Genomic DNA, 72,089 nt, shown 5'->3' on the forward strand with positions numbered 1-72,089 from the left:
GTTATCGATTTCAGAAATGTACACAAATCACGCAGTTAACGTCATAACGTTATGATTTTAGGCAGAAAGAGCTCACTGAAGTAATTATTACAAGTTGTGAACATGATTACAATAGAAAATGTTGTTTTCATAACAATGAATTGAAACAAACAGTACATTAAATAAATCAGCAAATAAATATATTAAGTTATAAACGATAAACAATAATAATAAACAATAATGGTGACTCTTTACAATAAGGTGCGTAGTTAGCATGAACTAAGAATGCACAATACTTCTACAACATTTATTAGTTAATATTAATTTCAACATTTACTAATACATTATCAAAATCAAAGGTTGTATTAGTTAACATTAGTTAATGCACTGTGAACTAACATGAACAGACAATGAACAGCTGGATTTTTATTAACTAACATTAACAACGATTAATAAATACAGTAATGTATTGCTCATTGTTAGTTTGTTAGTGAATACATTAATGTTAACTAATGAACCTTATTATCAAGTGTGTGTCTCTGTCACACTTGTGATTGATATTTCCTTCACAATAAAAACGGAAGTGTGTGTTTGACGTGTGGTGTATGAAACTAACTTCAGTTCGAGACTGAGATCATGATGGTCTGCTATCACACAGGACTATGAGCTTTAACTGACTATAGTAGAGTTCAGACTGATCATTACACACACACACACACACACACACACACACACAGTCAATAAAGCGTTCTGTGCGCTGAGTATCTTCAGGCCTTTGGACTCGCTGAGATCTTCAGCTCTTTCAGCTGGATTTGGGGAAAGTGTGTGTTTCGTGGCTCTTTGAGGAAGTGTAGTCAGATATATTATGATGTTTGACATTAAACTGCTGACGAGATCATTCAGCACATCTGTGGTCACATGATCCTGTGTGTTTGTCACGGTTATTTGTCATGTTTATTCTTAGTCTTCATCACATGGACTCTGTTTTTCACCGTCTTCCCTCTGTTAGTTTATCATCATGATTCTTTACTCAGTTCAGGTGTGTGTGTGTGTGTGTGTGTGTGTGTGTGTGTGTGTGTGTGTGTGTGTGTGTGTGTGTGTGTGTGTGTGTGTGTCATCATCCTCTCTTTGTGAGTTCAGTTCTGTTTGTGTTCATTATTAAAGATTGAAACTCTTCTTCGTCGATCGTTTTTCTCGCCACAAAACCCCATTATAGTGTTGATGAACATAGCCAAAAATTATATTTATTTACATGTGCACAGACATCCATGCTTTAAATCTGTAATCTTTACTGGAAACTAAATTAGTGTTTTCTCTATTAACTGAAAAATTCAAAATGCAATTTATACACAATGACTTGAAGGCGTATAATGTGTAATGAGCTTGTTTTAAATGTCTGGATTAAAACTGATATCTGATTTCTGTTCTGAATATCTTGAAAAGAAAAATGAATTAGTTTGGCAGGATCATTTTACTGTCTTACAAAATATTTAAACAAAACTATTTAATCAAATTCATGGAGTGCGACCACATGCAGAACATCTTATCTTACAATAGTTCAAGACACTCAAAATAGTGTCATGTGATGTGGCTCCTCAATGTAATGACATTTATTAATTATGAATTTATGATGTTTAAAAAGAAATTCTGATTTAGGTGTCTGGAATATATATATATATACACTGTGTGCGAAATTATTCGGCAAATTGTATTTTTGATGGTTCATGAACTAAAGTGCTCTTGGTCAATCCAATATATTAATAAACCCCAAACCGGAATATTTAAGGAAGTAAAAGTGAGGTTTTGGATTTCTTAAGAGAATATCTATATGTGCACAATTATTGGGCAACTGTTAGTTTGCATAATTATTGTGCAACAAAATGAAAAACGAAAAAAAATTCCATCTGACTTTAATTTTTTATCTGGTAAAAGGAGAATAATAACAACTCAAAATTTACAAATAAACATTTTGGACATTTGGAAGGACTTCATCTTTAAGGCCTTTACTGGAGCTTTGTCCTGCATACACATCATGGTCTTCTTGAAAGATGCAGACTTTTACTTGTTCCAATGCTTGAAGAAAGTGTCCTCTAAAACTGGCATTAGGTCTGGGAGTTGATTGAGTCCATCTATCTGATCTTCAGTGATATCTCTGTGCTGTTCCTGATCCAGCAAGAGCCACTCTCATCTCATCAGCCCATGATAAAGCCTTGAGAAATCAGTCCTCAGAGAGTCTTGGCCCAGTCCTGACGCTTCATCTTCTGTGCTGTTAGGAGTATATACTCACATATACTGACGTTCAAAAGTTTGGGATCAGAAGGTTTTTTAATGTTTTTAAAAGAAGACTCTTCTGCTCGCCAAGGCTGCATTTATTTGATTAAAAATACAAAACAAACAAATAATGAAATATTATTACAATTTAAAGTAACTATTTTTTTATTGAATATATTTTAAAATATAATTTATTCCTGTGATCAAAGCTGAATGTTCAGCATCATTACTCCAGTCTTCAGTGTCACATGATCCTTCAGAAATCCCTCTAATATGAGGATTTGATGCTCAAGAAACATTTATGATTATTATCAGTGTTGGAAACTGTTGTGTATTTTTTTATTATTATTTGATGATGAATAGAAAGTTCAAAGGAAGAGAATTTATTTTGAAATAAAATTTTTGTAAAATTATAAATGTCACTTTTTACCAATTTAATGCGTCCTTGCTGAATAAAAGTATTAATTTCTTTACGAAAAAAAACACAAACATTCTTACTGACTCCAAACTTGTGAACGGCAGTGTGTATATCTATATAGAGAGAGAGAGAGAGAGAGGTTTTTTCAGTGATTAAATCTAAAGCTTTATTGCAGTCGGTATAAAGCCTACAGTAGAGATGCGTAGACCTGTGTGTTGTCGTGACTGGTGTCGGATCATGTTTCTGAGGATGTTGACGTAGACGGTCACACACACACACACACACACACACACTGAAGAGCAAATCTTGGCTGGTCTTGTGATCGGGACTGTGAAAGTGCAATTAAGAGTGGTCTTCTCCTGAACGCGGCTGCATCACTGACTGGCACAGACCGTACGGGAAGAGCAGAAACACTGCGTCTCGTGCCAATCACACATTTGACTTCTGCTTTCATTTATTTTAGGCTGTAAAATAAGTCATGAGGTATTGCAGCGTCATCCTATTGTGTTGAACAGCCAGAGACCAGCTCGTATTCTGCAGAGGATCAGTGTATTTCTCAATCGACCACAACACCCGAACACTTCAGCCACTCAGACGGGCTGGTTCTGTCCAGAGCCCATCTCACGCTTTAATGAGGAATGTAGGAGTCAAGTCAAGTCCCCTTCATTTATGTGGAGTGAAGGTTTGAGGAGCGAGGGAGAGAGAAATACAGATATTTCAGGGCTTATCAGTGGTTCATTCACTTCAGTAACTGTGTCCACAACAAACATGTGTCAGAATTATATTTGTTTACAATAAGAACATGTATTAGAGATCTCCTCACAATGAACTAAAGTCATAACATTTTTACAACAGAAAGGATCCATCACTGAACTCACTGAAGCGGGACTGTGACTCTGTTTTCTCCTAGATCTGCTGTACAGGAGACACTAACACTATCCTCCTGTTATCTCTGCTGCTTTAAAACACTCTGTATTGTAGAAAGTGCTTTGAGAATAATGGTGGCTTGCCTTGACATCAGAAATGCCGGATGCAGAAGTCAACATGTTCTGGAACGCTCACACCAGTTTCCTTCCTCTGAGAGGTTCCCAGAAGGAAATGAGGGATTAGTAGAAAATGGGAGGGAAGGATCTCAGAGGACCTTATTAAGCTCCAGTGAGAGAGAGAGAGGGAGAAGTGTGTGTGAAGACTCAGTAAACAGTGCGTTCACATCTCTGAGGTTCTCTGGACTGACTGGCTGTGTGTCCTCTGAAGGAGCCGTGTAACCTCTGACCTGGAGATGTTGGGCTGTCGGGACGGGCGGAGGGTTCGCTCCTGGCTCACGCTGGGCTCAGGGCTGCTGGAGTGTCTGGGCTTCGCTGGGGCCGTGTTCGGGTGGGCCACACTGGTGTTCGTGCTCAAGAGCGAAGGATACTTCAGCAGTCTGTGTGTGAACGCCACCGTCAACGGGACTACAGCTGAAGGTCAGTAAACAACACACACACACACACACACGCACACACACACACACACACACACACACACGCACACGCACACGCACACGCACACACACACACGTGTGCCTGATGTATGTGTTGAACACACACGTGTGCCTGATGTATGTGTAGTGCTGTTAACCCTGGGTCTGTGTGTGTTAGATTGCAGAGGTCAGGATGAGCAGTTCTCCCTCGTCTTCACCATCGCATCCTTCATGAATAACTTCCTCACACTCCCGAACGGATTCCTGTTCGACCACTTCGGGACCACCGTCGCCAGGCTCCTGGGAATGTGAGTCCGGTTCACGTGTGTGTGTGTGTGTGTGTGTGTGTGTGTGTGTGTGTGTGTGTGTGTGTGTGTGTGTGTGTGTGTGTGTGTGTGTGTGTGTGTGTGTGTGGCGTTCCTGCACACCATATCACAACAAATAGCCGTCCAAACACAGCCCAGACGTCTAGACTAAATAAATTGGGCTGTCAGTGAACATATAATACACGGCTAAACCACAGCCCAAAATTAGACTAGTCACCAATTAGATAACAAAGAAATGAAATGAGTGAAGAAATGAAACCAAACACCTTGTGATCACTGTTGACTTTGCTTACATGATGGAATATCAAACATCTCACAAGTTATTTTGTGACCAAATTATTTACATGTAACCAAACTCAAGGTTATTTTGGCTAGAAGTGTGTTACTCCCCAGCGAGCAATATCCGTCATTGCTCCGTCTCGGTGAACCATAGACCCGATACAGTCCGGCTGGGAGGAACACACTTCTAGACACAATAACCTTGAGTTTGGTTACATGTCGTTTTTGCCTAAATAACTTGTGAGATGTTTGATATTCCAAAACAGTAATTACTATGTGTTTGGTTTCATTTGTTCACTCATTTCATTTCTTTGTGTAATTGATGACTAGTCTATTATAGGGCGATGGTTTAGACGTCTTTAGACGTTCACTGAAATCCCGAATTTCCCCTTGTTTTAGCCTAGACATCTGGGCTGTGTTTGGACGGCTATTAGACGTCTTTTTAACGTAAAATTGCTTGCTGGGTCATAGCCGGACTATATCGGGTCTATAGTTAACATGCATGCTTGCTGGGGTAATAACCTGGTATTCTGTGAAATATCCTAGTGTTGTTTTGTACACACCAGGGTAAATGTAATACTACAGAATGCCATCATATCACCATATCATTTTTTTTGCAAGGGACATATTGCTCTATCCTCTTATTTTCAAGACTTTTTAGTGTTTATATATATAAGCACTATGACAAAATTGCTATATTTTGATTGTAGTAATGTTTGAAGGATGTGAACTGCTTGTTTAGGCCTCATAAGCAAATCAGGAGAGAAGTGCTTAGACAAATCTGTGAGAAAAAGAGGCCTGAGAGAGGGATGAATGGAGGAGAGAGGAGTGAGAGAGGGATGAAGGGAGGACAGAGATTTGGCAGGACACTGGGATCTGTGGTGCATTGAGATGACAGAACTGATGAATGGATGACCAGCCAAAAATTTTTTTTTTATAAAAAGCCCATTCGATTTCATCACTGTTACATTTTAAATAAACATCAAATCTTAAACTTTGTTAATTTTGTAAATCTTAGACACATAAAGTTGTTTTTTAAATGTTTGACTGGACTTGGACCAGAGCCACTTTGTAGATTTGTGAACCGGCTGGAACCTTCCAGATCAACAAGAGCTGCTACATGTGGAGACTGTAAAGTCTTTCTGTGAAAGGAGCCAACCTGTGGAACTGGCTTCCTACAAATATAAAGACTTTAACTAAACTGTCCACCTTTAAAAAGCTAACAAAAGCCTGGTTCATACAGCAGCAGCAGCAGCAGCAGTGTGATCCCGCCATAGGAGATGTGTAGCTGTGTGTGTGTGTGAGGTGTGTGATCTGTGTGAGTTTCAGTGAATGTGTTTATTTACTTCACTTATATTTATTGGTGCTAACTGTTTTCTGGACATTTTATTGTATTCACTGTAAAAAATGTTTTACTTTTATTATCTTAACTGTTAAAAGCCCTTCTAGGGACAGGTGTTGCGAATTAGCCATGGCTATAAACGCTGTGATACAGGCATCAGATTGCTCTTTATGTAATAATCTATGTGTTTTTTGTATCTGTCCCTATTCAAATAAACAACAAATAAAATAAATACATGTGGACACGAGCCCAAGCCACTGCGTTAGAAAACAGAATATAAAAACAAAGTGGAATTTACAAAGATAGCTCAAGCACAAGTTTTTGGGGGTTTATTTTTTACAGGGACAGTTTTCGGTTATCTGTAGTCCCTGGACAGAACGTCACAAGACTCCCTAAAACAGAATATATGATTAAATATACACAATAGTTTAAATTACAGTTTTTCTCGATTGCTTAAGTCCAATAATGCCCTTTTCACAAGATGTAAAATAAGTCTCTGATGTCCCCAGAGTGTGTGTGTGAAGTTTTACCTCAAAATACCCCACAGATATTTGTATATAGCATGTTAATATTGTCACTTTTTGAGGGTGAGCAAAAACACATAGTTTTGTTTGTGTTCCTTTAAATGCAAATGAGCTGCTGCTCCCGGCACAGGGGGCGGAGCTTCAACAGCTTGTGTGTGTGAGTGTTAGAGATGCGTGGATGGGCTATTATTTCACCCACAAACCGCTTCACAAAACTCATCATCCGTCCGCCATCCATCCGCACCAACGTTTTTTGACCAATTTTCAAAGCCGCACCCGCCCGCCATCGGCTGATTGTTTTAGGGTCTATGGGCGATGCCAGGCGCTGCTGACGCGAGCCGCGAGGAATGCTCTTGCCTGTTCTAGAAAGGAGACTGATCCAATGCAGCAAAGATATTTAAAGTCCTTAATGGTACAGCCTATTGGCTATGTTGTGTCCCCAGAACATCAGCAGTGAACTCCGTCTCCGATCGGCGCACAGGGACAAAAATAAATAAATAGCCTAAATAAAACGCACATCGGCAAACCTGGCCGTACCTGACTAGGCTACTGTACAATGTTTTCATTGTAATAAAAACACAATTTAGCACATCATTTCAACATGCTGCTCTTTAGCCTACTGCTAATTAATGCCTATTGCACTTAATTTTTTTGCAAAAAGAAAGAAAGCTCGAATAAAATAACAAGTCATTCACATTATAGGCTAATTAACTCTACGCACTGTTATGTCAGGGTGACGACTAGGACGAGCCTGTTCTGAAGACTCCCATTCATTTTGACTGCATAGGAAGAGAGCACCGTCTTTTTCAGGCAGATGCACCTCATTTTATACCAGCAGGCCTAACAATCATTTGATTGGTTCAGCCGCCACCCGCCCGAATTTAATTAAAAATATTATTTTTATTATTTTATTTTTATTTCCGTGGTTTATCCGCAGAGTCTGCGGCTGTAACCGCCAACCGCACATCTCTTGTGTGTGTGTGTGTGTGTGTGTGTGTGTGTGTGTGTGTGTGTGTGTGTGTGTGTGTGTGTGTGTGTGTGTGTGTGTGTGTGTGTGTGTGTGTGTGTGTGTGTTTTAGCAGCTCTGATTGCCTCACACAGACACGCACTGAAAATGTAAGCCTTTTAGCCTTTTTTGTTCAAACCAGAGTTAGACAAAGATGGAGAGATTTAAGAAGAAGTGATAACTTGTAGAAGCTTTGAGCGTTGTAACTTTGCAGAAGTTGTTTATGCTCAAACAGCAACATTACACACTAACTAAAGTTAGAAAAGGGAAATCATAATCAACCACCCCTTTAAACAAATTTCTTAAAATTATGCCTCTACTCCTCGAAACTCTCCGTAACTTCCGTAACTTCTCACCCATTTCCCCAAACTTTCTATTTTCAGGTCAATGAATCTCTCCACTCAAAACCATTCAATCTCGCTGAAAAACCAAACTTTGCCCTACACACACATGACACACAAGCCATCAAACACACACACACACACACACACACACACACACACACACACACACACACACACACACACACACACACACTACAACATAGTCTTACACACTGCTGAGATCAATTCAGATCAATACTACAGAAAAAGGTAATCCGCAAGTTATGTTGTTTGTGGTTCTCCCCCTCGACAACCTTTTCACTTGATGAACAACAAAAGACACAACAAATGTATACATTTGCAAAAAATTATTCCTTAATGTACTGTACAGTACAATACACCAAACAACAACAACAACAACAAATGACTCTGCCCCAGCATCCCGCCTTTGGTCAGGGTCAGGCCAGAGAATTGGGTGCATATCTGTTTAAAATCATTATATTCAGCACATTTGTATCATATGGTGACTTTTGATGAGATTTGTATCATATGTTTATAATTCTATTCACTATTCTTGACAAAATTGATCAAAATATTAATAAAAAAAAACTAAAAACTTGTTGTTAACAATTGGTGGTGTTGGGGGTACTCCGGAAGATCTACAATGTCTCAGGGGGTACATGCCTGTTAAAAGTTTGGGAACCACTGCTCTAGTGTGCCTGATCCACCCCTGCCACACATCAGCTGAAGTGTCTAGGCTTCTTCCCTTCCACCGTCTCTGTGTCCTACAGAAATAGAAGTACTGATTACTGTGACTGTAACACATTCCTTTTACAAAATGGAAGCATTCAGAAACTCTTATCTGTATGCGAGGCAATTTGATGCATTTATTTTTATTACAGTAGTGTAGGGCAACAGCTCCAGTACATGTATGAGTTGTACAGTACTCTAAAGCTACCATAGAGAGCAGTCTGAAGTGAGACTATCTGTTTCCTGAAGGTTCTTATGATCGAGGCGACGGTGAAGCGACTCAAGTTTGGCTGAACTCGTTGCCCAGTCTCCCTCATAGTTACACAATGGACACGCCATCTAGGTCAACTAGAGTGGCACCAATTTCATCCGAGACTGCTTGTCTCTTTGCCCTTCCCCTTCCTCGTCCTCCTCGTCGTCTTCCTTCACCTCTTCCTCCATTACCTAGCGCTCTCCTCCTCCTTCTAACACTCGGACCACTTTTACATCGGACCCAGGATAGATCCCTGTGGAATCAGCTGATTGGTGATTCCTTACTCGAACACACAGAGATCGATCTGACACGTATGATTCTATCCACTTATGTGTATGTAAAGACACATAAGTGCTAGATAACTTAGGTATAAGGATTTGATGATTAACAGTATCAAAAGCTTTCAGACCAAGAAACACAGCTCCAATTACACCACCTTTATCTAATAGAGACTTCATATTTTCTAAAAAGCAGTTTCCTTTGAATAATTTGCTCTAAAGCCAAACTATTATTCATGTGACAGATCATTTGCTCAGCTACTAATTTCTCAACAACGTTTGAGTCTGTGGGTAAGATACTGATAGGCCTGTTAGTGCAGGTCGAAAGGGGATCTCCTCTGTTAAATACTGGAACAACAATACTGCCAGATACTTGGACATTTACCCTGAGAAATCAACAGGTTAATAATTCTAGTAATAGGTTTGATTAATGTTGAACTAAACTTAGGCATAGTTTAAGCATACACTTTAAGCATATCTTTGAAGTACTTAGACTTTCTGTTTTCTATGTGAATATATAGTAAAGTGTAATTTATTCCTGTGATCAAAGCTGAATTTTCAGCAGCGTCTTCAGTGTCACATGATTCTTCAGAAATCATTCTAATATGATAATATGATGATCTGATGCTCAAGAAAGAATAATATCAGTGTTGAAAACAGTTGTGCTGCTTCAGATTGTTGTGGAGGCCGTGCTTGTTCAGGATTCTTTGATGAATAGAATAGAACAGCATGTATTTAAAATAAAAAAGTCTTCATCCTTGCTAATAAAAGTATTGGTGTCTTAAAAAACAATATTGACCCCAAGCTTTCAAACAGACGTAATCCTTTTATATGAGAAGCTTAAGTGTCCAAATATTTGTGTGACCACTTTCTGTCTCAGCTCATAAATCTCAGTCTGTAATAAGTTATAACACAATCCACATGTTCCACAGACAGACGGGGCTGAGACAACAACAAGATGAACGTCTCTCATATTCTCACTGTGTTATGTTGTACTTTGCAGATCGGTTTACACTGCAGGGATGTTGTTAATAGCCTTTTCCACTCCTGGTAAAGAGCATTTTTATCTTTATTTGACCTTTAGTGTATTGCTAGTTGAGTGTGTGTGTATGATGAGTGCTGTTCCCTCCTGCAGTGAGCTCTGTCCTCCTCTTCCCCGCTCTGTCCTTCATCGCTGTGGGAGGAATCCTGTTCCTGATGACCAACATACAGGTACTGAAGATCCCACAACACTCTCCAAACATTTCTGATGTAGAATATTAGGGAACACTTTATTTCCATAGTCCACTTTAGACATTTTACTAACTATTAGTATGTAGTTCAATTCAATTCAATTCAAATTTATTTGTATAGCGCTTTTCACAATACATATTGTCTCAAAGCAGCTTTACAGAAAGTGCATTTCAGAAATGTACATAGAAAAATACAGTTAGTTAATCATGCATTAATTTAGGGCATAACATATCGCCGGCGTGGAGTCGTCTCTGCACGGGTTTCGAGTCGTCTCTGCATGGGTGTTGGGGCATCTGAAGTTTCCATGAGAGGCTGGATACAAACTGGAGCTGACGAACTCTATTTACCTCGGGACTAGCGTCTAGCGGGACTAGCGTCCCGAGATAACGACAGAAAAGCAGATGGGAAATAATTAGCGTAGCTGCTGTTCATAATATTAATGCATTCAATCTGATTCAACTGTAGTATAAAAGGTAAGTATTATGTGAATGCCTGGCTAAAGAGATGCGTCTTTAATCTAGTTTTAAACTGGGACAGCGAATCTGAGCCTCGAACAATATCAGGAAGGCCATAGTTGCAAAGTTACTTATAGTTAGTAGAATATCTGTTGGGGGACCATCAAAATAAATCAAGAATATTACTGAATATTATCTGTCTTTTTCACGTTTTCCATTATATGACCCTTTAACATAAACGATGAACCCACATGTAATGTCCTCTTCATGATGTCCTCATGTGTCTCTAGGTGGCGAATCTCTTCGGCGCTCACCGCTCCACTATAATCACTCTGTATAACGGAGCCTTCGACTCTTCCTCTGCGGTTTTCCTCATCGTCAAAGTAAGAGGCAAATGAAAGCCACACATCAGATGATTATGCTGAGATGAGATGACTGATATCGATCAGAAAGGCCTTGAATCGTGATGGTCCGATCTCTGTGTTTCAGTTGCTGTTTGAGGATGGCGTGCCTCTGCGCTGGTCTTTTCTCTTCTTGTCCTGCTGTAGTGTTTTTCATCTGTTCCGCACCTTTGTGCTGATGCCTCGAACGCACATCCCGTACCCGCTGCCGGAGGACTACAGCTACGGGTAAACCACACGCTCAGCCCCTATTCCTCCAGAAACATGTAAACCACACGCTCAGCCCCATTCCTCCAGAAACATGTAAACCACACGCTCAGCCCCTATTCCTCCAGAAACATGTAAACCACACGCTCAGCCCCTATTCCTCCAGAAACATGTAAACCACACGCTCAGCCCCTATTCCTCCAGAAACATGTAAACCACACGCTCAGCCCCTATTCCTCCAGAAACATGTAAACCACACGCTCAGCCCCTATTCCTCCAGAAACATGTAAACCACACGCTCAGCCCCTATTCCTCCAGAAACATGTAAACCACACGCTCAGCCCCATTCCTCCAGAAACATGTAAACCACACGCTCAGCCCCTATTCCTCCAGAAACATGTAAACCACACGCTCACTGGCCACAGTCCACAGCCTCCTCCTGGAGAACACCAGAGACATCTTTACATCTTTAAGCTGTAAATAACACCAGACCTTCACCAGCGGGGAAACGTCAAGCAGACTGTCTCAGTAGCCGCGTTTCCATTAGAGATTTGCGCAAAACTTTTGCGATATTTTCGAAATGTCGATAAAATCTATTGCGAAATGACGTAGTTTCCATTAGCCAATGTTATGCGCGCTAAAACATTGTTTTTTCCTCTCGCGATTTCTTTAGGCTTTGCTTTTTTCTTCTTCAGAATACTAGTAGTTTTGCACAGATTACTTTATGCTCTATGCTTTATACTTCACCGTCTGCACCGTATATATCTTTCCTCCAACAATGCTTTGCCTGTGACTGTTTCTTATTTACACCAATAGGGTGAACTGTGGAGTAACCCGGGATTATGCCATTGCAAAGATTGAAGAGAAGAACATCCAGACTTCTAAGTCTGAGGAGGAAATGCCATTTAAAGAGACGTCTGCCCAAGGCCAAACCACAGACACGACAGGTAGGCAAGAGTTCAACACTAAACACACTTGTTACATGAGCTATGTGTGCTATACGCCTGTGCAGAATAAAGATCACTGTAGAGATAACCACCCATTTTTAGCACAAAATTCAATATAAAAACAACAATGTTACAAAACTACACTGTAAAAATGTCTGTAATTGTTACAGAAAACAGTTTTTACAGTCCAAACCTGTTAATACCGTATGATTAATGATGAAAATAGTCAAAAGATATTCCTAGAAGTCCCTATGTGACACATCACATTTGAATGATTACATTTTATGTAATTAATTTTGTTTCTGGACAGGCCACTTATGATGAACTCAGGGCACTAATGATGATTCAATATGTGCTTTTCCGTTTTATCATCTGTAGTATCATGGTGGTTATTAGTACATTATAATGTAAAACTCTTAAGATTTTGTCTATAAATGCACCACATCATTCTCAGAAAGACACAATGTCTGGAACAAAAGCAGCTGTTGCACCATTTCTGGCCACAGTTCCTCTTGCGTTCTGGGAATGTCCCACACGGGAATCGAACCCACAAGCTGAAAGGGTCAGAGCTTGTTGATGATGATGATACGCCACAGAGGACACTCGTTGCCATGTTACTGAAGAGAGGTTTCACAGTCCACAAACGCGTCAGTTAGCATGTTAACTGGTTAGCATGCAAAGCTAACTTAGCCACAAATGTAGCTTATGGCCACATTAGAAAGAATGGACACAATATAGCATGCTAACCAATTAGCATGCTAAGCTATTTAGAGTATAGGACAACAAATGCAGGGACGGTCAACTTTAGAAAGGTATTTAGAGTATAGAGTAAATGTCAAACATATGTTTAGTCATGTTTAGCTCAGTCTAAAGATCATCTGAGACAATTTAGAACAAAACTGGACAAGATTTGTGTGAGTAGCGAAACGACTGTTTTTCATCTTCAATATGGCGTATAGGCAGATTAATGGACAATTACAAATGAGATATTGTCGATATCGGCATAGGCAAGGGACATAATGACACAAAGAAAACAAATTAAGTAAACAAGTAATAGGCATTTTTGCACAAATCCTTATATCTCTGGAACACTAGGTGGCGCTGTGTTCAAACATCTCAGATACCTTCAGATCATGGTGCAGATGAAGCGTTCAGAGTTTCGTTTCGGTAGATCAAAGTTACAGCCGAGATACAGCATCTAATCTAATTTTGAGTCAACATTGTTAACTTCGCTTAATCATAACCACTGAACAAAAGCAATATCAACATTCAGTAGTTTCTGTGTTGCTCGGTCCAGTGATCGTCAGAGAAAATGTTTGAGTAGCGAAAAAATGGAATACTGTACTTTTCAAAATGGCCACCACTGCAATGACCGCTATTGAATGGGTGGTGGCGCTATAGAGTTGGTCCTAGAGACCTCAAAGTTGGTAAGATTACTTTTCATTACCGTTAGTGCAAGTGTCCCAAATTTCATTATTTTCCTACTTACGGTTCATAAGAATGCCATAGAAGACAAATAAGAAAACTCATAATTACAGTAGAGGCTACAGCAGCTTCAGTGCTTATATACAGGCACCAAAACACCATCCCATAATACAGTACCTGAAAAATTCTCACATTGTTTTTTCTGGCTGTTTTTTTATTTGCCATAAACTGTTTTATTAATGAACAATCATGTCATGTGTTACTTTTAGTGATAACACTGTTGGTAACATTGGCATCCCTGTTTTCTCCAGAGCGGCTGTATATATAAATGAAACTTTTTTACAACAAAAATGAAGCATCACTGAACTTATTTAAGCCGGACTGTGACGCTATTTTTTTCTGGAAACAAACTTTGTTGCATTATTCTCCTGTTATCTCTTTAAAGCTGCTTTGAAACACTCTGTGTTGTGAAAAGACATTCAGATCCTCACCTGGCCACATTATTGTTAGTTTGATTGTGAAGTATATCTTGTGAAGTGTATTAACACTATGTGTGTGTGTTTTTGTCAGAGCGTAGTTTCAAGAGCTGTTTCCTTTCCTGGTTCTTCTGGTGGCATTTGCTGTGGCTTTCTGTGATGCAGCTGAGACACTACTTGTTCATCGGGACTTTAAACCCAATGCTGAATCATCTGGCCGCAGGAGAACCAAGCCTCGGTACACACACACACACACACACACACACACACACACACACACACACTGTATTATCCTCATGCTCTATCTGTGAATCAGGTGAATCCCTCTGAGCTGTATGTATAGATATAGACAGGCTCAGGCTGCATCATGAGACCTCAGTGTTCTTGTTGTTGTCTCAGTCAGCAGATATACGAATGCGTTTGCGTTCACTCAGCTGTGTGGGATCCTGTGCGCCCCCTGGAACGGCCTCATCATGGACCGACACAAGGGGAAGCAGAGAGAAGCAGGTCAGCACAGACACATGCACACACTTCTCTCATTCAGTGTACATATGAACACACTGTAGGAAACACACTTTCTTGTCCAAAAAGACCATTTATTAAATTAAAGTTTCTAAACAAACTTTATGATTTCTGATGTCAGTAAGACCCGTTTAAGGGATAGTTCATCTTAAACTTTTTTTTTAATAAAGCTGAGAAAAACTTCCTTTTTTTAGGTGTTTTTTAAGTGTAGTTCAATAAAACATGTAGTTCAATAAAACAACATTTTTAAGTGTAGTTCAATAAAATTACTAAATGGAAATAAATAACAACTAAAACTGAACTACTGATGATAAATCAAACTGAAATAGCACTTACAAAACACTAATAAAAATTACAAAAGCACATACAATTACTTTATTTTATATTTTATAATATTTTAACTTGAATTCAAATTGAATCTGAAAATATAAAAATAAAAGCTCATTCAAAATATTAGTATAATATTAGCTGTAATAGTTTTAACTTTTAACTCAAAGGGAAATATTAATAATTAATTATAACTTTAATATAGATTAATAGATTAATTATTATTTGGATCAGTTAATCGGATTAACATGATGTAGCTAAATTAACATTACAATCAATTAATCAGTTCGTCCAGCAAACATTCAGTATTGATTATGAATTCTAAAAAAAGGGTATTTTTCATGTACAGCGCTGAGAGCGTGTAACAAGATCTATCGTTTATGAGACATTAATATACAGAGAATAGCTGTGTTTCCACTGTCGGGCCAGTGCGAGCAGGGCTTTAAACGGGCGGGGCTAATAGCCTCGGGTCTGGAGCACTGGGCCTGGAGCACTGGGTCTGGAGCACTAGGTCTGGAGCACTGGGTCTGGAGCACTGGGTCTGGAGCACTAGGTCTGGAGCACTGGGTCTGGAGCACTGGGTCTGGAGCACTGGGTCTGGAGCACTGGGTCTGGAGCACTGGGTCTGGAGCACTGGGTCTGGCGCACTGGGTCTGGAGCACTGGGTCTGGAGCACTGGGTCTGGAGCACTGGGTCTGGAGCACTGGGTCTGGAGCACTGGGTCTGGAGCACTGGGTCTGGAGCACTGGGTCTGGCGCACTGGGTCTGGAGCACTGGGTCTGGAGCACTGGGTCTGGAGCACTGGGTCTGGAGCACTGGGTCTGGAGCACTGGGTCTGGAGCACTGGGTCTGGAGCACTGGGCCTGGAGCACTGGGTCTGGAGCACTGGGTCTGGAGCACTGGGTCTGGAGCACTGGGTCTGGAGCACTGGGTCTGGAGCACTGGGCCTGGAGCACTGGGTCTGGAGCACTGGGTCTGGAGCACTGGGTCTGGAGCACTGGGTCTGGAGCACTGGGTCTGGAGCACTGGGCCTGGAGCACTGGGCCTGGAGCACTGGGTCTGGAGCACTGGGTCTGGAGCACTGGGTCTGGAGCACTGGGCCTGGAGCACTGGGTCTGGAGCACTAGGTCTGGAGCACTGGGTCTGGAGCACTAGGTCTGGAGCACTGGGTCTGGAGCACTGGGTCTGGAGCACTGGGTCTGGAGCACTGGGTCTGGAGCACTGGGTCTGGAGCACTGGGCCTGGAGCACTGGGTCTGGAGCACTGGGTCTGGAGCACTGGGTCTGGAGCACTGGGTCTGGAGCACTGGGCCTGGAGCACTGGGTCTGGAGCACTGGGTCTGGAGCACTGGGTCTGGAGCACTGGGTCTGGAGCACTGGGTCTGGAGCACTGGGCCTGGAGCACTGGGTCTGGAGCACTGGGTCTGGAGCACTGGGTCTGGAGCACTGGGTCTGGAGCACTGGGTCTGGAGCACTGGGTCTGGCGCACTGGGTCTGGAGCACTGGGTCTGGAGCACTGGGTCTGGAGCACTGGGTCTGGAGCACTGGGTCTGGAGCACTAGGTCTGGAGCACTGGGTCTGGAGCACTGGGTCTGGAGCACTAGGTCTGGAGCACTGGGTCTGGAGCACTGGGTCTGGAGCACTGGGTCTGGAGCACTGGGTCTGGAGCACTAGGTCTGGAGCACTGGGTCTGGAGCACTGGGTCTGGAGCACTGTCTCCGCAGCGAAAGACATCACTGGAAACTAGCCAGATTGCAAAACTAACATGATAAAAGCGACTGTTTGCTGGCATTTTTGTTGTTTACTAAAGATTTCAAACCCAAGCATCTATGTTTTAACCAATAAGTGATACACTGATCATAATGAATTAATTTGTGTCAAGAAATAAAGTGGTTTACCGTTATTTCACAAAAGAAAGAGGACACACGTAGCCTCGCGTCTGTTTCTGTTCATTTGTAGTCACATGACAGTATGTTCACATCACATCCAGAAAGAATAAACATTTCCACAAATACGACCTGAGGAGCTTATATTATATATATATATATATATATATATATATATATATATATATATATATATATATATATTATATTGTCAGTCAGGGAAACAGAGGAAGCTCCTGTAAAACCAGAGTGTCTTTCTTTTATGATTTGTCTGATTTCTTCAGGTGGTCATATTTACCATGTTTACCATGTTTACTATGGTAGTGGTTAGTACACATAGTGTTTTATATTGCAAGTATTTCTGCCTTATATGGTGATCAGAATCCACATCGTAAGCTATTTCAAACACTTGCTACTGTATGAAAGTGAGATTTGAGCTAAAATGATGTTAAAAGTCTTTAAGCATTGTGCACAAACTTTATGAACTAAATCATGAATCCATTTATACTCCAATTAGTAAACGAACTATGAGGAGGTGATGTCCACTAAAGTGTGAGTCGTTAAATGAGTATTAATTAGATAGGAGACACGATATAGGTGTGGTTACATTAACCAGTAGTTTTTCAGGTCATAAACCAGTCTCCTCCTGCCTGTTATCTGCAGTTTCGAGGGATGGTCCAACACACAGAACTATAACCACAGCTGTTGGGGAGAGTGGGTTTGCCGGATAGTTCATTAAATATGAAGAATAATTTCGGTGTCTGATTGGTCCAGCCATTACATAGTATATAAATATGATGCTAAAATAACACTGGAGCAAGGGTGTCCATGAACAATATAAGAGAAAACTAAAAGAATGTATACAGTTTGAATAACTATTTAATTAGTATTAATTAAATTAGATATTGAAACAATTTGCTTGTTCAATAATAATATATCACCCAGTTATTTATTGTTGTGATGTGTCGCTGAGACTATACACATCACAACATGTAAATAGGAAAATGTTGGCGTTATTGTGTCACTTATTGGGAGCAGTATGCTAGCTGGAGCCGTTTACCTCCAGTCTTTGTGCTAAGCTAGGCTAGCGGTGGGTGCGTCAGACAGAGTTACGGCACGCACAGAGATGAGAAGGGTGTGTGTGGACTTATCTAACTCTGGGGGATACGGGGAATAAGATAAAGTCCCAAAAAGTCGGCGTGTTCCTTTAATAAAAAAATTTGTCACTTCATTTCTCACACAGTAGAAATATTTTTTTATGAGACATTTTCTAAAATATACAAAGTTCTGTCATGAAACTCTATATGGCGTGGGCATGTCGAGTTTGTACTGTCAGTTCTGTACTTGTTCAGCGTAACAGATCTATTCCACCAAGACCACATACATTAACATTGTCATATCCATTAGCCGAACACTCAGTGAAAGTTTGGTTTGACTATATTCCTGTCACGACTACCCGCTTCTCTTTAACTTATGTTGTGAACACGGGCCTCAAACCACAGCCTTTTCGCTTCCCTTTACTGTGTTGTGCAGGCCAGAGTGAGCGGGAAGCAGACCTGAGGGCGGCCATCTTGTCCCTGTCTCTGACGGCGCTGCAGTGTGTGTTGTTCTCAGTGTGTGCGGCGACCCCTCTCCTTCCTCTACAGTACCTCACCTTCATCCTCCAAGTGCTCAACAGATCCTTCCTCTACGGGGGAAACGCCGCCTTCATCAGCATGGCGTGAGTCTTCTTCACATTAGAGGAACAGCTCCTCCTGTAGCAGTGTTGTATAAAGTACTAGAAAGTAATACTTGAGTAAAAGTACAAGTATCGTACTAGAAAAAGACTTTGGCAGAAGTGAAAGTTACCTTTTAGAATATTACTTAAGTAAAAGTCTTAAAGTATCTGATATATACTGTACTTAAGTAATTGAAGTAAAAGTAAAAAGTTTTTTTTTTTTTTAAGCAAGCGGTTAGAACTTTGGGTTTGTGAACTTTATTGTGGCTTTCTTATTGTAAAGCATATTCAGGGTTCCAACTTCCCATATCTTCATAATCTCACTCATCAAATCAAAATCACAGTCTTTTCCAGGACTTTTCAGGCACAATTCTCTTAAGTTCAAAGAACAAACAGCATATTTTTAGAGCTGACATCAAAGAAAAAAAACTGAAACAGAAATTTCACTTTTGTATGAACTTCAGGTAAAAATGAAAAATAAATAATAACCTATTTCTTAAAAAAAAAAAAAAAAAAAATGACCTGATGGTAGGGAGAATATTTTGGTCATGTGGTATGAGCATTTGTAGGGCTTACTCCCCAGGTCACCATCTCACACACACACACAGCAACATTAGCCCAACATTATCCTATAACCACTGAGTTTTGAGTTAATTAACATAAAAGGAAATCTCAAGTTTGACAAAACGTATGATGCTTTTAAAGACGTGAATAGCCCTTAACACTTTCTTTCTAACCTGCCACTGATTAACGTAGCAGTTCTCAAAAAATATTTCTCAGTCTAACATTAGCCTACCTGAGAACAGTCAAATTCAATTTGTATTCACTTTTCACTTTTCAGAAGTGAAAAACTGTAATAAATACAAGAATCCAATCTGAATTATGGAAGCTTGTTTCCGCCACAGAATAAAACATTTTAAAAGATAATTGCGACTTTTTATCTCACAATTGCGAGTTTACATCTCGCAATTCTGACTTTATTTCTCAGAATTGCGAGATATAAAGTCAGAATTGCGTGAAATGAAGTCGCAATTGCGTGTTATAAAGCCAGAATTCAGACATCTTTTCTCAGAATTGCGAGATATAAAGTCAGAATTGCGTGAAATGAAGTCGCAATTGCGTGTTATAAAGCCAGAATTCAGACATCTTTTCTCAGAATTGTGAGATATAAAGTCCAATTCTAAGGGGAAAAAAGACGGATTTTTTTTTATTAATTTTTTTACCTCAGAATAGTTTATATCTCCCAATTGCGACTTTATATCATGCAATTCTGACTTTATATCTCCCAATTGTGTGTTATAAAGTCAGAATTGCGTGTTATAAAGTCGCAATTGCGAGAAAAAAAGTAAGAATTCTGACTTTATAAGACGCAATTGCGACTTTATTTCACGCAATTCTGACTTTATATCTCGTAATTCTGACTTTATAACACGCAATTCTGACTTTATTTCACACAATTCTGACTTTATATCTCACAATTCTGACTTTATATCTTGCAATTCTGACTTTATATCTCGCAATTCTGACTTTATAACACGCAATTCTGACTTTATTTCACACAATTCTGACTTTATATCTCCCAATTCTGACTTTATATCACGCAATTCTGACTTTATAACACGCAATTCTGACTTTATTTCACACAATTCTGACTTTATATCTCCCAATTCTGACTTTATTTCTCGCAATTCTGACTTTATATCTTGCAATTCTGACTTTATAACACGCAATTCTGACTTTATTTCACACAATTCTGACTTTATATCTCCCAATTCTGACTTTATATCTCGCAATTCTGACTTTATAACACGCAATTGCGACCTTATTTCACGCAATTCTGACTTTATATCTCCCAATTCTGACTTTATATCTCGCAATTCTGACTTTATATCACGCAATTGCGACCTTATTTCACGCAATTCTGACTTTATAACACGCAATTCTGACTTTATAACACGCAATTCTGACTTTATATCTCGCAATTCTGACTTTATATCTCGCAATTCTGACTTTATAACACGCAATTCTGACTTTATATCTCGCAATTCTGACTTTATAACACGCAATTCTGACTTTATATCTCGCAATTCTGACTTTAAAACATGCAATTCTGACTTTATATCTCGCAATTCTGAGAAATAAAGTCAGAATTGCGAGATAAAAAGTCGCAATTATCTTTTAAAATGTTTTATTCTCTGGCGGAAACAAGCTTCCATAGTGAATAGAGTAGGCCTACAACTCACAAAAATAATAAAACTCAACATTAGGTTATATAAACTTTACACAAATCCTCACAACCTTAAATGCTTGGGCAAAAATAAATAAATAGAACAGCCTAATTTATACAAATGCATAAGTATATTATTCATATAATAAATACACAATTAATTAATATAACTTTAATAATTAAATACAACAATAATAACTTTTATCCACATCCTATTAAATTTGCATAGCAGCATTTGCAGTAAATTTGCATTGATGAATAGACAAAATCTAAATATGCCAGGGCTAATTAGCCTTGTGCATATATGATTGTATACTATCATATATCCATACTTTAGAGGTATCCATACATTAGAGGTATAGCTACTTTATAGCTACCTATATAAGGGTATAGTTTAACTACATGCAAATTAAATTAATCTTATAAAAACAGTTTAGAATAGCTTAATTAGTCCATTGTTATTTTAGTATTATTTATTTATATATAGGCTATTATACATTTTTTGTAATATTTTATTTACATTGCTATTTATATTTGTTTTTTTATTTGAGAATGTTTCTGGATGTCATGACGTTTTGTCACTAACTTCTGTGAATTCTATCTTCATAGAAAACATACATTACAGACTCATATTGTTCACTTTGCTTGACACAAAAAAATAGCCAGATTGTGCCACACAACATTGCAAAACTACAAGATATTTGAAGAAAAACACCATCTATTTTATGTTTCAGACAGCAAGAAAACTCAACATCAAATATCTTCATAATCTAGATATTATGAGAAATTATCCGAGACCGTTACATACCATGTCTGGGTTGCAAATTGTGCATACACCAAAATTCTTTTTATTAATATGGTCCATTTCGAAGTGTTTAAATCCAAACAAACAATATTCTTAGATTCTCCTCTACTCCTGTATTGTTTTGTGATTGCACGGCGTCCTGCAGCTCGTAGACTCTGATCAGAGGCGCCAGCGCCGCTGCTTCCGTCGCTTGCAGTTTGTGTATTAGCTAATGCCGCAATCATTTTAATGTCGCAATCATTTTTTATTAACTTTTTTAAGTTTAATTACAATTCTTATAAAGTCATTATCGAGTCATGCGGTACGACCACCGATCTATATAGAATGACATAGAATGACAATGTCATTATATAGATCAGTGGGTACGACACTGATTTAATTAGAGTATTCGTTCTCAATTCAAAGTCAAGTAATTGTCTTCATTTATTAGAAATCTTTAAATTCGCGTGCAGTCACATAACTCAAGTTGACCTCCACGTCTGATATTTACAGCTTTAAATTGTGAAAGATACATTTTTAAAGTGTGAGATAAACATAATATCCTACGATTTGCTTCGGCATATAGTTTGCAATATCAGTTGCGTATCGGCCGGAAAAAAAAACTACACAGGAAAACCCTGATTGTTTACATTCATTCAGCCACAGAGCAATGTAATGACATCGAACACTGTTCTTCACTTTCTGAAGACGGTACAAAAAACCTAGCGCTGCATCAACTCGCTAATTTAAAAAAAAGTAATATAAATTAGCTCAACTTACCATGTGCTTTTTTTTTAGTTGGAAAACTGAAGCTCACTAATCTGTGTTCTACAACTACTAGCATCGCCGAACCGTTAATTATTCAAAAGCAAGCCAAAAGATATAATTTGAAATTTTGAGTGACAGACAAGTAGAAGGGTGGGGGCACATTGGGGGGCCAATCAGTTTTCAGGAGGGGCCAGTGCCCCCATGGCCCCTCCCCTGTCTACGCCACTGTCTTTGAGAGTTCTCTGTTGAATTAAATCAAAAGGTAGGTGCTCGCATAGATATCGGTGATCGTGCTTCCATGGCGGTTTCAGTTGTGCTTCCTCCTTCTTTGGCATGGCAACAAACAAGCATTACACTGAAATAGAGCGCGCGCCGTGCGGAGTGTGCGTAATGCAATCTAGAAGCAGTGATTCGCCAAACCTCCCTTATTGCAGTCGCACACATTTCTTCTGATTTTATTTTGTAGTAACGAGTAACGAAGATGCTTAGTGGAAATATATCGGAGTAAAAGTATAAATTTTATCTAGGAAATGTAGTGGAGTAAAAGTGAAAGTTGACATAAATTTAAATAGCGAAGTAAAGTACGTGAAATTTCTACTTAAGTACAGTAACGAAGTATTTGTACTCCGTTACATTACAACACTGTCCTGTAGTCATCATTTCATCACGCTCACGCCGCTCCAAACCTGGAGGACGATCTGTCATGTGTGAGCACAGATACACCGGCGAAAGCTTACAGAAAAAGAAAATCATACAGGGTTGGAAGTGGATTGAGGGTGATTAAATATCAGCAGATCATTCTAGATGGATATTACTCTTGAGAAAAAGAAGTACACTTGAGGACATACTTATTACTTTAAAAGAAGATACTTCAGTGTGAACTGAATGTAATGTTTTTAGACACCGTATGATAATTGTTATTAAAATTTATTATAGTTCAAAATGTTAATGCCATTTTTGGCAAAAGGTTATTAAATGTTAGCCTGGTTAAAACCAGACCATTCTCAGTAGTAACTGAGTTATGGTCTGGCAAAGCTTCATTAATAACTCATTTCCAAAGGGGCGTCACCAACGGACGTCACTCAAATGCCTCTGGGCGCAATTGGATAGACCTAAAACCAATCAGAGCGATCGTCATCGTATAAAGCCCGCCTCAACGTTTCTGATTGGTGCCTCGATTTGGACGGATTAGAAATGGGCTTGAATGAGCTCTTTGCCAGACTACTTGCTTAAGTTAAACAAACCTTTTTTTTTTTACAGTGTATGCATCCATAAGTAAAAGAAGAGAGTTGTTCAGTGTTTCAGGTTTGAGTTGTTCAGTGTAAATGTGTTCCAGGTTTGAGTTGTTCAGTGTAAATGTGTTCTAGGTTTGAGTTGTTCAGTGTAAATGTGTTCTAGGTTTGAGTTGTTCGGTGTAAATGTGTAAATGTGTTCCAGGTTTGAGTTGTTCAGTGTAAATGTGTTCCAGGTTTGAGTTGTTCAGTGTAAATGTGTAAATGTGTTCCAGGTTTGAGTTGTTCGCTGTAAATGTGTTCCAGGTTTGTGTTGTTCAGTGTAAATGTGTTCCAGGTTTGAGTTGTTCAGTGTAAATGTGTTCCAGGTTTGAGTTGTTCTGTGTAAATGTGTAAATGTGTTCCAGGTTTGAGTTGTTCGGTGTAAATGTGTTTCAGGTTTGAGTTGTTCAGTGTAAATGTGTTTCAGGTTTGAGTTGTTCGGTGTAAATGTGTTCCAGGTTTGAGTTGTTCGGTGTAAATGTGTTCCAGGTTTGAGTTGTTCGGTGTAAATGTGTTCCAGGTTTGAGTTGTTCGGTGTAAATGTGTTTCAGGTTTGAGTTGTTCAGTGTGTAAATGTGTTTCAGGTTTGAGTTGTTCGGTGTAAATGTGTTCCAGGTTTGAGTTGTTCGGTGTAAATGTGTTTCAGGTTTGAGTTGTTCAGTGTAAATGTGTTTCAGGTTTGAGTTGTTCAGTGTAAATGTGTTCCAGGTTTGAGTTGTTCGCTGTAAATGTGTTCCAGGTTTGAGTTGTTCAGTGTAAATGTGTTCCAGGTTTGAGTTGTTCAGTGTAAATGTGTTTCAGGTTTGAGTTGTTCGCTGTAAATGTGTTTCAGGTTTGAGTTGTTCGGTGTAAATGTGTTCCAGGTTTGAGTTGTTCAGTGTAAATGTGTTTCAGGTTTGAGTTGTTCGCTGTAAATGTGTTTCAGGTTTGAGTTGTTCGGTGTAAATGTGTTCCAGGTTTGAGTTGTTCAGTGTAAATGTGTTCCAGGTTTGAGTTGTTCAGTGTAAATGTGTTCCAGGTTTGTGTTGTTCAGTGTAAATGTGTTCCAGGTTTGAGTTGTTCGCTGTAAATGTGTTTCAGGTTTGAGTTGTTCGGTGTAAATGTGTTCCAGGTTTGAGTTGTTCAGTGTAAATGTGTTCCAGGTTTGAGTTGTTCGCTGTAAATGTGTTTCAGGTTTGAGTTGTTCAGTGTAAATGTGTTTCAGGTTAGAGTTGTTCGCTGTAAATGTGTTTCAGGTTTGAGTTGTTCGGTGTAAATGTGTTCCAGGTTTGTGTTGTTCAGTGTAAATGTGTTCTAGGTTTGAGTTGTTCAGTGTAAATGTGTTTCAGGTTTGAGTTGTTCGCTGTAAATGTGTTTCAGGTTTGAGTTGTTCGGTGTAAATGTGTTCCAGGTTTGAGTTGTTCAGTGTAAATGTGTTTCAGGTTTGAGTTGTTCGCTGTAAATGTGTTTCAGGTTTGAGTTGTTCAGTGTAAATGTGTTTCAGGTTTGAGTTGTTCGCTGTAAATGTGTTTCAGGTTTGAGTTGTTCGGTGTAAATGTGTTCCAGGTTTGAGTTGTTCAGTGTAAATGTGTTCCAGGTTTGAGTTGTTCGGTGTAAATGTGTTCCAGGTTTGAGTTGTCCGCTGTAAATGTGTTCCAGGTTTGAGTTGTTCAGTGTAAATGTGTTCCAGGTTTGAGTTGTTCGGTGTAAATGTGTTCCAGGTTTGAGTTGTTCGCTGTAAATGTGTTCCAGGTTTGAGTTGTTCAGTGTAAATGTGTTCCAGGTTTGAGTTGTTCGGTGTAAATGTGTTCCAGGTTTGAGTTGTTCGGTGTAAATGTGTTCCAGGTTTGAGTTGTTCAGTGTAAATGTGTTCCAGGTTTGAGTTGTTCGCTGTAAATGTGTTCCAGGTTTGAGTTGTTCAGTGTAAATGTGTTCCAGGTTTGAGTTGTTCGGTGTAAATGTGTTCCAGGTTTGAGTTGTTCGCTGTAAATGTGTTCCAGGTTTGAGTTGTTCAGTGTAAATGTGTTCCAGGTTTGAGTTGTTCGGTGTAAATGTGTTCCAGGTTTGAGTTGTTCGCTGTAAATGTGTTCCAGGTTTGAGTTGTTCAGTGTAAATGTGTTCCAGGTTTGAGTTGTTCAGTGTAAATGTGTTCCAGGTTTGAGTTGTTCGGTGTAAATGTGTTCCAGGTTTGAGTTGTTCGCTGTAAATGTGTTCCAGGTTTGAGTTGTTCGGTGTAAATGTGTTCCAGGTTTGAGTTGTTCGGTGTAAATGTGTTCCAGGTTTGAGTTGTTCGCTGTAAATGTGTTCCAGGTTTGAGTTGTTCAGTGTAAATGTGTTCCAGGTTTGAGTTGTTCGGTGTAAATGTGTTCCAGGTTCCCGCCGGCACACTTTGGGAAGCTGTATGGAACAGTGATGGCTCTCTCTGCTGTGTTCTCGCTGCTCCAGTATCCCTGCCTCGCTCTCATTAAAGGACCACTGGGTGGAGACCCTCTTTACGTAAGATCTCAACACTATCCACACACGCATTTCCTGATCATGCTCTGATCTACAACGTTTCATGGGTAAAGGACTCTGTTGTCAACAGTTTAGATGTTTGAAGCACAGCTCACACAGAAGTCACTTTAAAACCATCAGCTTTCTGTCCGTGAATCTGTGAGACCAGTTTGAGCCGTTGTGAAATCAGCACGGAGGAATCTTTCACCCTCACGCCAAAATTCCAGATCGCATCGATTCCTATTGAAACAACCTGTGAAAACATTCAATTTGACCGCAATAACATAAGCTAACATAAACTACCGACTGCTGTTATAAGCCTCCAGTGGAGATCATGCTGTGAATATAGTGAGCGGTTATTGCACAAACACACAGTATGTTTTACCAATGGGTTTATTTTATTTCAGTGGCTTTAATGCTTTCCTTGAAACTTGTTTTTCCAACATTAGCCACATCACGTCTGCCAAATATTTCTTGAAGGGAAAGGTGGGAGGCAGCCTCAGAATAACATACAGCTGTTGATCTTTAGAAAATCTCTCAGCATTTGTTTGGCAGATGTAGATTCAGCATATTAGTCATTTTGAAACTGTTGTGTTCTGTTCAAGTTTCATCAGCCAAACAGCCATCTAGATAAAACACATAAGAACTGTTTATTTAAAGGGGTCCTTTTCTGCTTTTCTCCATGTTCATCTGTCTTTAGTGTGTGTAATGTTCCTGTTTGATCATGAAGAAGCTCCAGTTCTTCTCTATATCAGAGTCAGTGTTCCTGAACTCCTGAAACGCCTCCATTGTAGTCTTGAGTTTCTTAACTCTTCGGGCTCTGCCAAAGGAAAGACATGGGTTCGCCGCAGGGAGCCATACCGTGGAAGAATACACATATGGGATCGCCGTAGGGATCACAACATATGGACCCAGCCTAACCCAAGTTTCACAATGCATACGAGTGTTAGTCACAATATTCCTTGTTTAAATAATTCATACGCAGAATAAAGGGGCGGGGCCTGGTTGAGTTAGTTAGTAGTGTGTTTAAACTGGCGGTAATGGAAATGGGCGGGACATTTCCCAAACACACCGACCAATCAGAGCACAGTGTGCTTTTCAGAAGGAGGGGCTTCATAGAGACAGGACCTAAACAGGATTGTGTTTCCCAAAAGCATCGTTAGTCAACTATAGTCGCAAGTGCCGACATTATCATCAAGATAAAGATGTATTTTTTGCGAGATATAAAGTCAGAATTGCGTGATATAAAGTCAGAATTGCGTGATATAAAGTCAGAATTGCGAGTTTATATCTCTCAATTCTGACTTTATAACACGCAATTCTGACTTTATATCACGCAATTCTGACTTTATATCACGCAATTCTGACTTTATATCTCACAATTCTGACTTTATATCTCGCAATTCTGACTTTATATCTCGCAATTCTGACTTTATATCTCGCAATTCTGACTTTATATCACGCAATTCTGACTTTATATCTCACAATTCTGACTTTATATCTCGCAATTCTGACTTTATATCTCGCAATTCTGACTTTATATCTCGCAATTCTGACTTTATATCTCGCAATTCTGACTTTATATCACGCAATTCTGACTTTATATCACGCAATTCTGACTTTATATCTCACAATTCTGACTTTATATCTCGCAATTCTGACTTTATATCTCGCAATTCTGACTTTATATCTCGCAATTCTGACTTTATATCTCGCAATTCTGACTTTATATCTCGCAATTCTGACTTTATATCTCACAATTCTGAGAAATAAAGTCAGAACTTGCAATTTGCTCTAGTACGTAAGAACGAGCTTATGATTAAAAATGGAAATAAAGCAAAATAACTGAAAAAACTTAGAGATAGTCCTCAGATGTCATATCCGTAATTTATAGCAAAACATCTAGCATTAATTCGATCTCAAACAGATTCATTAAAAGTAGTAACCAACGCGGTTGAACGACCAATTTGCAACAATATAGTTCCAGGAAACAGTCGTGACTAGAGCTAGTTGATTTCTTCAACGCTGGATCATGCTATGATAGTGAAGCAGCGAGTTACGGCGATGTTCGGGAAACACACACCAGAGCTGACAGACTGGGAAGAGAGGAGCTGCAACAATGGAGAATATGGGGGAAATAATCAACATTCAAGCAGGAAAACCTGTTCTAGTAGAGCCTGAAACAACATCATGACTGTAAAAGGCCATAACTGATCCTCTTTAAAGCATTACTGCCACTTATGAAAGCTCTTGTTTCAGAGTAACAGCGCTGACTGAACTCTCATTGATTTCTCCAGGTGAACATCGCTCTGACTGTCCTGAGTCTCCTGGCCTTCATCAACCCTGTGTATGTTTACCTGTACTGTCGGGGTCTGGCGGCCCAGAGAACCGCTTCACACTGAAGGGAATCTCAATCTAACCTCTGACCTTTACAACTGCTTTCTGTTACTGGTTAGTTTTTCTTTACAAAACTTCAGGAAATGACGTATAATGGAAATAAATATGTGACTAAGCTTTGAGTGTGATGTTCTGCAGATGTGAGTAATCTGTGCCGAACACATCAGGAAACCTCCACCCTCTTCACTCATTTATCATGGTTATTATTGCTGGATCTAGCGGTGTGATCATGCACGTTCACACAGAATATTACACACTGTAAGAAAAAATCTGAAAAGATACCGCTAATTTTCTGCCAGGTTGTTTACTGACATTTAACCCTAAAACACAATACAATGCAATGTGTACTGTAATCCAAAACAGGGGTAAAACACCTGTGAAAAAAAGAAAAAACCTTCATAATAACATCCCAACTAACAAAAATATATTGTAAGAACATTTAGCTTACACTCCCATTGAGTCGCATTATTTCCTAATGTTTTTTGCATGTTCTAAAACCGTTTTCTTCTTGGTTATGTGAACGTTAAGGGAACATTCCATTGGTTCGTTCTTCAATCATTATGGGAATGTTACTTTTGAATGTTCTCTGTTTTGTCAACATTCAAAAATGTTGAATTTTGAAGATTATTTTTTTTTGTTCTAATGTTTTGAGAACAAATGACAATCTATTCATTGTTACTGGAAGGATGTTCATAAGTTTAAGAGAACCTTGTCTGAACGCTCTGTTTGCTGGGATAGAACTTTATGACCTATTTTATAATTTTTTCTTAAATTGTGCAACTGTTGAATAAAAAAAATTTTGTTTGTTAAAAAATAAAATCAGAAAGCTATTGATAATCATAAAGGGAACACCATAAAGATATATATATGACATGGATATTTTGAGAAATGTCTGCAAATGAATCTTTGACCGGTGCCTATATTGAATGTATGATGAGTTTGCTGTAACACTCGCTGGTCTCCACACACACACACGTCATGTCCAGTCTCAGCCAGTGCTGTGATGCTGTATGAAGCACTGGGTTGAATGGTGTTGGTTGTGAGAGCCTCTGCTGGACACTGCATGAACCTCATCATCCTCAACACTTCCAACAGAGCTGTTACTCCGTCTGTGTACACACATATCAGTATTACTCCAAATAAAGGGAATTTTTATACATGCAGTGGAGTCGACTAAATCTGTCTGTCTGTGATAACTGACGAACATATGTTTTCTTGTAAGAATGTTTTGCTAGCGTTCTTATTAAACGTTTTGAATGTTCTCTGAAAATGACATTTCCATTTATTATTATTTTTTTCTTGGTTATGAGAGCATTAAGGATATACATTTAATTTTTTTCAATTTAGAAACATTATAGAATTGTTGCTTTCAATACTCTTTGAACGTTTCGAAAGAAGTAGTTTTTTTAAAATGTTAAGCTGAACATCAAATTACAAATCACACACAAAAAAAAAAAAAATCCCATGAAATAACACTCATGTTTTTCAACATTATTAAAGACCAGCCAACTTTGAATGAACCATTTATTAACGTTACTAGAATGTTTGTTCATAACTGTGAGAGAACCTTGCCAGGGGTGTGTCATAAATAGAGAAAAAAAACAGCATAAATAAACGAGGAAATAGCGATTACACCGATCACATAAACATAACAATCCTCACCACAAAACATAATAACAATATTAAATAAAGATTATACAAAAACACCAAAGAGTGAGCATACATTGAAAGTTTTAGTAGCTTTTTTGTTACAGCAGGTCTTAACATCTTCTTGAAAGTGAGAAAAATTTGGGGCAACTTTCACCGTTTTAGATTTGTGGATATAATATTTTGCAAGCAAAATAATTATGTTGCAAAGAAAATAAACATTTTCTATATTGCTTCTCAAAAATGAAAAACCCAAGCAAAACATCTTTGAAATAAAGCTCAAAGTCTTTATATATATATAGTTGAATATATACAATGAACTGGAAACCAAGGTTTTCTTGTATATCCACAATGCCAAAAAAGATTCTCTGGTTGTGAATCACAAAAACGACGACTGATTGGGATCACGCTTCGGGAGCCTGTCATCTTGTGCACAATGCACATTGGCGTGTGAGATCTCGCGCTCCGCCCCGCAGCGCAGGTATAAACACAGAAGCAGATTGTGGTGGATTTTTAATGAATAAAATAGTAAACTGTATATCAAACTAATATTAACTACGTATCTACGTATCTAACCTTACTTCCCTTTTTAGGCCTAACAAAACTAACACTCTGAAACACAATGTACTAAAATGTTCTGTTATTTGGCTATGTATGTGTGCCCTTTCAGAAGACTTGAGTATGTGTATGTATAAATAACAAATATGGGAAATGAAACTAAACAGATGTCTAGGTTAGAACCTTGTGATTAACAATGAAGTAATTATTAAAACAAAGTTTGCTTTACCTAGTAACAGAAGGGTTTGCATATGAAGAACCAATCAAATTCATATAATTTTGCCATACCTCCCTATTCTATAAAAACTGTTGATCCTCCGGCCTTGCTTCTTCTTGGGGGAGATTCCCTGAGAACTGCTCGGGAACTCTTCCGGCCGTGATTAAAGCATTTGAAGGACATTATTTGAAGTCTGTCTGTTAATTTCTGCTGCGCAGCAGGTGAGTTAGTTTAGAGAGGTAGACTATATATTAAACGTCGATTGGAGACGACGTTAGGGAACGTCGATTGGAGACAACCCAGGTAGACTTAGAGTAGGAGCGAGATAGGGAAAAATCTACAACAGGATGCACGCACCACGTGTCTTTCGCTGAGAAGCCGAGCGGAGCCCGGGGTCAGCGGTGATCCAGCACTAGTGGCGACGGGACTACATACGTAACCGAGATGTTCCCTTTCAGTTTGGTCACGTTCAACGTAGTCGATGTACCGACTGATTGGGATCCCCATTAAAACGCCACTAGTGCTGACACCTTCCAGTGCCTAGACAAAAGCCTCCTGCTCCACCCACATCATTGAGGCGGAGATAGGACAGGGCTTAGGCCAGGGAAGTCACTGCTCAGTCAGACTTGTGCCATTTCAGAGGAAAGGAAGAATGCTGTGGAAGCCACATCCTGCCTGTAGGGAGGTATACATGTGGAGGTTACACATATGGACTGGGCGTTACCGGGCAGTACAACATATGGAATGTCACTGAGGTGGCTCCAGCCTATAACAGGGGGGAGACGCACCGGTCAGAGAAAGCAGAGCAGGCTCTGCCAAGGGAAAGACACGGGCTCGCCGCAGGGAGCCGTTCCGTGGAAGAATACACATATGGGATCGCCGTAGGGATCACAACATATGGACCCAGCCTAACACAAGTTTCACAATGCATACGAGTGTTAGGCCTGGCATCGGACGCTCCGCCACGCCCGTTGCCGAAGGGTGTGGAGGAACTCAACAGGGTTCGGCTAATGAGGAACTCTACTGGAGCAAGAATGGCGCACGTATCCAGTCCATAGGAGGGGAATGGCGCAGCAAGCCGACACTTCGAACAGGGCTTACAGTGTAACTGGCTTCTATGCGAAGGGAGAACACGGGAAGCAACCGGCTCGACACGTAGGCTATAGAATCTAGCTAACGTGTTTGGTGTCGCCCAGCCCACATCAAGGCACACTGTGCTGTAAGACTGAAAATACTGGTTGAGGCCTGATTTATGGGACAAAAGGGCCATGCTGGCTGATTAACATTTGACCTCCCCCAATACAGCCTTTCTTCCTCTCAGAAACTAGGAACTCACGTAAGAACATGGTTTAATGTGAATATTCAACATTGACTGTTATGCTTTTGGTGTCATTTGAAATGTCTCAAAGTGAGTGGTACAGATATCTCATATCCAGATAGATAAAATAAAAGGAAATAAGGTTTATAGAAGTTTATAGGAAACCGGTTTAGAGATAATGCCAGATAAGGCAACCCCCCTTCTGTGGGATAGAAGCCATTTGAGGGTGGTCTCACCCCATCCCCCTTGTCACCTGGACAGAGGATAAAGGAAGGTGTTCTGGCTCTCTCGGGCTCTTCTTTTTGGCTGGACGTGGAATTGGATAGGTGGTTTCTCTCGCTCTCTCTCTCTCTCTCTCTCTCTCCCTCTTTCTTTCCCTTTCTCTCTCTCTATCTCAGGTACAAGCTGGGTAAGATTCTTTGGTGTAACCAATGTATAACCATGTTCTAGATATTTGAATTTATTGTGGAATTGATCTCTGATATCTGAAATATTAAATTGCTACAATGTGATTATTCCAACTGGGTTTGACATTGTTTATTTAATGGTTAAAAGGAATAGTCAAACATTCACTCACTTTTAGTGAGGCACAGATATTATTAAAACCTTTCATTTATGGAGTCAGATGAATTAACGAGTGAGTACATGATTAATGTATTGCAAATTTAACCAACAAATACTTTGCATGAGTGAGGACAGAACACGTGACAACCTTCCCCGTGTATTGGCGAACCGGCAGATTGGGCCAATATAGCGGGCCTTACAAAATGGTGACCTCGGACGTGATCTCAAAACAGATCAAAACAGTTTCACGAGAAATGTCCTTTTCAGCAAGTATTTGGGATTTTAAAATCAGCAAGAGGTTTGAACATCTTCTCTTTCTTCCGCCGCGATGGTAAGTAAACTTTTTCTGCCCTTTATAGAAGTGTTGAAGAAATGTTTGCATTGTTTACGGGTCGGAATTAAAGCCCTTTGTTTAGAACGTGATGCGGTAGCTAGATGAAGAATGAAAACCCTTGTGCATTAGATTTTAAAGATCTCCTTGTTTTGCCTAAGCAACAAGAAACGAAACCTAAAGTATAGCATCTTCCAAATAATGAATAATCGATGAAGAGCTAAAAAAAGTAAAGCCTAAAAGTTTTAAAATCAGGCGCATGTTTTCCGGCCATTGTTGAAACCAGCAACACTCGAAGAGAATGAGCAAACTAACAGAAAACAGAGAAAGAAAAATCTAAGTTTGTAAAAGATCGGAAAACACGTGATTTTATAAATAAAAAGGCAGATCGATGCATTGTTTATGAAAAGAAAATTTGGAGAAAACAGGATGATATGATTTACAAGCTAAAACTCAAATATCAAGGCTAATGCTAAAGGCTAAAGCCATGCTGCGTCCAAACGCTTAAACCATGTTTTGTCTCACTGGCTGACTGGTAGGCCCAAAAGCCACATTGAAAACATTAATATCCTATACTAAACCTAAACTAATCTTGACAAACTCTATATTCCATTAAAATCTTAAACTTTGACACAGATGGAATTAAATTAAGTAATTCAATTTAATTTGGCTTATTTAAGTTCCTCTGAGAAGTAAACCCCTAAAGTATTTGATATGCTGGGATGGAAATAGATCTTTTTTAGAAAGAAGACTATCTAGTCCAAAATCTGGGAAAATTAACTGTAAGCCCATTATTGTGAAAGCATGTGTACTGATCATGTCCTGTTTACATTATGGGCCGAAAAGGTTCAGCCTACACTGTACAAACTCAGTAGAAAAGGTCTTAACATGGATGCTATTGACAATGAAATTTTCACTTGGTGGAAAACAGTGGGTAGTAAACAGAAGAAATCAAAACATGGTGAAATAATTGAGGCTTTAAACTTCATAAGTCATAAACGGCTAAATGAGTTAACAAAATTTCTATCTTCGCTTATGGATGCTAAATGTGAAGAAGTGCATTCTAAAAATGCAGAGGCACAAAAGTCTGAGGAAAAGATTCAAGATCTTCAAACACAGCTAGATAAATTACTAGCTGAGCTGTTAGCCCTGACTAAAAAGTGTAAAAATCACAAAGACACCATTGCAGATCTTAAGGCTAAGCTAAATGCTAAAAGCAAGTCTCCCAACAAGCTTAACAGTGATTGGGCTAAAAATGTACACTTCTTAGATGAGGCAGCCTGCTCTAATAATCTTGTATCTTTACAGGCAGATGAAGCATGTGATAAAGTTATGAAAAGAGTGCCTGTTTCTGCCCTTAAGGTGATACGGCACCCAAACGGCACAGAATCAACCATTCGGCGTCCTTTAACAGTAACTGAATGTAGCTTGTTTAAAGCAGAGATCGGACCGTTTCCCTTTAAAAGGGCCATTCGAACCATGGTGGAGACACATTGTTAGTCTAAAACATGCATTTCAGCTCGAACCAAAAGATATTTGGCAAATTGTTATCAGCTCAATTCCAGATGTTCTGAACTATAAGATACCACAGGTTTTGATGACAGGCACCATTGTGCAGTCAATGCATCAAAATGAGCCTGAGAGCGAAATCTTGAATAGACTAAAACAATGCCTTCGCGAGCTGCGTGGTTGTAGTCCTGTTGGATGGGAATTGATTTTCAATCGGAAACAGAGTACTGAAGAATCGTTTGAGACATATGCAGAAAATATGTTTGAACTTTTTGAGGAGTATTCTGGAATTGAGGGTGTTAACCACAACAATGTAATTGTCCTTGAATTCCTGCTTACAAATGCAGGGCCGCGTGTACAGCAATCACTCATGTGTGGTGCTTCTCCAGCACAAAACACATTCGAAGGTATTGTTAGTTGGGCAACAAGAATTGAGTCACGAAAACAAATGCATGGTGAGGTAGCTGTGTTAGAATGTCATGAAGATCCTCCATCTGCAGGAGAATTCAGAAAGCCACACTGTGGCAAACTGAACAGATTCTGTAATTCCTGTCACAAAACAGGCCATACAGAGGAAAAGTGTTGGTCACTGGGCAGAGGCAGACCTCCACCCTATTTCATAAAACGCAGACAATCACAATCTAATGACAAAAACCAGCACTCTGCAAGTAACCAAAGCTCAAATGCATCTAAAACTCTTACTGACCTAACAACTTTGGACGCTCAAGGCCTTCAGCTATTAGCGTCATTTGCTAGTCGGGTAGCAGCCCAATAGCAAATAGCTTAAATGTTTAACATCTAAATTCATTGAACCTGTCTGCATTTTCAAATTTGAAATTGTGCTTAACGCATCGTGCCCTACACATCGTGCACATAGAACACAATTTGGTTGTTTGTGCTACAACATGCACATAGGCTAATTTAAAGTTTATTCTTTAAACACAGGATTGCTTTACTGTAAGTGTAGTTGAAACACTTAGGCAAAGGTGATATAGATGTTGTATTCTATTGTTTTGCTGTGGGTGTATTTGGAACACTTAGGTAAAAGGGTTGTAGATGTTGTATTCTAGGCCATGTGTCCTGTGTTAACTGAAGTGAACGCGTGTGTCTGTGCTGAATTTGATGGCTATAATGTGATTCACAATGAATTTGAAAATCAGAAACAGTGAACACATCTCATTAATCCTGAAACAAAAAACCTTTTCATATTTAAGGCTTCAGAGAACGAAATATTGTTATGTTTGAATGTATTCTGAATTACTCTGAGATTTGTTTTTTCCAAAATAGATTAACGGATTCGTATGTTTCCACAAGATTGTGTCAGAGATTGGCGACGGGACGGCTAATAGCTGATATCAGGAAGTGTGCGGGCGACTTGGATGAGAGGATGGGTTAGTCCGACTAGGATCAGCTTTACGCTGGTTGATTAACCTAGCTTGGACGCTTCCGATGACTTCTGTTCTAATTTAAAAGTTTTGGAAAACGGTTGAATTAAGTTCCTGAAGGGCATCCAAGAGGGCTACTGAATATATCTTTGATTGTTGCGCGTTGGGATTACGGCAACGTCCTAGATATTTAGCCATTGCCTCAGCTTCTGATCTTCGGGACTGACCACTTGTGTCGTGCATCCTTAGGAGAAGGACTGCAAAGTGATATAGTTTCCTTATCTATAAACGGAAAAATATAAAGTAAGAGTAAATAGAAGAATCAAACGTTATAATGGCCATTTAAAAAGACTAAATGAGAAGAAAAGGTATTTGAAACCTAGCAAAGGGAAAAAGAAAAACAGCGAATGTACATCTTATCAGCCCTGAGCCAAAAGGCCTTTTAATATTCAAATGTATTGACATGAGAACAAGTAGAGATTTGACCATGCGTTAAGTTGATCCAGAGACCGAAAACAATATAATTTGACTTGAATTGTTAAAGAATATAATTATATTATAACTTGAATTATAATAAACATTATATTACACTCGCCGAGCAGGACAATAATTGGAGAAGTGTGACTTTCATCATTAAAATTGAATTTCTGAAACAGAATTTCATTTGTGTGCTACCCAGTGCCAAAAGAGGCGGAGTATGCCTTTATTTTTCACCGTTAGAAAACACGGCTAGGAGTGTGGCACAGGTGATAGCACGCTAAATAATCCTTGACTGGGGTGCACCAACTGAATTGAATCTGATAAGATAAGTAAATTTACGAGGAGGGTGTGAAATGCTAAACAGCAGACAGAAGTACCACAGTTTTTTGCAGGTCAAAAAATATCTGCACAAATTAAAATGTGTGAATGCATTGCACATGCAGCAGACTGAAGGCTGAACTGAAAAAGCAGCTTCAGGTGTCACAACACACTGAGACAACAGCAACAATTCAGACGTGGTCAATGAAACTCGGTTTCATGTGACATCTGGAATTAAAATTGCTAACAAGTAAAAGAATTCTACACGTCTGAATTTAATGCTTTTGAAATATTGGAATTATCTGTGGTTCGCTCTCCTCTGTTTTCTGTCTCAGGCTTAGGCTACTTCTGCAAAATGGTGGAGCCCACCTGGAGCAAATCCAGGACAGCGGAATTGTTCGAACATAACCTGAGACTCGGGAGATGGGTGAAAAGACATTATAAAAGGCCTTTTCACACGTCACACTATCACATTACTGCATAAATATGGCCTCCCAGTTTAGAACTGGATCGAAATTTGCAACACAATTGTTATAGATTAGATTCCACCCATCTCCTAGACATGAACACTGAACACACCCCTCCATCACTATACCCTCACAGCAACATCACCTGGGGTAGATAGAGTCTATCCAGGCTGAACACTGCACATCAGACGAAGATGTGTCATCTTCACACTAACAGATTTGATTTTAATTTTCTGAAACTTATTTTGATTTCTGCATTTTTCCTTTGAGTAATTCAGAAAAACATTTCTGAAACTTATTTTGATTTTAATTTCTGAAACTTATTTTGATTTCCTTTGAGTAATTCAGAAAAACATTTCTGAAACTTATCTGCATATTTGTATATTGTCCATTTTACTTGCAACAATGTATTTGGACATCAATTCAATTGAATCTCTATGTTTGGTTACACCAAAATAGCACTGGTTGTTTTGTTAGAATGCCATTTATTTAAATGTTTCTAGAAACAGGGTAAGAGCTTGTAAGATCTTCCTTTGTCCTTCCTTGACCCTCTATAGGAGTACTATTGACGTGGTAATTAAAAATCAGGTAATTAATGAGACTAAACGTACCACTCACAATTGCTGACATGAACATGGTATTTTACATTGAACATGACATGATTTTTCCTTATTGCATTATGCGTTCCTATGCATTTCCTTACGACTGTAAGTTCATATGTGCTCAATCGTGAAGCGGACATTTAAGATGCTTTTCAGGTGTCTCACACAAAGCCGTGAGGACCAAAGGAGAAGCCCTTCATCCACTGAGGTCTGCCCAGACAACCGTACCGCTGGAGGTGACAGGGTTGGTCAAGAAGGGTCAGATCATCATCGTGGAGAAGGTGCCAGGGAAGCGGAAGTTTCTCCATGAAGGAATGACACGTCAACTGAACAAGTCACAAAAGGTCCAGATTGACTCTATGAACTTTGCTCACGTCACAGGATTACAGGAAGAGAACCTGAACGCATTCATCCACCCGCTGGACTCAAGCTATACACCTGAAGAGAACAGGTGTTCTGCAGGTGAACACCGCCCACTGAGCTTCTACAGATGCCAACATTGCAAAGACAATTTTTGTGCTACATCTTCAAGGACTATAACAAACGTCTTACTGTGACCCCGTAAGTGTTCATCGGAATGTGACCCACGGGATCAAGGAGGGAAACTGTAAGACTGAAAATACTGGTTGAGGCCTGATTTATGGGACAAAAGGGCCATGCTGGCTGATTAACATTTGACCTCCCCCAATACAGCCTTTCTTCCTCTCAGAAACTAGGAACTCACGTAAGAACATGGTTTAATGTGAATATTCAACATTGACTGTTATGCTTTTGGTGTCATTTGAAATGTCTCAAAGTGAGTGGTACAGATATCTCATATCCAGATAGATAAAATAAAAGGAAATAAGGTTTATAGAAGTTTATAGGAAACCGGTTTAGAGATAATGCCAGATAAGGCAACCCCCCTTCTGTGGGATAGAAGCCATTTGAGGGTGGTCTCACCCCATCCCCCTTGTCACCTGGACAGAGGATAAAGGAAGGTGTTCTGGCTCTCTCGGGCTCTTCTTTTTGGCTGGACGTGGAATTGGATAGGTGGTTTCTCTCGCTCTCTCTCTCTCTCTCTCTCTCTCCCTCTTTCTTTCCCTTTCTCTCTCTCTATCTCAGGTACAAGCTGGGTAAGATTCTTTGGTGTAACCAATGTATAACCATGTTCTAGATATTTGAATTTATTGTGGAATTGATCTCTGATATCTGAAATATTAAATTGCTACAATGTGATTATTCCAACTGGGTTTGACATTGTTTATTTAATGGTTAAAAGGAATAGTCAAACATTCACTCACTTTTAGTGAGGCACAGATATTATTAAAACCTTTCATTTATGGAGTCAGATGAATTAACGAGTGAGTACATGATTAATGTATTGCAAATTTAACCAACAAATACTTTGCATGAGTGAGGACAGAACACGTGACAACCTTCCCCGTGTATTGGCGAACCGGCAGATTGGGCCAATATAGCGGGCCTTACAGTGCCAACACCCAGGAGGCGCCTACACTCCGAGTGGAGTGGGCTCGCAACCCAGGGGGCAGGTGCATCTTGGGAATGACACGCCAAGATGATGGCATCCACTATCCAGTGGACCAACCTCTGCTTGGAGATAGCCTTTCCCCTCTGCTGGTCTCCGTAACAGACAAAGAGCTGGTCTGAGGTCCAGAGGCTTTGCGTTCTGTCCACATATAACCGCAAGGAGCGGACGGAACAGAGAAAAGCCAGGGCCGGGTCTGCCTCCTCCGGGGGCAGCGCTTGCAGGTTCACCACCTGGTCCCGAAAGGGAGAGGTAGGAACCTTGGGCACATATCCAGGCCGAGGTCTCAGGATAACGTGAGAGTTAGCCGGCACGAATTCCAGGCACGATTCGTCGACCGAAAATGCGTGCAGGTTCCCTACCCTCTTGATGGAGGCCAAAGCAAGCAGGAGAACTGTTTTTAAAGACAGGATTTTTAACTCAGCTGCCTGCAGTGACTCAAGGGGAGGTCTCTGCAGTGCGGTCAGCACCAGAGATAAGTCCCAAGAGGGTATTAGAGGGGGCGCGAGGCGGATTCAGTCTCCTCACTCCCCTCAGGAACCTGACGATCAAGTCGTGCTTCCCTACGTGATCGACTGTTGGACCGAGTCCAGCTCCATACCGAGAAGAGAGATCCTCTGCCCGGGGGCGAGTTTACTCTTCTCCCAGTTGATCTGAGCACCCAACTGGCTGTGGAGCAATAAGTCCCTGTGTTCGCAAAACTGCTCTCGAGACAGTGCTAGTGTCAGCCAGTCAAGATACTTGAGGACACGAACACCCCTAGTGAAAAAAAAATATGCTGAGTATACTTGCAGCCAGACTAATTCAGTATACTTCAAGTGTGTTAATGATTGGGTAACTTGAAGTGTGCTATTTTGAAACAACTAATTTTGCACTAAGTATATTTTAGTAGTAATTAAATAGTTGTAAAGCATAACTTTAAATGTATTTAGTGTACTTTTGTGTACTAAATTGGAACAACTTTAAGTATACTTAGTATACATTAAGTATAGGCCTGTGTAGGGACTGATTATATTCAATTCAATTCAAATTTATTTGAATATATATATGCTTGATTAGTGATATTAAAGTGTACTTTATTTGTGTTACAAGTACATTACAAATTCATTATGAGTGTCTTCGAAACATACAAGCAATATACCCAGGTGAAAAAGAAATATATTTAAATTGTACTGTACTACCGGTAAGTGCATTTTAAACATTATTTTGAAACAACTTCAAGTATATTAAGTGTATTTCAAGATATGCTTAAGATCAATTTTAAGCTATTAAGCACTATATTTTAATATATTAAATTGTGCTAAAATGGGACCACTTCAAGTACATTTAGTGTAATTTAAGTGTATTTCGTTACAGTTCATTAAAAATATACTTGAATGTCTTAAACTACAGTTATAATATATTTGAAGCTTAATTTTGATGTACTTCAAGAACATTTAAATAGCATTCCAGCTCTTTAAAAATGTATTAGCATTACACTAATAGTTTATCATAAAGCTGTTTTAGTCGGTATTCAAAATGGTATATTAAAAGTGCAAAAATAATTAAATATAAATAAGACATACACAGACTTTGAAATCAAGAACACTTTAATATAGTACTTGTGGTTCAGACACTGTAGTGTTTGAAGACTGCTTTATCACAGGATCTGTGAAAGGGAAGAACTTATAAAATTAACCTATGTACACTTGAACAAATATAAACACCAATCAACACACACTACCATAACTGGCTGGTCATCTCAAGACAAAGTAACTTTATGTGCATAACATGTTTTTTTCAAACTTTTCAAAGATCATTTGCATCATAACAATGAAGCCGGATTGTTCAGGAAATCAGAAATAAATACACAGCTTCATTTGGCAAATAAAAATAATGTTGATGTAATGTTGTACGTTATAATGACTAATAATGTTTTTTGCAGATGCATTGGACAATGTTTTATAGTTGTTTTAAGACAAACAAATGTCTCCATATAGATTGTAAACACATGTATCAAAGACTTTAGATGTTGACTATATACCCAGTGCTGAAGTTGCTAGAAACCAGTGTCAGCATTACAGCGGTTAACGTCAGTATTCCACGTGTCATATTAGCAAATGCATAGCAGACCTATCCACCAAGGAAAAACTAAACAGTGAGCGATTTATTTATGCAAACATTAACTCATACTTACCAGTAACTTCTGAGGGCAGTATCTTCATCTCTTCGAGTCTGCTTCGACTTCGACTTGAAAAGCTTGGCTCTGATTGGTCAAATTGAATGTAGCTGAACTGAAAAAGACGTGCTGTCACACTTTGTCAAAAATACGACTGGCACAGACAAGTGACGTTAATGTAATACAAATCTTACCTAGAATCACAATATAATGAGGTTCCAAATGTCACACGCCATGCAAACTTGAAGAAGCTGGGAAAAATTTAAAACAACACAACGTTTTCTGTTAAATAGTTCCCCCCTAAAAAATAAAAATATAATTTCTGTCCATTTTAAATTTTTTATAGATTGGAGAACCTCAACTAATGTGATGGGGCGATCACAAAGATCTTTATCAGGAGCACTAATACAATTAATGTCACCGACCAAGGCCATAAAGGATATAATGCGGTTGTAACAGAATATGCTGCTATAAAGGTTCTTATAGAATTCTGAACAATATTTGGCAATTTCCTTTGGGTTTTCAGAAATTGTCCAATTTTCAACGGATGAATGTTGTTTTTTGTCAGGGATTTTTCCAGTCTAAAAAGATAATCTGAATGTTGTCCTCCTTCTTCGAGCCAGTGTCTTCTGGATATTACACATGTACCTTCAGCTTTTAATTTATAAAGTTTGTCCAAATTGTGCTGATACTCAAATAAGAGTATTATTTCCTTCCACAGATAAGCTATCAGTGCATCTAGATGACAAGTATGCAGTAGTGGAAATGATGTCTCTTCTTGGGCTCTTTTGAGCAGTATTACTACAATATTTCTGAAAAACTTGTCCAATTCAAATTTAAGCAACTCCATAAAGTTGTTTACCATAAACCCGCTCTGCTTTGGCTTTAGTCCACAAGAATAACAGTCTCAAAGGAGTTTAGCCGAGGACATTGGTAGTATCAATAAAGATTTGAATTGCTTTATGATTATTAATGGGACAGATAAAATATCAGTACTTATTGTCTTCAAGCATGTGAAACTAACCATAAATCTATTCTCGATTGCTTAAATCTTGTATTAAATACACCAGGTAAAAGTTGTGTTATGAGGATGTTTAACTCTCCAAGATCAAATCTTTGCATTCATATTTTTAGCTTTACATTTGTATTAGAACAAGAACCTGGAGGCCATCTATCATTATCTAATGCGATATTAAAGTCAACAAGAGTATATGAACATTAGGGAATTTGGCTAACCAATGATCAATTCTCTCTTCTATCCTAATCTAAAAGAATATAATCTTCTGCCTTTGAATTGTAGCCATACATATTTATGACAATACAATTATAGTTATGAGTAATACATAGTTTTCCAGCAAATAAGTTAGCCTCTCTAGCTAGTCACGACTTCAACCGCGTCGGTTAATGACGTCACGCAGATGGAGGAGTAATAACTCATTTTAATGAATCTGTTGAGATTGAATTAACGCTCAATGTTTTGCTATAACTTACGGATATGACATCTGAGGACTATTTCTCATTTTTCTGTTATTTTGCTTTATCTCCAGATTCAATCATAGGCTCGTTCTTACGTACTTCTTGGGATGCCAACAGCCAATCAATGTTCTCATGCCATCATTTCCCAAAGCCAACTATGGTCGCAAGTTCCTTCGTTACCAATATATTTCAATGGAGCGAGGAGCCTCTTTCCCAAAGAGTTCAACTTGCGACCCTAGCTTGCTAATGATGCTTTTGGGAAACACACCCCAGAGTGACTAATCACATGTCATTTATGGATCAGGTGATTGGCTCAAAGAAAATAACACCTGGACTGAGTCCACATGAGCAAAGATGGACTTGACAACCACTATAGTGTCTGTCACAGATGACCAAACAGTAATTTGAGAACTGAAATCAATTATAGTGATGAAAAATACAAATGAAATTGGCCAGACATGGCATAAAAAGCTTTGTGAATCAAGCTCAAAGACTCGATGTGGTTTAAATGTCTCCCAGTGTGCACCAGCAGATGGCGCTCTATGCAGTGTTTTTCTGAAAAGCTTTACACACATGTACACATGTACACATGCATCTGTCAGGAATGTCTGCAGCAGGTGGTGCTTGATGAAGCAGATGATCTCACTGCTATTCATGCATGCATAATCTTTACAATTATTGAGAACTGTTTTAATTTAGAGGTCCGCTTATTTTAACTGGTTCTCAACCTTTTCTCCTCTTAGGGCCCATCGTGTCTCAGACGATGTTAGAAGGCCTCAGGTAACAGGGAATGTTCTGTCAATATTCCTTCACTCAAATTTATGAACACACTAACATTAATAGAGCATTCGTTCAAAGTTATATACTCTTTAATAATGTTCTCAAAACATTAGCACAAAAACATTTTACAAATCATCCGTGGAACGTTTTTTTCTGAAGTGTTACTACTTGTTTCAGAATATTCAGAGACCATTCAAAGGTAACATTCCCATAATGTTTGAAGAATGATACAGTGGAATTAATTTTTTTTTTAAACTGAACGTTTTAAAACATTCAGAAATACATTTTTCATAACTTAATGGGAACATTTTTAGGGAACACTGGCATTTATGTATCGGCTAAGGTGAAGAAGCAGGACCCAGATAGCACAGGTACGAGGTACGTCTGCTAAACATCTGGAGTTCTGGAAAACATCTGATAAACGTCTCAGAAAAAGCAGTTTTACATACAATCTAAATAATAAACATCTTAAAGACATCTTCTAAATGTCTATATGACAGGAAACGTCTCAGAGACGTACTGCAGATGTGCAAACACTCTCAAAAATACTATGCTATCAGGGGAGGCATGGCATCGGTTTTTTGATTTAGTGTTGAACAATTTGCAATGTCCTTCTCAACATTTCCAAAATAGCTCTTGTTTATTGTGCTCTGATGACTCATCTGAGGCTGGGCTTTCATTAAGCGTGTTATTGATTTGCTCTCCGCGTGACGAACTTCGTCATTCGACATCTTTCATCTCCCTGAGGAGAGTGTGATTAAACGGACCTCAACGAAACAGAGGAGCTATGGTGTCGGGCCGGAGAGAAAGGACCAGTATCACCCCCAAAAATACTCTCCTCTTACTTTAATACACCAACAATCCTGGATGAGCATATTTTAACTTTTGGTCTCAGTAGTACAATAATAAAATGTTGGACCGATTTGAATTCTATTGAGAATTTACATCTTTAAAACGCTATAACATGATATAACACATTTTAACATGATCTAAAACAGCCACATAAACTAAAAAGACTGATGAGAAGAGGAGAAAACATCCTGCAACAACATTAATTAGAAACCTTTTTAAACTACAAGACCTCGCATACTAGAATTTATCATATTTTAATGTATTTATGGTAAATTTTGACTCTATTGTAGAATTTTAAAAAGATAATCTGTTGAGGAAATATATGTTTTCACTATAGATTTATATTACAGCTGTGGCACGTTGTAGGTATAGTTTATAAATGTGTAGGTTGCTATTTTTCATTTAAAAAATGCTATAGATCAATGCAAAAAATAACAAAATAAGTCCACATTGGCCTGAGCATGGTCATGAGGAGTCATAATGGTCTTACCTGTGAGTGTAACCTTACTGTAACAAATGCTCCAGTTTAAATATTTCAAGAACTATGGTACATTTTCATTCGGGCAAGTACAAGTCAGAATCAAGAGCTTTAAAGTCTGGACCTTCTTGAATTATTAACCAAACAATTAGTTTCCCCCCATTTGTTTTGTTCTAATTATGAGTTGGAAAAGGCTTCAGATATTAAGAGATGGCATTAAGAGACCTGTGAGCTGTTGAGGAGTCGGAAATACTCTTAGGAGCCTATAAGAAAATGTTAGTTTGTTGTAGTTAGTTTGACTTCCCATGGCAACTTGAAGTAGACACTTCTGTCATACTGATATGGTTCCAGATGCTTAAATAATATAAAATACATTCTATGTACAAAAATCATATCTAAACAAGTAATTGTTGACTATAGGCTATTAATTTATTGCAGTTATTTTATACCACAAAAGACCATTTTGCAAAAATAAATAAGCAAAAAAAAAAAAAAAAATCTCAGGAGGGATTATGCCCCTCCCCCCTCCATCTTCAATTTAAAACTACGCCTACGCCCTTGACACTACCATTCAAAAGTTTGAGGACATTAAAAAATTAATTACAATACAGTGAATTGGTCAAAAAGTGACAGTAAAGACATTTATAATGTTACAAAAGATTATATTTCAAATAAATTCTGTTCTATTTAACTTTCTATTTATCAAAGAATCATGAAAAATAAAAACTCTGCAGAAATCTGAAGCAGCACAACTGTTTTCAACACTGATAATCATGAATGTTTCTTGAGCATCAAATCATCATATTAGAATGATTTGTGAAGGATCATGTGACACTGAAGACTGGAGTAATGATGCTGAACATTCAGCTTTGATCACAGGAATAAATTACACTTTAATATATATTCACATAGAAAACCACTCGGTGTGATAAATAACTGTTTGGGATATGACATTGACATGGTCTGACAGTGCCACTAAAATTACTAATGAACAAAATAGACTCGCAGAAATAGATGGACGAGGGCGGCTGTGTAAAATGACTGAGAGTGAAACTTAGTCAGTGAGATGAATGTGACAGAAAGATGGGAAGGCTCTAATGATTACTATAAATGTAAGTTCCAGGATTCAAGGGAGCACAACAAATACATCAGCCAGTGTGTTGACGTATGTTAGACCGGAAAAATGAAGCAAAAAGTGCAACGGTAAGAGAATCTTGCATTTAGGAGAGTTTTTAAGTAATGACGTGCTGCATACTCAATGATGTATAGTGCTCCGAGAGGTCCATCATGATTACTGATTACTGGATGTGATGTAAACTCCTTCCTTCTCACAATTTGCAAGTGGATTTGTTCACCTAGTCTTGCCTTTATATCAGGGTGTCTAAACTCAGTCGTGGAGGGCCACTGTCCTGCAGAGTTTAGCTCCAGCTTACCTCAACACATCTACCTGAATGTTTCTCGTGTGCTTAGTAAGACCTTGACCAACTGGGGCTCAGGTCAGGAAGCAGACAGACTGGCTAAACCGACCGTCTGCTAGCTGTCTCACGTCACCCAGGTCAGATAAACCCCATCACATAGAGTCTCTTTCACCTAGATATCATCACATAGAGACTGTGTCTGTTCCCCGAATTAGGAAATACAAAAAACTTCCAAACTCATCTAAGGTTAAAAATTTAATTGATGTTCAACAAATAAAAAACAGATATAATACAGATGAGCAAATGATAAAGCTTGGGTTGCTGAATATTCAATCCCTTACTCCAAAAGCACTCATTGTTAATGATATGATTACAGATTATAACCTACAGTACAGGCCAAAAATTTGGACACATTACTATTTTTAATGTTTTTGAAAGAAGTTTCTTCTGCTCATCAAGCCTGCATTTATTTGATAAAAAAAAAATACAGAATTTTTTTTTAATATTGTGATATATTATTACAATTTAAAATAATTGGTTTTCAATTTATTATACTTTAAATTATCATTTATTTCTGTGATGCAAAGCTGAATTTTCAGGATCATTACTCCAGTCTATCACATGATCCTTTAGAGTCCACCCCGCAAGATTACTGTTATAAACATGAGCCTCGTCTGAAAGGCAATGGGGGAGGTGTTGCTGTAATTTATAGTAATATTTTTAGAATTACTGAGAAGTCTAGTTTCAAATATAATTATTTTGAAGTGTTTGTGCTTAATGTAACACTATCTAGTGTAAATGATAAATCACGTTTGAGATCTGTGCTGGCTACTGTATACAGGCCACCAGGGCACCATACAGACTTTATCAAAGAATTTGCTGACTTTCTATCAGAGTTAGTACTGGCTGCAGATAAAGTCCTAATTGTTGGTGATTATAATATACATGTAGATAACAAAAAAGATGCATTGGGATTAGCATTAACAGACATTAAGGAAAATAGTCCAACGCTGTGGTACAGCGAGCACACTCGGGCCCTTAGAGTGCAGAACGAAAAATAGAGCACAACTGGAAGAAAACACTTTCATGGAAAGAAAGCAGTATTGCATACAGAGAGGCCTTAAAAGCTGCTAGATCTGCTTATTTTTAGACTCTCTTAGAAGAAAACAAACACAATCCTAGGTATTTATGTGATACCGTGGCTAACAAGAAATAAAGCTTTCCAAGCAACACAGCAGTAATGACTTTATGAATTTCTTACTTACAAGATTGATTATATTAGAGAGAAAATTATAACTATGCAACCGTCTACTACAGTATCGCATCAGGCAGTGCATTGTAGTCTCCCGGAGGAAAATTTGATTCATTCATTGGCTATAGGAGAGGAAGAATTTACTAAACTCATTAAATCATCTAAATCGACAACATGTATGTTAGACCCTATACCGACTAAGCTACTGAAAGAGATGCTTCCAGAGGTCACAGATCCTCTTCTTAATATCATTAATTCATCTTTGTCATTAGGATACGTACCTAAAACTTTTAAGCTGGCTATTATTAAACCTCTTATCTTAAAAAACGCAACTTGATCCTAAAGAGTTGGTCAATTACGGGCCTATTTCAAATTTACCCTTTCTGTCAAGAATACTAGAAAAGGCAGTATCCAGTCAGGATTTAGACCATGTCATAGTACTGACCCTTACGGAGCGAACATATATTTCCCATATATGAATGATCAATATATGAAATGGTTTAACAGTATATGAAAATATACAGAATAATATATTGTGTTCATATATTACAATATATTGAATAATACATAGGGAATTGCCCCTTTTCATATATTGAAAAATATGTAACAATTTATTTACTGATATATCATAATGTATGTAATTTTACATTCAGTAATACACTTCATAATATATAGATGTAGGCTATATGTGATCAGATATGGTACTGCATGTGTAATATTTTGCATATATATTTACTCATGCAAGATAAACACATATATATTTCTTATATATTTTTTAATTATTTACATTATAAATGTTTCATATTTTCAAAGGCACAAGCACACCTGCATATACTAAAGTATTTAACCAAGAGATTATCACTGTGTTGAAGAGAGCACAGACATTACTTTTAAAAATATAGTATAGTCTTAAAGGGACATTGTGTAGGAATTTCTCCCATCTAGTGGTGAAATTGTATTTTGCATTCAAACGAATAATGCTCTCCAGCGCCTCACTTTTTCAAATGCGCGTTGCATCTACGGTAGCCGTTATGTACCTAAAAGCTATGACAGGATGTCTTATAATAGCACTTCGAGTTTTTCTTCGGGTGAACATGTTTGTTATTTAAAACAAACTGAAACTTGAAACAACGAAAAAAAGAATGTTACAGTATGAACTACTGACTGTCAAAAACATTAACTATGGTAATTAGTAGTAATGCCTTCTTTACTCGTTATATTTTTTGAAGTATGTGCATTGTTAGATATCATCATCATCATATCATCATCATCAGAGCCTTCTCTAACGTTACTTTACTCAATAGCTGCTATTCATCAAAGAGCCTGTTTAACTTTTAACTATAAATGTTCGACTGTCTATATAATAAAGTACACAACCAAGCAATGAAAAAAAAAGCTTGTAATTAAGACTGTAACATTGACTTACCTGTCGAGAAGAAAGCAGGCAACTTCACTTAGGTAAAGTTGATTTTATATTCGCATATTCGCGGAGTTCCGCGTTCAATATCTCGTGAGCTGAATATTGTTACTACACAAATAACATTGTTTTAATATTTAAATCTTCTTCTTAAAACGAGCTTTCCTTCGGGTTTGCACTTTGCAGATGGTCCCTTCTTAGCAGCCTGCGCATAGAGATCAATGTATTTTGTCCAGTGCGAAGGAAAGATCGTTTTGAGGAAAATTATGTTGTAGCTTCTGGTGTTTAATCTGTAGTTATATGTGATAGGTGTTTTGTGTAGCAACAACGTTTAGTTCACGAGTTATTGAACGCGGAAGTCCGCGAATGTGCGAATATGCGAATATAAAACCAACTTTACCTAAGTGGCAACTTCAGGGTCTCTTTTGAAAGCTTTCTCCTGCATTAGCTATCCTGACAGTAACCCTTGTTTTTGTAATCTCCGGTCACGTTTCCTTTTACGATCTATTTTGGACTTTTTCGACGACGAGGACTCCTTATCCTGTGACTCATATGTATGTATGAATGAACGGTGTATAAATAACCGTGCAGTGCAGCCTTTTAAACTTGCCGCGGCAGTGACAAGCGCCTCTCACTGCTCTGCTCCTCCGCTTCTGCTGGCTTCAGTCACGTGACGCTGGCTCTGAACGAAACGCGTTGTGGAAACGCGTTGGCCTAGTACTTTTTGTCCCTCTCTGCTATTATAGTTTTTCAAGATGGCGGAACTACATGGAAGCCTCCGTGGACTTACCCGTCCCATGTATATAAAGATAATAAATTCTTCGTTTACAAGGATTAGTCTGAACATTGGCATAGGTATTTGTACACCATTGAGGGCATATTTATGAACAAAAATATAGATTTTAGATAATAAAATACCTAAAAAGCTACACATTGTCCCTTTAATGGTGTTCGGCCAATCGTCAACCGAACCACAGGCTCTACTCTTCAGCACAATGACCCCAAACACACACACATACCAGAAAACCTTTTAAATAAAATAAAAAATAGAGCATTAAACACTAACAGATCTCTCCGCTATATTAATATTGAGCAAAACACATTAGATAACACTTAATTTTAACATTTGCTCTCCTTTAACAGTCAGAAGGCATGCTGGGAACTAGAAATCTGTTGTAACTCATTCCGTGAATGTGTGTGTGTGTGTGTGTGTGCGTGAGTGTGTGTGTGTGTGTGTGTGTGTGTGTGTGTGTGTGTGTGTGTGTGTGTGTGAACATACATTCACATTTATATGGGAACATGTATGTGCAATATATGTACACAAGATAGGATAAAACGTTGTGAATATTACATGTAATGCTATTTTTGTCTTCATTTATAAGTATTTTATATTCATTAATATACAGCCATACACAGCCAATGCATATATTGCAGTATATTGAAAAATATAAGCACTAGTTTCCCATATATGGAAATGTATTATGTAATATATCGCATAATATTTTGCAGTATAAAATGGCATCTACACTAATAATAGTCTCTCTCTTTATCTATCTAAGTTTACTGTCAGCTGGATCCGGGCCGTATCCAGATCAGATTCTGGACTTGCGCCTAGACACGATGTGAGGGACCGAGAAGCCAAAACCAAGGAACACAAGCTTTGCACAAAAAATGGGTCTTTATTTGAACCCAAGAAAAGAAATTGGCCGTTTCTCAATATGCATTCTTGTCTGTACTTGTGTTCTTGTGAAACGTCATCATTCGCTGCCCAAGTACTGTCCCAATACACAAGTTTGCATTTTGGCAAGAACGGTTAAAAATCCCGGAAGTGTTCTTGACACGCCCATTTTACAGAGGATGCAGCGGTTGGTAACTTGTGTGAACTTGATGGCAGAAATATCCCAGCATCCATTTCGGCGTTCGAGGAAGGAGTTATGTTTGGGTTATTTAAACCCGTTATTTAAATGGCGTTATGTTTGGGTACTGCAGACGGCGTCTGTGCGGGGGTATTATTGCGCAATACCAGCAAGAACACATCGTCTCAAACTGTCAGCAGCGTTCTGAGTGCTCGTCACCTTGTGAGTTCATTCTTCCAAGAACAACTAGCAAGAGTGTTCTCCCCAAGAACACAAGTCCGTTCCTTGCATTCTTGGTTTTGAGAAACAGCCATTAACTTTACAAACTCATAAATTTCTTACAATAAAAATAAAATAAACAGAAAATGAGATCAAAACAGTTAGGCAAAAACCAAACAAACAAACTAAAACTGACCTGCTCAAATGAACAAAGCAACAGCTTATAAAGGAAAAGATGGGCCCATTACAAATTAAGAGGGGAAATAATTCAACTTTACATTCAACATATAACCGTCAATAAATCAAAATCAAATCAAACAGATATATAATAAATAAAGATAAGGAAAGCTAAATATAATCAAATATCATAAAATGTACAACTAAATAAATCAATTAATAAAGACAGTAACGTTTCTTCCTCCCCCGGGCAATTCCAGCAAATGGTATGTTCGGGCGGAACCAATAACGCTTAAGTTCTGTTCCTGCCCGGACTCTAATCTTCGTCACGCCAGGATGCGGCTGCAGCGGACCACAGCTGTGTCCCAATGTTGAAGGCTGCATCCTTCGAAGGACGCAGACTTCAAGGATGCAGCCTATGCGTCCTCTGAAGGACGCACCATGTAGCCTTCCTAGGATTTCCTAATTGCGCAACCAGGTGTTCCCGATCACCGCTCCAGGCGCCAAGCAACGGTGCGAGAGGACAGCTGCTATCCTGATCATTCATTTTGATTAATGCCACATAGCTTGCATGACAGCACTACAAAAACACATAAAAGTGAAACCCCATTGCCTTATCTACTGCTTTTCTTATTGTTTTGGGCTTTATTGGGTGAGTGATATTTCTTATAATACACAAGTGCAAATATTACAAATAGGTCGTTAAACTAATAACGTTATTACCACAAGTTTTGCCTAAAACTACCTGATAAATGTAGCCACGCAATGGTGACGAAGGAGTTAAGAAGAAGTTTATAAGAAATTTTAACTCTGGTTTCGCTAGCTATTTGAGTAAATTAAAACATAATACTTACATTTAAATGTGAATTTGCTGTCCACCACCGATCTCTAGTCTCGGCCGCCTTTAAAAATAAATAAATAAATAAATGCTGTCGTCAACGGCGCGCAATGACTTATGGGGTAGAATAGGCCGCTAAGTGTCCATTTATGTATCCTTCTTTTCACGGGGAAACGAAGGGTGCATTTGGCGTCGCTTTTGAATCAGGGAAGCCTTCGTCGCGGCGCGATGACGCAACCGGCCTTCGAATACGGCCTTCGAAGGATAGAGAATTGAATTGGGACAGCCTTCATCGCGCCGCTGTGACGCAATCGGCCTTCAAATGCGACCTTCCAAGGATGCAGCCTTTGAATTGGGACGTCCTTCGTCACGCCGCGGTGACGCAATCGGCCTTCAAATACGGCCATCCGGCCTTCAAATACGGCCTTCGAAGGATGCAGCCTTCACTTTGGGACACAGCTAACGTCTTTGACCATGTCTGAAGTTCATCACGGACGGTAAACTTAAACTCAAAATAGAAACAAATATAAGTAACATATACAACGTAACTAATTTGTGTGCACTTCAAATCAGTAACAATGTATATAAAATGTGCTGTAAATGTAAACATGAAAACACAATAAAGAAATGATTAATATTGTTTGTTTTGTGTGGTTATTATGATCCATCATTATACTGAAACAAATGAATATGAATAACAAAATAAAAGTTTAAATAAAGATTCCTTCGTGTAAATGTATGCATGTTAGCGTGTGTGCGTGTGTGTGCGCATCCACATTACCGCTCTTGTGCGGCCACCACTCGGGCCGTCACACACGACCACAACGCATGATGTAGTCAGCCGGATCCGGGCCGTCTCCAGATCAGATTCTGTGGCCAGTTGCATAAACTGTTAAGACTAGTCTTACAAGTTAGTCATCCAATTTTATTCTTTAAAACTGTTAATAACTTTTTAAAGTCAGTAACATAAAAATGTAGATTGGTCTAATTTGACACCGAACAGTAAGACTGATTACCCCTAACTAACTTCTAGTTGATCATACTAGTTCTTAAGACACAGTCTTAACATAATGGCTATGTTTATGCAACTGGCCCCTGGACTTGCGCCTAGACACGACCACAACGCATGATGTAGTCAGCCGGATTCGGGCCGTATCCAGATCAGATTCTGGACTTGTGCCTAGACACGACTACAACGCATGATGTAGTCAGCCGGATCCGGGCCGTCTCCAGATCAGATGGAAGACCTGCGTCTAGACACGACCACAACGCATGATGTAGTCAGCCGGATCCGGGCCGTATCCAGATTAGATGGAAGACCTGCGCCTAGACACGACCACAACACATGATGTAGTCAGCCGGATCCGGGCCGTATCCAGATTAGATGGAAGACCTGCGTCTAGACACGACCACAACACATGATGTAGTCAGCCGGATCCGGGCCGTATCCAGATCAGATGGAAGACCTGCGTCTAGACACGACCACAACGCATGATGTAGTCAGCCGGATCCGGGCCGTATCCAGATCAGCTGGAGGACCTGCGCCTAGACACGACCACAACACATGATGTAGTCAGCCGGATCCGGGCCGTATCCAGATCAGATGGAGGACCTGCGCCTAGACACGACCACAACGCATGATGTAGTCAGCCGGATCCGGGCCGTCTCCAGATCAGATGGAAGACCTGCGTCTAGACACGACCACAACGCATGATGTAGTCAGCCGGATCCGGGCCGTATCCAGATCAGATGGAGGACCTGCGCCTAGACACGACCACAACACATGATGAAGTCAGCCGGATCCGGGCCGTATCTAGATCAGATGGAAGACCTGCGCCTAGACACGACTACAACGCATCCCTAAAGTGTCAGCCGGATCCGGGCCGTATCCAGATCAGATGGAGGACCTTTGCCTAGACACGACCACAACACATGATGTAGTCTGCCGGATCCGGGCCGTATCCAGATCAGATGGTGGACCTGCGCCTAGACACGCCCACAACACATGATGTAGTCAGCCGGATCCGGGCCGTATCTAGATCAGATGGAAGACCTGCGCCTAGACACGACTACAACGCATCCCTAATGTGTCAGCCGGATCCGGGCCGTATCCAGATCAGATGGAGGACCTGCGCCTAGACACGACCACAACACATGATGTAGTCAGCCGGATCCGGGCCGTATCTAGATCAGATGGAAGACCTGCGCCTAGACACGACTACAACGCATCCCTAAAGTGTCAGCCGGATCCGGGCCGTATCCAGATCAGATGGAGGACCTGCGCCTAGACACGACTACAACGCATCCCTAATGTGTCAGCCGGATCCGGGCCGTATCCAGATCAGATGGAGGACCTGCGCCTAGACACGACCACAACACATGATGTAGTCAGCCGGATCCGGGCCGTATCCAGATCAGATGATGGACCTGCGCCTAGACACGACTACAACGCATCCCTAATGTGTCAGCCGGATCCGGGCCGTATCCAGATCAGATGGAGGACCTGCGCCTAGACACGACCACAACACATGATGTAGTCAGCTGGATCCGGGCCGTATCCAGATCAGATGGAGGACCTGTGCCTAGACACGACCACAACACATGATGTAGTCAGCCGGATCCGGGCCGTATCCAGATCAGATGATGGACCTGCGCCTAGACACGACTACAACGCATCCCTAATGTGTCAGCCGGATCCGGGCCGTATCCAGATCAGATGGAGGACCTGTGCCTAGACACGACCACAACACATGATGTAGTCAGCCGGATCCGGGCCGTATCTAGATCAGATGGAAGACCTGCGCCTAGACACGACTACAACGCATCCCTAAAGTGTCAGCAGAGATTGTGTCAACTAGACTCTCCCCTGTGAAGGCCTCATCGACACGACAGCCATCGGCACTGATCCTCAACAAACTCGTCTCCATCCCGGCGTGATGACTCTGATCTTCAACCAGATGGAACTGGATAAATATTCTGAATGTTCTGATCCAATCTGACTTCTGGCCTGTAATGCTGCCTGAATCATAATCACACACTGTACGCTCGTTGGCCAGAGGAGAACTGCCCCCCGACTGAGCCTGGTTTCTCCCAAGGTTTTATTCTCCATTTTGTCAACTGATGGAGTTTGGGTTCCTTGCCACTGTTGCCTATGGCTTGCTTAGTTGGGGACACTTAATATTGAACAAAATTATTGATATGCCTGAATTGACACCATTGCATGAGAACTGAACTGAGCTGGACGATGACATCACACATCACCCTAAGGACATTGGTATCCAAATGAGCGAGTACAATAAGAGTAAAGAGTTAAATAAAATAATCAAGTGTGTAGATAAATTATCATATAAATGGTCAATAATCAATTTGCATTCTAACGTAAATTCGAGGTCACAATAAAATGGAGCCAGATAAAAGTTGAATTGAAGTTATACTACACTGAAAAGACAGAACGCACAGGAAACCTTCACCTGCTTCGATTCATCCGCTGTTGGACATCTGCTATTTTGAAGGTAACTTTCTGTTGTGAGAAATCAGTGTACTTGTCATCTCAATATACAGATCTGCAGGTGTTCTCTTAACACGTCGCAGATGTAAGTACACATCTTTGAAAGAGAGGAAATAACTCATTTAGAGTCTTCTGTTCTCTGTATCCCCGTTGTTGTTGTGCTGTAAGCATGGGCTTATCAGTATCTAGGCCTTTAATCACAGTCATTGTGTTTCTTCAGTAGCCAGTCTCTATCGCTCCTCTTTACCCCATTCTTTAGCTCAAGCCATTCCACAGAACCGACACTTTTTGGCTTCTTTGTTTCCTAGGAAGAATTTGATGTCTTTTGCTTTCAATCTGTAGCATTCGAAGGATCACTGCCTAATCACAATTTACAAAGATCTAGGAGATAAACCAGGGATAAAACACAGCATTGCTCTGCCAACAGCATTTATCATCAATTATATCTCATTCTCTCTCTCTTAGACACATTCTCTTCATCTCTCTCTATTCTGCATCATTCATTCTACGTCATAATGGCTTGAGATATGACAGGGACAGTCTCTGTATAAAAATAGAGATGTATGAATGGATAGGCGGCAGATAGACAGATGAGGGAGGAGGCAGTGAAAAGGGAATGAAGGTGAATATTAGTCAGTGAGACAAAGATGACAGAGTGATGATAAGGTTCTGCTCATCTCTATTATAGGAAGTGAAAGGATCGTAGGAGTAATGCAAAGCCACTGATTTAGACAATTTAGAGACAAAAACAGGTCAGGTAGCTAATTATAGAGGTAAACAGAGCGGACAGTACTAAACAGGCGGGGCAGCATTCTGATGCGGGGAGGATATGAGTTACAAAATCTCTCTTGGTTTAATATAGATATAAAGACATGACATCACTTTTTTGGACTTTACACAAAATTAACAGCACCTGAATTAAAAACAATTAAAGTACACTCACATGACATGAAGACTCCAGACCATCTTTCTAGAAAACGTTCTGCATGGAGCAGGTCATGCCCATATGGATGCCGCCATGTTGATCGCCAGCCATGGAACTGAGTTACTGTTACAAATAATACTAACAATATCATGTTTACCATAAATAATGCTTTAAAAAATCCTTACGTTGAATCCAACAATGTCCATTATAAATGTGTTTAGTATGAGATGGAAAACATAGTCGAAAAAGAACAAAATTAAAGATAAACAAACAGCGTCATTTTAAAGGTGAGGTAAATAAACCATGAATCGAGGTTGAAAGGTGTAAAGCCTGGAACACACCAAGCCGACGGTCGGCCGACTAAGTTTTCTCAGTGTGTATCGCACTGTCGGCAGATATTGGTCCTCGTCTGCTTTTTTTCGGCCGAAAACATGTTGAATCGGCGTCGGGCCGTCGGTGAGAGAGAGAACTCTGATTGGCTGTTCAGCTTAGTGAACGAGTCAGTGCACTGGAATAATAGCAAAAAAAGCGAGCAAAGAAGTCAAAACGGTACAGAGAGAAGGCTGATCTAATGTTACATCATCTTACCTGAGTGTCCCTTGGCAAATATTTCAATATTAACACGAGAGGAGTGGAATAAAGAAAGTGTTTAGCAGTGGTATTCAAAACGGTAAGCACGCACTGCTTTGTTTATGGTGTGTGTATCTGCAGCGTCGGTTTCCCTTTTTGAATGGTGAATATAGACGAATATATCTGCAGAAATAGACAGTTGTCTCATTTACACGCAGTTCTCTCTGTGTGTTCAAGTGCAGCTTTTTACCCCAACGCGAGGCGACAACACAGTCTGCTTTCAAGTCAAGTCACTTTTATTGATATAGCGCTTTTTACAATACAGATTGTATCAGCTTCACAGTGATAACATGAAAATAATACAACAAAGTTTGTTTATAGAAGAAAAATTGGGTCATCGTCCACCCTAAGTAAGGCAGATCAATAATATTGTTGAATATTAAATGTCCCCAACTAAGCAAGCCAAAAGCCAAGGCAACAGTGGCAAGGAACCAAAACTCCATCAGTGACAGAATGGAGAATAAAAACTTGGAAGAACCCAGCCTCAGTCTCTCAGTTCTCCTCTGGCCAACGAGCGAACAGTGTATGATTATGATTCAGGCAGCATTACAGGTCAGAAGTCAGATTGGTCGTGTCGATCAGGCCTTCACAGGGCTGATGAGGCTGGCACTTCAGGGATTTCAGCTTTCATCAGCGCTAGTTCATCGGCGTCGGCTCGGTGTATTCCAGGCTTAAGTATAGAGTCCAAAACCACTGCTACCATTGGGTTGAATAAAAGCCAGCCTAATGTAAGATAAAAACTGACTGGCTGTTTCCTGGCTGTATATTCAACACTCTTACTTTAGCAATAAAAACAAATAAATGAAACACAAATGTGATGTTTATCTAAAGTAATGTTTGCTTCTTAGTATGGTTGACTGGATCACTGAAGGTCAACAGCAAAGACATTGGTCAATAAAGTGAGATTAAATGCATAAAGTATACTTGTGTAATTTAACATATTTATTCATTGCAGATTTGCGTGATATTCTGAGTTTGCGTTTCACCGTTTTTATTCATTTTGAGTAATACTGAATCTGTGACGTGAGTAAACGCTCACATTTAGTCTAGAACTTCAGTAAACATCATATTTACACACAACGCACACAAAGTTTCTATTTCAGTGTTAAAATTGTCCTATCCCAAATTAATTAACACAGCTATAAATAAGCCATTAATAGGTTAATTTTCTTGAAAAATTATTTCTATTTTTGAAACACTTCTGGCGACTGTATTTAGGCTTCAAAATTCATAAAAGTTGTGTTCATTTGTGAAGATTATTTTGATTATTAACTTTTGTTGGTCACAGACCTTATTTTATGCAATAATCCAAAAGCCAATGGGAAAATCCTATTGGCTTTTTTTCGACTGAACCAGGGTAATGTTAACCTCCTGCCTACAGAACTAATGTGCATCCTCCCTGCAGCGCTCTATTGCAGAAAACATGCATGGAAACACACTTTTTTTTTTAATTAGTACAAAAAATTACACACTTCAGTTTTCGAGACCTCAAATGGTGACACAAGTACATGCCATACATTGGGAGATTTATATGAAAGGTTTTCTGGTTGTCAACCTCTGTAAGAAGGATCACATGTACAAAGCTGAAAAACATGTTGGTGGAAGTAGGACAAAACACTCTGAGTTGCTCAGTAGAGGTTGGCAGCTGTCAAAGGCCACACATATGAACTGACATGGACACACAAACATGTACACACTCTCCCCAAACCCGTCTGTTGCTCTTTAAAGTGTGTGTCACTGCCCCAAGTGTTGAGGGGGAGTGTGGTCATCTGTCTGATTTTGCCTCATGTGTGTGTGTGTGTGTGTGTGTGTGTGTGTCTTCCCCCACGGCCCCCTGTAGCGCTGAGAATGTTCAGTGATGACTGAACTGGTGGGCTAAGAGAATTGTGTATGTATGTAGCCTCAGGCTCGGCTGTGTTGTCTCTGCAAAGCACACTAACAACAAAGGGCACTTATGACGAGGAGTGGCCTACTACTGTGTGTACGGTATGTTTCTGCAGGCTGTGTGTCCCTCCCTCCATGGCCCTTTGCCCTGACCTCTGATTTGCAGCGATGAGTGAGCTTGTGGGTACGGATGAAAGTGTGTGCTCTTGTGTGTACATGATATTCAGTGTTTGTCATGTGATATTTCACAAGGTCCACTGAGAAAATCAGTGGGAGGAACACAAGATCTGTGCATATCAAGTGTGCATATCTGTACATGCACATGGCATTTGGGTAAAGCGGACTGTGTGTGTGGTCAGGTTTAACATTAGGAGACAAAAAAGTCGATGGAAAGTGCCCACAAAGACATGTGCTTGTGTCTGAATGTGTCATGACACGGGTACACAGGTGTGTGTGTGCAGATGGGCGGCGTCATGCTGAAGTTGGAGCGCACTGACCTCAGTCACGGTCAGGGAACAGAACTCTGACTCAGCGCAGCCCACACACGTGACATTCACACACAAACGCATACTTCAATCTCTCACACTTCTTTTACACAATCATTTGCACATGCAGCAGATTTGAGTTTTTGCAGTGTACAATTAAAAATGCTTCTCTGGGAAAGTAAAAACTCTGCATTCCTCTGTGAAGGTATTTCAGATTATTCAGCAGGATTGTCACGTAATGATAAAGGATATGATGAGGTAAGCGTAGTGGAACCAACTGCAGCATAAACTTTACTAAACACAAGCGAGTAATCCACATATACAAGGAAATAAACAAAACAGTGTGCAAGGCACAAACTACACTAGACAAGAACTGAAAGAGCTATGGGCAATATATACACAAGATTATAAACTGAACACAGATAATCAATGAACCAATAAATCACCATGACAACCAATGAAACATCTCAGGTTATGCATGTAACCATGGTTCCCTGAGAGACGAATGAGACGCGGCGTCAGCTGATGCAATGGGGATGTGTCCCGCAGGACCCGGTGTCTGAGGCACGTGTACCAACTAGCCAATCATGGTGGACGCAGTGATGACGTCTCAGGGTGCTCCCGGCGTATAAAAAGGGCAGCTGAAAACACTTCATCAGCTTCAAATGTCTGCAGGAAGACGCACAGGTAGAGTTCTCAACGGGCCTGAAAATTACAACCCGACCCGACCCGGCCCGTGGCTTTTAAAGCCCGGACCCGATGTAACCCGAGACATCAACATGAATTATCTGGCCGAACCCGGCCCGCGGCCCGACGCCGCGTCGGAATTTTTTTTCTCACACACGTATTATCATGACCAGTAGACGCAAATTCAAATCAACCTTTAATGTTCACGCCTTTTAACAATACAAACAACTGAAACAATAAACTTTAAATACATAAATAGGCTGTAGTAGCGACGGTGAATTCACCTAGCTGCGGCAAGTTTACTTTTCACCAACTCCATCTTCTTCTCCAGGCTAAAGGCGTGCACGCAGCGGCGTCTGCCCCCGCCCCTCTCCATGATGCAGGTTGCACGCAGCAGCCAGACTTTCTTTACGGTGAACAGCAGCGATGATTAATAAATGTTTTTTGTTTTTTTACTGAGCGGAAAAGATTAAGCCCGAGGTCCGACCCGACCCGAGTCATTTGCTTATATTTTCGACCCGAACCCGCGGGTCCCGTCGGGTTTGTCGGGCCGACCCGACCCGTTGAGAACTCTACACACAGGCACGCCCGAAGCATGGCAACGCGCCGCCGCGTCTCGTTCCTCTCTCAGGGAACCATAGGGTGTATTCACACCAGGAAAGTCCCATAGTTCACTTGCTTTGGTCCGGACCAAATACAATGTTGATTTCTTTTGTTTGGTACGGTTCGCTTTCACACTGCTCTTTTTGCAAGTGAACCAAAATGTGTAAACAAAACCACACGTGGGTTAAGGTCGTCCATTCATTGGACAGGAATTCTCAAGCAGGGAAAAGCAGGAAGTGCAAAAACAGCCTCAGTATGGAGATATTTCGTAATGCAATATTTGTTCTTTTACTGTTCTGGTGTTATTCTCTACAAACGCAATATGAAGAAACTAATGAGCATCATATGATACAATGTCATCTATACGATGTTGTAATTAGGATTTTGCGAAGACGGAGACGTGCTGCAAGACGGTTCTGGCGGAGAGAGCATGCTCTTAACTGATGAAGTTCAAACATTATTAAAATCAAGTGAATAGTCAGTAATAAAATAAGAACAAATACACAAATTACAAGCAGAGATTAATACTAAATAACAAAGTTACAAAGTCTAACAGTAGTGTTCAGGTAGGCTACAGAAATTATTAAGCCTCAATGTAAAATAACACTATTTGTTCACTGAAGAAATTAAATATAGTTTAATCTTTCTTAAAGCTGTATTTTGTTATTTTATTAATATGAATAATGACACAGACAACAGTAGGAATATTGGGTGTCTGCTGTCACTTTAAGACCGAATGCAAGAACCGAAAATTACAAACATCAACTATGACATAACTGAGAAAATACTTAGAAAATAGTTAACACAATTTTGTGTGCATGTGTGTCCGTTCAAGGGCAAGGAAACGCAAAAGAGGAATCAATTTGGTGTTCGAGCGCTGTCTGTCTGTCTGTCTCTCTCTCTCTCTCTCTCTCTCTCTCTCTCCGCGTGTATAATCTGCCTCTTTTGCGTTTAAAATTGTTTGAACGCGTCCGAATGATAAACTTTCACTCTATGATGGTTAAATTTAGTAGTTCATCTGCGAATCACACGCATGCCGAACCGTGTGGCAGCGGGTCCGGACGGATCACAGATTAACGTAGCATATAGGCATTTACTTTCTTCGTCGTCTTAGGTCATTTGGAGTAAGAAAACAGATTCTTCTGTTGTTCTTTAGGTCTGTGATAATGAGCATACTGCAGTATTTGGTATAAGAGTTTGTCTGTTATGCTAAAAACAAAGTTGTTTAATCAAATAAAAATTTGCTCAAAGATTGTAGGTCAGCCTCTTGAGAAGCTTTATGATTCAGCCTATCATAACATTTTGAAAAAAAGGCTGGCTAATAATATAGCTTCTAACCCTATGCATATCCTGCATAATGAGTTTGAACTACTACCATCAAAGCGGAGGTATAGAGTCCCCAGATTTAACAAAATGAGGCTGAAACACTTTTGTACACCAGGCTATCTTAGCGTTGAACAAAAACACTTAATCAGAAATCAAGAGCATTGTGAAGGTGTTGTAGATGCATAAGTGTTGTACTGAATGCATAATGTGTGAGGTTTAAGTGTATGTCGATGTAGAATGTATGTTGGATGTTGTAAACATAGACACTGATATGCAAGAAAAATGTCAGACTTGTCTGACAATAAAGTATAAAAGTAAAGTAAAGTTCATCACCCCAAATTACATAGTAAAAATCTGACCCTGTCAAAAAAGGCAGAGTGCTTTTTGCAATTGGGTCGGTTCATGTTCACACCTTAAACGAACCGTACCAGAGTTCGTTTGGAACCGGACCGAGCCGGGTCTCGGTTGGGTTGTTTGGTCCGCACCCGAGTGCGATTGCTGTATTCACACCTGCCCAAAAGATCCGCACCAAGGGGGGAAACGAACTTGAGTTCGACTCAATCGAACCAAACAAAAACAGGTGTGAATACACCCATAGTTACATGTGTAACCTGAGACTTTCCCTTTCGAGGGAACTCAATGCCGTGACAGCTGATGCAATAGGGATGTCAATACCAACTACACCATGCTGACCAGTGCCGACCTGGGGACTACAAATAATCTAGAACCGTAGGCACTGAAGCTTAAAAAGTCAGCCAGCGAGTAAAAAAAACCCTGCACATCGTGGCAATGGGAAGCAGCGTAACCTCACTTAATACCCAGATACCCGGGGAAGGTGACAGAGACGAGAATACAATTATCATAGCCGATCATCTTAGCATCTGTCCACTCTACTTCCACATATATAATCAGGGAGCCAAAGACGCAGCAGCAGCTTGACCTGATGCCAGCCGTCCGCTTTTATTATCATTATTATTATTCTCCTAATAACAACTCTCTGCACCCCAACACCCTCCTCAGAGGGGGAGGGAGGAGATTATTCCCCTTTAAACAAGCCATTGTTTTACCTTCCTCTAAAAACAACATACTGTACCCAACACCCTCCTCAGAGGGCGAGGGAGGAGATTTATAGGGAAATAGGAGGAATAAAAAGGGATGCCAGAAAGGAATGAGAAGAAGAAAGGAACGGAGAACGGGGCAAAGCCTGAATAGCAGCCCCACTCAAACATACTCTTCTTTTTCTGACATACTGAGTGCGTCTTACTCCTATGACGGCGCCTCCGCCCACCCCTCCACCCCTCCACCCCTCCACAGGCAGCCACACTCGTCTTCCGTTCGTCTCTCCAGGAACTCATCCCTGCGGAGGGCTCAGACGGACAGACAAGGAATGAACTTCCCAAAGGTGGCCGACTGTGCCCGCGCCTCTCTAAACCTGTTCACCACTGTCTCAATGGCAGAGCCAAGGATCACTTTGTCATTCTCCTTGATGCTTGACAAATCAAGCCACAGATCAGATCTGTCACCAGAGCAGCCATAGATCGTCCAAGGTATCGAGCCACTGCCTGGTAGCGCGAAGAGCTAAATCCGTGGCCATGCGCAGTTCGAAGACCGCCTCAAGGGATAGTCCCTCCCCCTGATCCAGGTCCTGAGGCAGGTCTGCCTGGTAGGCTTGTAATACTGACATAGTATTTTTCACACAAAGACTGAACTAGACACGGGGCTTATAAATACACAGGCAAACAAGCTTAACAAGATAACAAGGGGAGACTAATAAACAAGAAAACTACAAAGGACTACAAAACATGGCACAGGACAGGAAATAACTAAAGTCCACACAAGACAAGGGGAACAGAAGACAGCAATCATGACAAGAATATTACAAGTTAGGAATTCCAGTGAGGAATTAAAGTCATGTCTAATCTCAGAACAAACAGAACAAAACAGATCTACTGTATAAAAGCTATTCTCATGAGCACATTTAAACTAAGGGGTTTATACTCTCATTAATTTGATACGTTACTCCACATAGGAAGAACAGACATGCCAACTAGCTACTGACCTGAAGCAGGCACATATCTGAAGCGGACTGTTAGCGTCTTGGTCTGGAGTGAGGTTTAGCCTACATGAGGTAACGCAGCAGCTCGAGTTCTTACCAGAACCAGGAAGTATGACCATATTAGCCCAGTTCTGTCAACACTGCACTGGCTCCCTATTAAACATTGTATACATTTTAAAATATTGCTGATCACTTACAAAGCACTAAATGGTTTAGCTCCGCAGTGCTTGAGCGAGCTCTTAACACATTATAGTCCTTCACGTCTATTGCGATCTCAAAATTCTGGTTGATAATACGTCAAAAAAATATGAAACTGACTCGGTTTACCTGATTATCCAAACATCATTTATTTAAAAAAATCATGAGTATCAAATATGATCATCAAGCTTTTGAGGAAGGTTTATTTGTTCATCTCTCAATTATCATTGTATTGCATTGCATTATTTGTTTTAAAACTACAGAGCTTCGATCATAAAAATAAGCATTTAAATATCATCTTACATATTATTGGCAAATATTGATATTTACAGTAGATAATTTTATGTAAGTATCAGCTATACTGTTATAAAGACCTTACTGATTTCATCTTACATTTTGGCCATATGAATATCAGCATCAGCAGCAAATTGATATTTTTACTCATAATGGCATTTTATTGTTGATGAGCATAAAATTGTTAAATTGGGTCCAAAATGATTTTTTGCCATCTGCCTGATCTGACTCACACCACCGTCGGTCACTAATGTGCCTCTTTAGGCCAGAGAGAGAGCTTTACCTGCTCATCTTTTACTAGCCGGCCACAGTTACACTGTACATTATGAACTCTGCCATCTAGTGTATGAATATTAGAAGGACAGTGTCATCTCTAATGAACACATTTTACACATTTTATTTTTTATTCCCCTTCCACTCTGTAAGGAAAAGCTGAGACTATATGAGTGCACATGATGTGAAAAATCATCTAAACTTACGTTGGAATCAATAAGAAAATCTCATTCATATCTTTTGGGATAGGATCCATGTACTGTGAAAACACATTTGTATTTTTTTTGGTATATTATATATTTCTATCATACTTTTATTTGTCATACCTGTATTAATTAATATTATAATCTTTAATTATAATCTATAATACAATATAATACAATCTATAATTGTGTATGCCTTTTAAAAAGTACACTGCACGTTTTCCTCCGTTAACCTTATCTGTAGCCTACACACTGATTTCACAAATGAGGCTGTAGAAGTATTCTAGCCTGTTGTTTACTAATACGACTCTAGAGAATACAGTCATTTATGTAAAACACCCGTTAAAGTGATTTAGTCATCCCCCTCAACACACTCACTCAGACACACGCTCCCCACTAAACATTGGACGTCGGATAGACGTGCAGATCATGTCTATATTGGGTCCGTCGGTCCATGACCAATTCTGGACATCTATTCGACGTCCAAACTAGGTCCACTATTTGGACGTCCAACCATGACCCAACTTGGACGTCATATAGACGTTCAACATTGGACCTTTGAACTGGGTAATTTTTTTCGACGTCCAAACTAGGTCCACTATTTGGACGTCCAACCATGACCCAACTTGGACGTCATATAGACGTTCAACATTGGACCTTTGAACTGGGTAATTTTTTTCGACGTCCAAACTAGGTCCACTATTTGGACGTCCAACCATGACCCAACTTGGACGTCATATAGACGTTCAACATTGGACCTTTGAACTGGGTAATTTTTTTCGACGTCCAAACTAGGTCCACTATTTGGACGTCCAACCATGACCCAACTTGGACGTCATATTGACGTTCAACATTGGACCTTTGAACTGGGTAATTTTTTTCGACGTCCAAACTAGGTCCACTATTTGGACGTCCAACCATGACCCAACTTGGACGTCATATTGACGTTCAACATTGGACCTTTGAACTGGGTGATTTTTTTCGACGTCCAAACTAGGTCCACTATTTGGACGTCCAACCATGACCCAACTTGGACGTCATATTTACGTTCAACATTGGACCTGAACTGGGTAATTTTTTGGACGTCTATGACAGGTGCAGGAAATTTACATGATTATTATAATTTTTTTTAATTTACAAATGAAGAGCTCTTTTCCAAAACGCGAGTTTGTCGTGTCATTTTGCTGTGTAATGAACCTATTCACTGCTCCATCCACGTTTCCAAATCGCTATAGTTAAAATGTAATATATTTTTAAAATATTTAAAATATTATATTTTAAATATTTTAAATGTACTGCAAGATGCTCGTGATCCAAGCGCCGAACCTATTTTTAGCCTAAACGCGATAATCATAAATTATATCACTCTCTCTAGCTCAAACAGTAGGGCGTTGGCACGTGGAGCAGATGATCACGAGTTCGAGTCCCAGGTAAAGCAAGGTGTGTGTGTGTGTGTGTGTGTGTGTGTGTGTGTGTGTGTGTGTGTGTGTGTGTGTGTGTGTGTGTGTGTGTGTGTGTGAGAAGCCGATGTTTTGTTTGAGAGCACTGAGCGCGATTTATTGTAAACAAACTTTTGTGGATGGACGTCGAAAAATGACGTGCGGAAGACGTCGAAAAATGACGTGCGAAAGACGTCGAAAAATGACGTGCGGAAGACGTCGAAAAAAGACGTCGCCTGGCGTTACAAAACAACCCCTTCAATGGACCAAATTTGGACGTCCAAAAATTACATGAAAATGACGTCACTACGACGTCACATTGCGCAGTGGGTCCGGTTTCCTCCCCCCACCCCCGAGCCCGCCCGCGCGCGCGCGTTACGCACGAGAGTTTCCGTGTTTCTCCCGCGTCCGTGGGCAGCCCGTGCTGGACTATAAACGCGTCCGGTGAGCGTCTCTCCTCAGTCGCAGTCGAGCACGGGCAGCACGAGCACCAGAGCACCAGAGCTGACCGGCAGAGCAGATAGCAGCACGCGCACACTAACTCGCTCTCGGTTTGGATTTTGGGATGGAAACTCGTGCGACTACGCGAAGCGCTCGCGCCTCCAACACTCTTACCTTCAAGAGTAAGTACCAACATTTGTACTGTAATTATCAGTCAATGTTTAATGATTATGCATCATTTTATTGGATGCATAATGACAGCAATTTATTGTATAGCCTACATGTTGCATTTTTTGGTTACATTTTGAAGCTTACAAGCTGAGAACACTAATTATTATCATTGTTTATGTTTGATAGATGCAAATTTAAAGACATTCAATTGCATATCTAACTTTACAGACTATTGTGAATTTTACGTTACAAATAAATTGGTAACACTTTACTATAAGGTTTATTAGTTAACATTAGTTAACGAACTAAGAATGAACAAGATTTATACAGCATTTATTCATCTTAGTTCATATTCATTTCAACATTAACTAATACGTCATTAAAATCAAAGGTTTGTTAACATTAGATAATGCACAGTGAACAAACAATGAACAGCTGTATTTTTATTAACTAACATTAACAAAAAATGAATAAATACTGTAACAAATGTATTGCTCATTGTTAGTTTATATTAGTTAATACATGAACTAATGTTAACTAGTGAACCTTATTGTAAAGTGTTACCAATACATTTAATATAAATAAATCAAATTCAATTAAATAAATCAGTTTGTATATTTTATATTTTGTAATTATATTTTTTATAAAATATATAACAGAATTCATACATATACATGTATACATGTATATACATTGTAGTGTAAAACACATTTGTCTGAACACTTTTGATGCAATCAGGAAACATTTAAAATAATAATAATAATAATTTGTTTACAATGGGAAAATTATAAAGCAACTGTTAAAAAGCATGTATACGCAATTATGCACAAAAGGTACACAGTTACATTTTCCACATTAGTGCTGTGTAGTGAACTAGTACACCTCGTTCTAGAAGAGATGTGGAGTGACCAGGTCATGGGTCAACTAATAGGAAAATCTTGTGCTGGTCACATGAATGCACGCAGTATAATTAATTCACGCTGTGCGTGTCTTTAAGCGCCATGTTATTGTGTAGAGTTACCGGACACCGTGAGCTCCCCTCTTAAATATTCATGAGCTGCAGTAATTGAATTGGGTTCGGTTTCACAAACCTGAAGTGAATCCAAGCTTTTTGTTTCATGCAAACTGTCCTGTCATGTCCCGGATGGACAGTTTGAGTCTCCGACTGGACAGAACGGCTTTTGTCAAGCTGGATATCAAATTCTGGCTAGTTAATCGTGCAATGATACCTCAAATAGCATCTGTCACGTCATGTTTAATCCAGCATGACAAATGACAAAGTGTTTCCTCATGTCTGCATGACTCCAGAACTTTCAGTAGATCAGCTTCTTCTCACAAGCGAACATGAACCTCATGTTAACCTCATGCTCTTCTCTCTCCACAGGTGGTTTGTCTCTGTGGTTGGTGGTATGGCTGTTGGCATGTCGCTGTGCACCGGGTCAGGCGTGTCCCAGGCTGTGTGTGTGCTACCATACGCCCATGACTGTGAGCTGTCAGTCTCAGAACTACACCGCTGTTCCCACCGGTGTGCCCTACGACTCCCAGCGCGTCTTCTTGCAGAACAACCGTATCGCCGAGCTCAGAGCGGACTCCTTTGGTTTCGAAACACAGGTGAGGACATATTTATGTTTATAAAATGGTTAGTTCCAGTCCTTGGTTCTGATTGGTCAATAGATATGATTTATTCACGATAAAACACGGCTATGGCCGCTTCACCCAACGGTTCTATGTATCACTACACAACACCCCTAGCAACCACTCTTAGCAACGTAACACATGTTTGATCTCATTGATATTGTTCACTGAAGCTTATAGAGTATTGTGAGAGATCGAGTAACTAAATGTACCTGCATTTACAGTAGATCAGTCCTATATTCGTAATAAAAAATCGTTTGAATGTCCGCTGCGATATCTTGTCCTTTTAACAGTTTTAAGGGGTTTTCTGTGTCGTGACACGCTAGTCATTTATCAGTTGAGTCTTGCTTCTCCGTGTTCACAACAAGTTTCAGTCCTTTCAATATAAAAGTCTTCTCTACTGACGGACTCACTCATAAAGACAGTGTTTCCCGCCATCTAATGGAGAAATAATGTGTGTAACTTCTGTTGCTGTTCACGGTCAGGGACAATTTTTTTCAGGCTTTTAGTGATTTTACTTCATGCAAGTTGCATTGATACATATTTTTCGGCTTTAATATTTGTATTGTGTGGTAACCGTTTTATAAAAGCAATAAGGTACTCGTGGCTGTGCTGTATGGGGAATAAGTCACGGCTGACTCCGCTTCGCGTCGAGCCTAACAACACCCTTTAGCCGTGACTTGTTCACCATACAGCACAGCCTCGAGTACCTTATTGCTTACAACTTAATTGAGTTTTTTGTGTGATATGAGCAGAGATTAATCTTTACCTTCTGAATCCGCAGGTCCTATGGCTGTACTCCAATAACATCACATGGATCGAAGCAGGTGCCTTCAGCAATCTGCGTGTCCTAGAGGAACTGGATTTGAGTGATAACCCTTCCCTGCGCAGGCTGGACGGGGGGGCGTTCAGGGGTCTGGAGCGCTTGCAGAGCCTCCACATGCACCGCTGCCACCTGACCGAGCTGCCCGCCGACCTCTTCCTCAAGCTCTACAGCCTGCAGTTCCTCTACCTGCAGGAGAACCAGCTGACACACCTCCCCGACGGACTCTTCTCCGACCTGGTCAACCTCACACACCTGTTCCTGCATGGCAATCGCATCCGTGTCCTCTCTGAGAACGCCTTCCGTGGCCTGGTGAATCTCGACCGGCTGCTGCTGCACGACAACCGCATCCGACAGGTCCATCGACGAGCCTTCCGGGACCTGGGCCGATTGACCATCCTCTATCTCTTCAACAACACTCTGCAGGAGCTGCCGGGTCAGGTGTTGAAGGATACGTCCTCAGTGCAGTTCCTCAGGCTCAATGCCAACCCCTGGACCTGCGGATGTGAAGCCAGGTCGCTCTGGGAGTGGTTCCGCAAAGCTCGGATCTCCAGCTCAGACGTAACCTGCTCTTCACCAGCCCCTCGGAAAGGCCAGGACCTGAGATTCCTGCGGGAGATGGACTTCGCGCTCTGCCCGTTGCCTGACCCAGGATCCATGGCTGGCACTACAACCACCACCTTCAGCACCAAGACTCGCTGGTGGTTCTCAAAGAACAAGCCGGCCTCATCATCCAAGAGCCACTTTCACAAGAGCAGCGAAACCCTGAAGGCCTTTCCAGTCAAGCATCCCTCATCTTCATCACCCTCCTTTTCCTCCAAGTATGATCTCACAGTGGAGGAGGCTGCTTTGCCCAAGCTGGAGCCCGAAGAGTACTGGGCAAACTACGGCAATGAGGACGCAGCCTCAGTCCCCTGTTTCGAGCTCGAATGCCCACCCGGTTACGACTCTCCCGTTCTCCCATCTTCCTCTTCGGCTTCACTTCTGTCCTTCCTCTCGCTCACAGCACTGACTCTCTCTTTCCATCTGCTCTTTGGCTGAGCTTTCCTTCTCCTCCTCTTCCTCTTTTGTTATGCTCCACTACCTTTCTCCTGCGATCGGCTCATGCTGATTAATGCATAGAAGCAGCCATGCAGAAAAGGGTGACAAGACTGAATATAACAACACATGAAACACAACATACAGTAGAACAGAGACAGGGCGACTGCATGCAGGCAGCATTACTCAAGTCATGTTCTTCTCTAGAATAAGAGAACATAGGACAAGGAGACGAGTAAAGAGGAATATAGGGAGTCATGTGGAAAATTAAACTAGAGGTAAAGGTCAATGAGGGAAGTCTCTAGACAGAGAGGAAAACTCTCATACCAGCAAATGAGACTACGTAAATTATCAATGAACATCATATCATTGTGTAAATAGGAACATGCACATACTCAAAGACTTACTTTTCTAACAGGAGCCTGAACATGCTAGTCAGTAGATCTCTTAGTCTTTTGAGTGATTGTTGGGTACTACACCAGATACATCATCACATTCAGTGGCTCCAAAAGACTGTTCAAACTTCTTAAGCTACACTTAAAATGACTACATTTCAAGAAAAAAAACCATTTCACAATTATAAAACAATTATAAAATGATAAAACATTAGAGATATTCTAATTGGACACATTCATATGCCACTAGTTTTGATATTTTATTATATAACGCACTGATATTTTTTGGAGTGGTTAAGGTGAATATTTTTGGGGCCATTGTAAATTATATGATTAAAAGATGAGCTAATGGAAGAATGGACTGACAGAGACCGTCACTAATGTTGTTCACGTGTTGAAACTGAGTCAAGTACTTTAGGTTGTGTTAGTTAATCTGAGTTGTGCCAGGTACTTTGGATATCAGGTAAAGTTAGAGCAGGAAGTCAATGTTTAATTCAGCCTGAAG

The 72,089-nt window shown here is 39.9% G+C and overlaps 2 protein-coding genes across 3 annotated transcripts in view; both read left to right on the forward strand.

The window, feature by feature from the left end:
• The first annotated feature begins 3,832 nt into the window (after window positions 1-3,832).
• slc43a3b (solute carrier family 43 member 3b) lies at window positions 3,833-29,888 on the forward strand. Of its 2 annotated transcripts, XM_082177821.1 has the most exons (13): window positions 3,833-4,131; window positions 4,306-4,435; window positions 10,212-10,258; window positions 10,344-10,420; window positions 11,187-11,279; window positions 11,386-11,525; window positions 12,321-12,451; window positions 14,447-14,590; window positions 14,752-14,859; window positions 18,620-18,806; window positions 26,208-26,331; window positions 28,626-28,779; window positions 28,864-29,888. In XM_082177821.1, the coding sequence occupies exons 1-12, from the start codon at window positions 3,948-3,950 to the stop codon at window positions 28,728-28,730; spliced, it is 1,470 nt and encodes a 489-aa protein (XP_082033947.1). In that variant the 5' UTR covers window positions 3,833-3,947; the 3' UTR covers window positions 28,731-28,779; window positions 28,864-29,888. The 2 variants fall into 2 exon arrangements, with proteins under 2 accessions (XP_082033947.1, XP_082033946.1); XM_082177820.1 differs by having other exon boundaries at window positions 3,834-4,131; window positions 28,626-29,888.
• Window positions 29,889-67,479: 37,591 nt separating this feature from the next.
• The window catches only part of rtn4rl2b (reticulon 4 receptor-like 2b), a 4,773-nt gene continuing 163 nt past the window's right edge, over window positions 67,480-72,089 (forward strand). The window contains exons 1-3 of the mRNA XM_082177432.1: window positions 67,480-67,704; window positions 69,078-69,304; window positions 70,113-72,089. The exon at window positions 70,113-72,089 is cut by the window's right edge and continues 163 nt beyond it. Of these exons, the coding sequence (XP_082033558.1) occupies window positions 67,647-67,704; window positions 69,078-69,304; window positions 70,113-71,192 (1,365 nt within the window). The 5' untranslated portion in view covers window positions 67,480-67,646 and the 3' untranslated portion in view covers window positions 71,193-72,089. The remainder of the gene's footprint in view (window positions 67,705-69,077; window positions 69,305-70,112) is intronic.

Source organism: Leuciscus leuciscus (assembly GCF_965113295.1).
Source record: "Leuciscus leuciscus genome assembly, chromosome: 8".
NCBI lineage: Eukaryota > Metazoa > Chordata > Actinopteri > Cypriniformes > Leuciscidae > Leuciscus > Leuciscus leuciscus.

Coding starts and splice junctions, on each gene's coding strand:
- slc43a3b (XM_082177821.1), top strand. CDS start 3,948: ATGTTGGGCTGTCGGGACGGGCGGAGGGTTCGCTCCTGGCTCACGCTG. Junction 12,452..14,446: donor CCAAACCACAGACACGACAG/GTAGGCAAGAGT, acceptor TGTTTTTGTCAG/AGCGTAGTTTCAAGAGCTGT. Junction 14,591..14,751: donor CGCAGGAGAACCAAGCCTCG/GTACACACACAC, acceptor TTGTTGTCTCAG/TCAGCAGATATACGAATGCG.